Source organism: Dipodomys spectabilis, unplaced genomic scaffold (assembly GCF_019054845.1).
Source record: "Dipodomys spectabilis isolate Male_0828 unplaced genomic scaffold, ASM1905484v1 ptg000567l, whole genome shotgun sequence".
NCBI lineage: Eukaryota > Metazoa > Chordata > Mammalia > Rodentia > Heteromyidae > Dipodomys > Dipodomys spectabilis.
In genome coordinates, this window is record NW_024871244.1 from 4,094,373 (window position 1) to 4,166,461 (window position 72,089).

General features: G+C 41.2%; 2 protein-coding genes across 6 annotated transcripts; both read right to left on the reverse strand.

Moving 5' to 3' along the window:
• Nucleotides 1–28,150: 28,150 nt before the first annotated feature.
• Nucleotides 28,151–51,590, reverse strand: LOC122100152 (chromodomain Y-like protein). The gene is given in 7 exon segments (XM_042670540.1): nt 28,151–28,230; nt 36,430–36,547; nt 39,603–39,663; nt 39,665–39,738; nt 45,599–45,806; nt 51,132–51,307; nt 51,408–51,590. Coding segments are annotated over 7 exon segments (900 nt in total).
• A 2,994-nt stretch (nt 51,591–54,584) lies between these two features.
• On the reverse strand, nt 54,585–60,105 carry LOC122100153 (tubulin beta chain-like). 5 transcript variants are annotated; one of them, XM_042670542.1, is made up of 5 exons: nt 60,049–60,105; nt 59,092–59,200; nt 57,621–57,623; nt 56,301–56,411; nt 54,585–55,645 (listed from the first exon to the last, which is right to left on the reverse strand). In XM_042670542.1, exons 1-5 carry the CDS (start codon nt 60,103–60,105, stop codon nt 54,585–54,587), a joined length of 1,341 nt encoding a protein of 446 aa, XP_042526476.1. The 5 variants fall into 5 exon arrangements, with proteins under 5 accessions (XP_042526476.1, XP_042526477.1, XP_042526475.1 ...); XM_042670543.1 differs by lacking the exon at nt 57,621–57,623; XM_042670541.1 differs by lacking the exon at nt 57,621–57,623 and having other exon boundaries at nt 56,301–56,437; nt 59,088–59,200.
• Between the last annotated feature and the right edge of the window lie 11,984 nt (nt 60,106–72,089).

A 72,089-nucleotide genomic window follows, 5' to 3' on the forward strand; every position in this document is an offset into this window, starting at 1 on the left:
GTTCAATGCCTTTTAGCATGTACCTTTTGGAGTATGGTTACAGGACACTCCCAGTCCCAGGAATTGGACTGACAGATTCAGTACCCTATCAGCCAAGTGCTCGCCCCTGTCTCCAGAGATCCAGGTGGTTTTTTTTGTTTTTTTTTGTTTTTTTTTTTTTTTTAGGTCCAGTCGTGTGGCCTGAACTCTGGGCCTGGGTGCTGTCCCTCAGCTCTTCAGCTCAAGGCTAGCGCTCTACCACCTGAGCCACAGCGCCACTTCTGGCTTTTTTCTTTTTGCTTATGTGGTGCTGAGGAATGGAACCCAGGGCCTCATGCATGCAAGGCAAGCGCTCTACGACTGAGCCACCTTCCCAGCCCCCAAAGGGTGTTTTAACCTTATTAATTAAGCAACCTCTACTGCTGTTCAGTAAAGGTCTCTTGAGAGTGAAGAGTCTTTGATTAGTGAAATTCCCTAATTGGATCAGACTCTCATCAGAAAGCATAACAACATGCATTGCCTCACCCTCAGGATCCCATTGCTTAGCATAAAGCTACTTCAACAAGAATTGGATCAAACTGTGTCAATATTAGCCTGCAGATATTTGAAACTAGAGAAAAGATGAAGTCACTTTAGCAATCCTGGAATTTAAGGAAAAGGGATGGAGTTTTGATTCATAATGGTATAAATACATATTGTATATGAATTTAGGTTTCTATGTAATTACTCTCCCAAACTAATTGCAAATTTTAGTACTTCTTTTTCCTGTGAATTTCACCTTAGTTTTAAAGGGTTTCTTATGTGAATAATGTATTCATGCACAGACAAAAGTATTGTAAATGGTTTTTTATTTGTTTGTTTGTTTTTGCCGGTCCTGGCCACTGTCCTAAGCTTCTTATTGCTCAATGCTAATGCTCTACAATTTGAACCATAACAATGCTTCTGGCGGCTTCCTCCTCCTCCTCCCTCTCCTCCTCCTCCTCCTCCTCCTCCTCTCCCTCTTCCTCTTCTTCCTCCTCTGCCTCCTCCTCCTCTTTCTCCTCCTCTTCCATCTCCTCCTCCTCCACCTCCACTTCCTCCACCTCCTCCTCCTCCATCTCCCCCTCTTCCTCTTCCTCCTCCTTCTTCTTTTTGAGTCATTTATTGGAGATAAGAGTCTTACAGTGTCTCCTGCCCTGGCTGGCTTGGAACTCTGATCCTCAGATCTCAGCCTCCTGGGTAGGGAGGAGTTTTAATGGATTCATCTTCAAGTCTCAGTTATTATGAGTATTTCTATCTTATGCCATCAGTGCCTTTAGCTTTTCAGTTTGTTTTTGGGATAATTTAAAACAAACCTCATTTATATTATTTTACCCATAAACACTTCAGTTAACCTTGTGATATGAAAAGAACTAGAGTAAGTACTAACACATTGAAGTACTAAAGTATCATATTTTATTAGGTTATCATAAAGTTTGGTAATTATCTGCTCACGAATGAGCAGAATTTTTTAAAAGAAAAAGTTGTGTTTTCAACGAATACTCCATAGTGGCAAGTGATTTTTACAACTTCATTATGCTATACGTATGACCATATCAAGTGAAAAATTATGTCCTTGGGTACTATACTTTAGTTACTAGAAGAAGCTCTCTTCTTTAGTTTTTGTCCTCTCTGTAAACCAATTAAAAAACGTTGAAGGTGGCCTGAAGGAAGTAGTCACTATAGATGTATATTAAAGATGACTTTTCATGGGGCTTGAACTCTGGGCCTGGATTCTGTTCCTCAGCTCTTCAGCTCAAGGAGAGCACTCTACCACTTGAGCCAGAGTGCCACTTCTGGTTTTTTGGTGGTTTAAGAGTCTCACAGACATTCCTTCCTGGGCTGGCTTTGAACTGTGATCCTCAGATCTCAGTTTCCTGAGAAGCTAGGATGACAGGCGTGAGCCACTGGTGCCTGGCTCAAAAACGAATTTATTCTGAAGTTTTGGTACTTGGGACATTGTTGATCTGGAGAGAATGTCCTTTCCAGGGATTACCAGACTTTATGCCACTACCCATCTGCTGGGGAATGGTCTGAAATGTGAGGACCAGATAAAATACTTACCACAACTAGTCTGGGGATATGATGTAGAAGCTGTTAGAATTACTCAAATTAATCCATTCTAAATCTGCTTTTTGCCTCAGTAGTTCCTTCCATAAAATTCACTCTGTTGGCTCTTGCCCATTTTTCCCTAGTCTCTTGCTGCCTCCTGACCAAACTTTGTTCTCCCTGTATGTGTTCCCATTGTGATAAGCATTAGTAACTAGCCCTTCAACTTATGAATAAACAAAATGGAGTATATCCATACAATATTTAACCATAAAAATGAATGAAGTGCAGGTCTATACTACACAATGGATGAATCTTGAAAATAATTATGCTAAATTAAGATTATGCTAAGAAAAGATCACACTATTGTAGGACTCCAGTCATAGGACATGCATAGAATACAGAGAAACGAAGGAATTCATTTCGTTCAGGAGCTGAGGGGGAAGATGGAATGGAAAGTAATTTGCTATTGTGTGTAGGGCAGGGTTTTCAAAATAATCTGGAATTTGTGGTGATGGTTGCACAACTCTGTGAATATCAATGTGTTATATACTTTATTTTTAGCTCTTGATGTTTTATTTTCTCTTATCAGCATGTATTAATGTACACAATAATGGGTTACATGACATTTCATGCATGTGCATAATTCACTTTGACCGTATTCACCACCATCATCATTTCTTGGCCTTCTCCCACAGATCTTTTCTCTTCCCAAATCATGCCCTTTCTACTTCCAATTTTTCTCTTAAAATCTAGTTTTTTCCTATGAGAGAAAATATGCTTTTTTCCAAGTCCGACTTATTTTTATCATCATAATTATATTCAGGTCCACCTATTTTCCTATAAATAACGTTTTTGTTCTTTTTTATTGTGAATAATTCTCCTTGTGTTTAACATAAACACACAGAGACATACACACACACATAAACACATACACACCACATACATACAAACATTTCCTGTACATTACCCCACGCACATTAAGAGGGTATGTTTTTTTTTTTTTTGCATCTAGAATCTGCTGCTATTTGTGGATATTTTTCCCTTCTGATAATAGTTGTTTTGACTTAGATGAGATGGAATCTCAATGTAGATTTGAGGAGTAAAGGTGCTGAACTTTAAAATGTATTTGTTGGCTATTTGTACTTTTTTATTCGCCAATCCTAAGATTTGAACTCAGAGCCTGAGGACTGTCCCTGAGCTTCTTTTGCTCATGGCTAGTGCTTTACCACTTGAGCCACAGTACCACTTCCGGCTTTTTCTGTGTCTGTGGTACTAAGGAATCGAACCCAGGACTTCATGCATGGTAGGCAAGCACTCTACCACTGAGCCACATTCCCAGCCCCCCACTGGTACTTTTGAGAACTGTCTCATTCATTTGACCATTTATTGATGGGATTTTTTGATGTTTAATTTTTTTATTTTGTTTTATATTATGGATATGAAACCCCTGCAGATCAATTAAACTACCTGAGCCTTTTCACTCATTTACTACAGATATATACCTTGATACTTATAGATCACTGGTCCTGCAAATTTCTATTTAATTTGTAAATCAGATATATTTCCATTTCCATTTTCTACACTACAATGTCACCCTTCCTTTTCTTTTATCTTTTTACCAAGTGTCAGGATTTTAAATCAGAGCCTATCACTCAGCTAGCAATCTACAACTTCTGTCACCCTTCCAGACTGATATTTTGCTAAACATTTTAGGAATCGAGTCTCATATACTTTTCTGCTTCGGCTGGCTTCAAAGTAGGATCCCTGAATCTCAGCTTCCTGAATAGCTGGAATTAGAGATCTAAGCCACTGGCTCCCAGTTCATCCTTCTTTCTAACTATGCTGCTATCCATTATTCCTTTCATGGTTTATGCAGCAGTTTATAGCGGGTAAATGTGCAGTTGATAGAAGGTAATTTGTCAGATTCCAATAGATTTTAAAACAACTGTTATTAAGAAAGGGCCTACCATTTCATAAGTTAAGCAATGAGTACATTTTCTCTTTGGGGAATGTCATCCTTCCCTTCCCTTTCCCACAGTCCAATAGATTTTTATATAAGAAACATAGTCAAAACAAATAGCAAGGAAGATAGAGTAAGTTTACTGCATTGCTACCTGAGTCTAATTTTAATTTGGGTCTAACTTGTGCTAGATCTTATTACAGAAGGCAATTGCCTTTCTGTTTTTGTCTGTCTTAGTGATTGCCTGTTTTTCTTGTTGCTAATAGTTTCACTGTTCTCTATTTTTAAATTTTAGACAGGGTCTTTCTGTGTAGCTCAGACTGGCCTAAAACTTGAGAGCATCTTGACTGACTCTTGAGTGCCAGAGTTGCTGGGGAACACCTGCTGTTGGTCTGTTAATAATCTGTATAAAGATGAATATTACGATCTCTTTGATTTGCTTACTATATGTATTTGAGCTTCCCCTTTAAGCCTAGCTGAACTGTAATGGAGAGTGAATACAGAGTGTGCTGTGGCAGATTATAAGCCACTGTGAGATGCGAACTTTAATTTGTGTCCTTTGAGACAAGAGCAGCTAACTCCCCAGCCTGACATGGAACTACAGAAACGTGTTACTCATTTGGAACAAGAGTTTTCTCTGGGTAGCCATGGCAGGGGGCTTCCGTGAATGATTAAGTTTATTCCATTTTCCAATTAGGAAATTACCTTCATTTTCAAGATGGGCTGTGCCATATAACTGGCAAAGCTTTCTAAGAATTGAACACTGCCAACTGGTAGAACAAAGATAATTTTCTCCATTCAGGCTTCCTTCCTAAAGCCAAGATCACAATAATTAAGGTACAGAGGACAGAATGCTTCCAGTGTTATGAGTTTATTGGGGCACATTTTCAATATCTTCCTGACAATAAGAGTCCCAGCTCTGTTTCCTGGTTACCATGGCAACATCCCCATTTGATTGGTCCTCCTGGCACTCTCATAGGATTATCTAGTGGATGCCTCCTCAGAGTCTTCCATTTATATTTTCCTTCCTGCCTTGAAAAAACATTCAGTTGACTCAAATGTAAATTAATTCAGTTACAGTGCAGTTTTTAAGGCACCCAAGGCAGTACTTCAGTAGTTCAATTTATGGAGAGGTGATTTAGTAGGTAAATACTTGATAGGCACTCATGTGTCTCATTGTTTTATGACAACATTTGAAATCAGAAGTGCCCCTGAGTAGAGCTGCCTAGTTTATCAAGACCTGTTCTATTATGAGAGGAAAGGTTTCATTCAAACAGTGATGTGAAGTTCCACTGCTGGCTAACTTATTCTGAGAGAAAAGGCACTAAATAAACATGAAACGTACCCTCATCTGATTTCCCCACATGAGTGGATTTGTTTGCTTAAAGTAATCCTGGTGCTTCTGAAACCACCCAATAGAAATGAGTGTCTGCATTTTGTGGTGCAACCACAGGCAAGATTTAGAGTGAGCCAGAACTGAATAGATACAGTGAGAAAAAATTGGAGTCCTGTTTACTTATTTGCTAATAGACAGTTACAAATGAGAATCACATGACATTCTCTGTGTGAAGCAATAAGACTTCTAACTAATAAAGCACTCAAGGTGGGGGGAAGACATTTTATGTTTACATGCATACATGGGAATCACTTTCATTTAATTTGAGAGGAAGAATTGATGTGGACTTTGGAGTACAATTCTCAGGTCCAAACTACGGTTCTTTTATTAGCTGAGTGACCTTGGTTAAGTTATCTAAACTCTTCTGTGTCTCTGTTTCCTCATTAATAACGAGAGGAAAATGTCAACACCGGGGCCAGGAAGGGGTTAATGTAGGAAAGGATTTAGGAGGTGAGCAGATAGAAATACACTGCTCAGGCTTCTTATTTGTTCATATTTCTATTAAATTCTTTAATCCAAGGATTAGTTATTACCAACAAACTCTTGTTATTGATTTAAGAAAAAGTGCTTCTCTGTTCAATAATATTTTGAGAGCAGAAATATCAGGATTTAAATCTAAATATCTGAATTTAAATCTATTTTGAAAATTTCAGAATTTCCATAATTAATAAATTATGGGAAGAAGACATTTTCAAAATTGATTCAGTTGAATAAACACTGCAACCCAATGTTATACCAAGCTGAGTGCCAGTGGCTCATGCCTGTATCCTAGCTACATAGAAGGCTGAGATCTGAGGATCTCAGTTTGAAGTTAACACAATGGCATACCGGATTTCAGTATATATAGAGCCATATGGAGAGTACTGTGAAATGTATAGCTCCTCTATAAATTCCATATTATTAATATATAATTAGAGGGAATCACACAATAACTTTTATATTTGTAGAATATTTCTGGACATTGAGAGGTTAAGCTTCAAGTCACCTGTACTCAGTACAGGTATCTTTGATCCCAGTATAAAGTCAGGACAGGCAAACACATTCATGAGACTTGTACCTCCAGCAAACCTGCAAAAGCAGTGGAGCTGCAAACTTAGGTGGTAGGGTGCCAGTTTGAGCGGAAAAGCAAACTAAGAGTACATGGTCCTGAGTTCAAACTGTAGTACTTCATTTCTGTTTTTTGCAGAAGTTTTCAATCTTTCTGCTTGAAGATTAATTTTTTTTTGAGACTGGGACTTAAACTCAGTACAGGACACTTTCACTCACTGACAATCGTTCTACCCACTGACCCATGCCTCCACGTCAACAGGGCTGGTCATTTCTATTACTTTGTGTCCAATGTAGATTAACTTTTAACTATTTTCTGTGTAATCTTTTAAAGATTTTTAAGGTTGTGTGGCATCTTTGAAGATGATCTTCTGCCATCAGGTTTCTCTTCTTTTTATTTTCTGTACTGATACTAGGGTTTGAACTTAGGGTCTGGGGCTATCCTTCAGCTTTTTCACTGCCATTTGAGCCACAGGTCACTACACTTATTTGGTGGCTAATTGAAGACAGAAGAGTCTCATAGATTTTCAGACTTAGACTAGCTTTGAACCACAACCCTCTGATCTCAGCCTTCTGAATAGCTAGGATTACTGGCTTAGCAGTAGATTTTAAAATCATTATGTACCAGGTGAATTTAGTGTGTTACTAAGGTTATGTTCCAATATGCACTGGAGCACAAATTTTCAAGAAATGGTTTGAACAAACAGCAATTTATGACTAAGGCAGATTCAAAGCTGATGTAGTTCAAGGGATCCATGGAGGAAATATAAGGGAAGATATATTTTTTCTTTTTGGGTCCGGTTGGGGGGCCTGAACTCTGGGCCTGGGTGTTGTCCCTCAGCGCTTCAGCTCAAGACTAGTGCTCTACCACTTGAGCCACAGCCCCACTTCCGGCTTTTTTTTTTTTTTTGCTTTAGTGGTGCTGAGGAATGGAACCCAGGCCTCATGCATGCAAGGCAAGCGCTCTACCACTGAGCCACCTTTCCAGCCCAGAAGACTACTTTTAATCAGTTCCCTATGTGCTCTGTAAGACCTTTGTGTCCAGTCTGTGTTTTTTTCTTTAAATTTTAACACTTTATTATGTCATAATTGCATGTTAATTGTACAATCTTCTACCTCCTCCTTCTGCTCCTCTTCCTCCTCTTCCTCCTCTTCCTCCTCCTCTTCCTCTCTACCTCCTTCTCCTCCTTTTGTGTTGCTGAGGATTGAACCCAGGGCCTCACACATGCTAAGCATGTGCTCCAGAGGGCATTCCATATATTGAAGGATTTCAGATGAATCTTCATTAGGTAGTCTCACAGTTATAAAAGCTTCCTTATTTTTCTTCTAATATTTGTTTTAAAGGTTTATTTTTAATCAGTTTTTGTGCAATATTAATAGGCAGTTGATTATACCTGGGCAATCTGAAATGGCTTATGTTTGCAAGACCTCAAAACCAAAGCTCCTTAAAAGCTACTTTAAGATTATATGTTAAATAGTTTTCAGAGGTACTACATGTAATAGTTTGCTATCAGCTTTCGTCTGCATTTTTTAAACTTTATCCTGTCTCCTTTCCTTTTCCTCTTTTTCAGGAAAGCAATTTTCATTTGGATATCAGTATAAAGTCACTGAAAACAGATCACCACACAAGATTCACAGCTCCAAATAAGTCACATTTATTGTCTCACAGTCCAATAAGTCAAGGAACAGGACAACTGGGTGCTTGGATCAGGGTCTCAGAATGCTAGAATCAAGGCCTTATTTCTAGCTGGGGCTGTGTTCTAATCTGATACCCAGAGTCCTCTTCCAAGTTCATTCGGGTTGTTGGCCATATTCAATCCTTCTTGGTTGTAGGACAAAGGCATCCTTCCTTGCTGGCTGTGAGTATGGTCATACTCAGCTCCTAGAGGCCTTCCTCAGATCTCTCCTAGGCTTCTTAAACGGTTGCTCAGCACCTAGCTGCCCAGCCTTCTCATGTCATGGTAGCTCCTCTCTTCACAGACAGCAGGTGAAGAGAGTTTTATATCATCTAAAGTTATCACAGCCCTGATTTCTCATCATGTTCTTGGGTCCTTTTCCCTGTAGTGTTCAGAGCTTGAACACTAAAGGGAGGGAATTTGGGAGCTCTTGTTGAATCATACTTTAAGCAGTTTGCTGTTTTGGATAACCAAATTTAAACTGAGAGCCATTTGTGTTTTTCCTACACATAATATAAATGATAAAGTTTTGTTTCAACTGAGAGGAACAATATGTGCAAGACCCATATTATGTACATTTGAGAAAATGACACAGGTGCCTTGTTCCATCATCACAGAAGGGATCAGGAGTTTTGAACTTAGCATTCCTCCCTCAGCTCCAGGGACGAATGCCAACAACAGTCTGGTTTGACTTGCAAAATAGTGTTTGTTACACATTGGAGCACAATAAAGATGTCTGGTGTTTTATAATAAAAAGTTCATCCAAGCCTAATATCTGCTAATATATCACATAGATAATGTTGTAGATGAGTTCCAGAAACATACAATGAAGTGAAAAGTTCAACTCAATTTCTAATGCATTGTTTGAAAAAATAAAACAGATCAGAGTTAAATGTGCTACAGTATTCCCATTGGATGCTACTCCGTAGGAGAATATGAGTATTATTTTATTTTCTTTCTTTTTTATGCATTACATAAAGAGTAAGTAGATCACTATACGTATGCTGACTCATCTGTGCTAGGAATCTCTTTAATACTTTTCATTTTCTTGCAAATAAATAGTATGCTATGTCTATGTAGTTAGTTGCTTATGAGAAAATACTCCAGCACTCCAACTCTTTCAGTGGTGCATAAGTTTCAGAGAATACTCAAACCTACCCATTGCTCCCTTCAGTGGTCTTCCACTACTTGGCTATCTAGGTCTATCTTAAATAGAATATCAGATCTTTCTAAGGCAGAGTGACTTCAGGGGTAAAACATTTATTGAGGATGCTCTCATGCAAAAAGGAAATTATACCTGGTTCATTGCAACAGGCTTTCATTAAAACCTTATCTCATCAGATGAAAAGCAGGTTGCAGAGCTGATTCTCAATAGTGCTTTGGGATGTTGGGTTGATTTATGATGCAAACAAGGAATCATTTCCTACAGTAGCCCACCCTAGTCATTGTCTACCATGAAGTTTTCCAAAGTATGTTCTCAACAGCCATTACTCTGGAAAATTCATAGGAATTCCAACCAAAACTTTAAACTAAAAGCTTTCATAATAAAATTCAACTAGGAAATCCATATCTTTATTTCATCCCAGAAGGAAATAATATGATTCTTTTTCAATTTTTTTATTTTTATTTTTTTAAATTTTTTTTATTGTGAACATTCTGTACAGAGGTGTTACAATTACATGGGAAAGATAATGAGTACATATCTTATCAAGCATTGCAGCCTCCTCCTTTGTTTACCCTTCACATCCCTTCCCAGCCTCCCCCCGCCCCCCAACCCAACCCTCCCCTCCCCCCACCAAAGTTGTAAAGTTCGTTTTCGACATGACAACTTGTACTTCTCATTGTTGCAACAGGTCCACCTGTATCCTTAAATGACTTGTTTTTCCCGAAAGTATTTGATCACAAACCTTTCTTTGCAAGGAATCTTTTCACTATTTTAGAAACATGTTCTAACAAGATTATCTCTAATTTTAATACTTCTTGCACAGCCAGAGAGCAAACTGATCTTTCTAAATGTTATGATGGGTCCTTATTACTTCCAATTCACTAGCTCTCAAAGACTCCTCTGTTAGCTCCGATTCCTGTCTGGTTGTTCCTGAATGCCAGAATAGAAAAGTAAGGCTTCCTGATTCATTCTTTCCTCTGTTGCTTGAAAACAACATTATATGACATCATAATACCTTGGCTTTTCCCTAAGAGCACTCTTGGGGATCTTCAAAAACTTTCCTGCAGCTATTACTTGAGCTGATATAAGAACACACTGAATGTCACATTTGTTGTGTCAAATCACAATGAAATTGTGGAACCATAGTCAGAAAAGCATAATCCTACTGAAGCTGAGAAATGGCTTAGATGTAAGAGATAAAAGGACTTTTTTTTTCTTTTTGGCTTTCTCAGCTTTATCACTACTGGCATTGTTTATCAGGTACTTTGCTTTAATGGGATAGGGGAATATGGGTGGAATTGGCTTGTACATGATATGAACTATTATTACTAGCATCTATCTGATAAATACCAGTAGGAAACACCTTCTCAAATGAGGAAACCAAAAATGTCTTCAAATATTGTGTGCGTCCTATGGAACAAAACTGTCATCTGACTGGGACTCATTGAACTGGTAAATAATGGGATAATTAGTGGTTAAAAGGGACTGTCCAGCAAGTGCTTGTGTCTCATGCCTCTAACCCTAGCTACTTAGGAAGCTGAGATCTGAGGATCATGGTTCGAAGCTAGTTTAGACAGATAAAGCCTCCAGAATTTACCTTAGATTAACCAGCAAAAAAGTTGGAACTGGAGGTGTGGCTCAAGTGGTAGAGTGCCAGTTGTGAGCAGAAAAGCTGAACTAGTGTGAGGCTCTGTGTTCAAGCCGAGGTGGTATACGATGAATAGGAGAATGGTAGATTAAGACCACAAGAAGTTGTAGTAGAATATCCAGTTAATTTGGTGTGGTCTATTGCTGTAGCAAGAACTTCCAATGAGGCATATCTTTCTGTATACATGGCTGTGCAGTTCCCTCATACATGTGCTCAGAGCTTGCTCAGGTGACTTGCCATGGCCGATGAAGTATCAGCAAGTACAAGCTGAGATCTGAAACGCACTCTTCCCCCCCACTCCAGGAATACTGTTACCTTAGGACCAAGCCTCTGCCAGTCTCTGCCAGCCTCTGCCAGTCTCTGCCAGCCACTGCCAGCCACTGCCAACCTCTGAGCTATGGCCAACCTACTACCTGAGCCCTGCCTGGATAATGATGAGGGTAATGAGGACATTACACAGTTGCTGTGTCCACACTGTGTGTGATGGCTTGCAGTGGCCATGGACGTAGGGGTGGAGTAGACAGACACAGGTGGAGAGGTGGAGATAACTCACAACATTTGTAAGCCGGCTTCTCCATGACCTCCAAGGAAGGGCCCCGGAGAAGTGGTGTAAAAATCCAGAAACCAGGGCAGAAGGTGGAGTGGAGACTTGGACTGGAGGTTGCCAGACCAACTCTGAACCAAGCCCGTAACACAGTTTAAAACATGAACTTGTTTGGAAAGACTCCACTGTGCATGTCAGATGGGGAATGTCTTTAGTAATAATCTGAGGCAGCTAGAAAGGCCTAGGGTTAACAGGTGCACTGAAAAGCCACTTATAGTGTGTGGGGAGACCAGTTCTGGATCTGCAGGAAGACACGGACTAAACCAGCCTCCGAGAAGGAGTTCCAATTCACCTTGGGAGCTGATCCAATTCATCTCATGAGCCGCCCCTGTCTGAGGACACTCCCTCTGACTCAGGACTCCACAGTGATGGCTGGGGCAGCCTGGGGGCTGGGCCTGTCCTGAGGCCAGGGAGCGCTCAGACCCCACCAGCGGGAAGGAGAGCCATGGAGCCCTGCCATGCGGCAGTTGCCGCGCACCCAGGACCACAGCTGATTGAACTGTGTGGAGAGTGGGACTGCCTGAGCTGCCTTCAGGGTTCCAGGACAGCAAGGCCTCCTAGTTTCTGGCTTTGCCGAGCCGTTCTGCTCTTGCTAGTCATCCTGCCCAGGGAAGCTTGGCAGGCCCGGCCCGGCTCCGCCCCTGGGCCCCAGCTCAGCCCCCATGCCTGGCCCCGCCTACCTTAGCCTGTCCCACCAAGTCCAGGAACGTAGAAGCTCACAGCTGGAGGTGGAGGGTGAGTCCGAGCCGCCATCCCCGCCTTGGAGGGCAGAGCCAGGTCTTGTAGGGTGAGCGGCCAGTGCTGCGTGCAATGAGGCATATCTTTCTGTATATATGGCTGTGCAGGGCACATCACAACGAGTCCCAGGGTGGAAGCCTCCCCCTCCCCCCAGCTCACCATGCCCCAGTGATCAGCCTGGATGCCTTGCCCCTCCAGGACACCCCCACCAGCAGCTAACCCCCACCCCCCATGGCCACTTTTTGTGCAGTCCAGCTCATGGCCAAGCCCCTGGCGAGGCTACCGGCACAGCCCATGCCCCGGCGCAGCTCCTGGTGAAGCTCCTTGCACCTTGCACAGCCCCCGGCTGACACGGGTGACAAGGATATGCACGGGCCCCAAGGAGCAGGCCCTGGCATGGCTGTGCTCGGTCTTCACTGCCTGCGATGTAAACTGCTCAGGCCACATAGTGCGCTGTGCTGTGAGCTGAGCCTGTAGCCCACAGACACCAAGGCCATGTTCCAACGCCTGGACTCTGACCTCAGTGAAGCCATCAACTTCCAGGAGTTTGTGTGCTGCTTGCTAGGGCAGCAGAGGGCCGAGGGCTGGGCACGGGGTCGACGACCAGAACCACGACCACCACCACCATGAGGACAAGGAGTAGGACTATGAGGATCAGGACTGGGCAGCAGCCATGATGCCCTGGGGAGCCTGGCAAGGCCCGGTGGCCATGCTTGGCTGGACTTCCAGGGAAGACTCTGGCCAAAGCCAGGTTCATTCCAAGGTGGCATGTGGTGTGGGTGGTGGTGGTGTTGGTGACTTTTGGGGTGCTCATTCTTGGTCCCTCTCTGGGTCCCTTTCTCCTTCTTGCTTGGCTTTTCCCAGGAGAAACTCCTGAGCTCTCCGAAGAGCCAGGTAACAGGCTGACCCCTGGCAGTGCTGTTGGGACTCAGTGATTCACAGCTCAGGCTTCAGCCCAGTGATCCCACTTGGCATATTCCAGGTCAGAGGATCCTGACCAGGTAGGCAAGGAAAGTTGGTTGTGCTTAGGCCCAGATTGTTCACAAGTGCCCACTATACACCAAGCGTTGTATACAGGTGTGCATGAGTTCCCACAACACTCTGTTCTTAGGAACAGAAGAACTGGATTATTACACAATTGAATAAAATAACAAATCTCTGTCTATGAGAGAAATAATTTTTAATACCACATTTCTCATTTAGTTCCCAGGAGGGAAGGGATGCAAGCAGGCCAGACTATAGGACATCCAGGGAGGAAGGAGGAAGAAAAGTTTCAGCTTCATCTGTATCAATCCCTGCCTTGGAGTCAGGTCTCCAGTTGTTAGTTCTACTATTTATCCCCATACACACACCCCCACCCCCGATTCAGTTAATGCTGAGCAGGTTCTTCTGCTTGCTGTTTGGATTTTTAGTTAAAATTGTATTGAGCTTTTTTTGTTATTACTAAAATTGGAAAGATAGTATATTGGCTAATGGTTTGCCTGAGTCTCAGAAAAGAGCATCTTGTTCCCTTGTGTATCAGGGTACTTACTACTTACTGGCTTTGCACCCCACACACTTGTAAGGCAGGGAGTTCTCACTCCCAGATTGGAGGTTGGAGGGGGGAGGGAGGAGTTCCTCCTCCCTCCCAACCTCCAGTCTGGGGAGTACAGAGCTGTGGAACTGGGTCTAGGGAAGGAGCAACTAACTCATAAGAAGGCTTGTGTAGAGAAAGTGGGTGTGGCAGTTGATCTTTTCTATTTACAAATGAGATGAAACCAGTGTCTCATCCAGGGTGTAAGGAAAATGTAAACATGGCTGGACATTCTGCTCTTTCTTTGAATCATCTTTCAGCATAACTTTGTCCAGCTAACTAAGAATAATAATAATAACATAATAATAATACTGTCTTTGAGGATTCATTCCAATAACCCTAGCTACTCAGGAGACTGAAATCTGATAATCATATTTCAAGCTAGGCTGGGAATAAAAGACCATGAAATTCTCATCTTTAATTAAATCCACAAAAATCTGAAAGTATTGTGGCTTTGCGCAAAATAAGCAAGGGGACAGTGCTCGCACCCAAAAAACAACAAAAAAATCATAACGTAGTTTTAGGACTGAAGTATTCATACTGTCCATATTTGTGTACATAGCATCTTTTCATAGTTATCCAGTATAGGAACAGATTGTTAACCTTTAAATGATTATTGACCTTTTTTTATTTTTAAAGATCATTCCACCAATCAAGACTTCATATCATTGGTAGAATTATTACTATCACTATGCCTTTCCAAACCTTCATAGGTTATTACATTTAATGAGCACCAGTCTCACCTGGTGGACTTGTCTCCTAAGCCTCACCTTTCAATGTGAGATTAACAAGTACAAAATTTGCTTTCCTGAACTTGTCAAAGTAGAAAAGAACTCCACTTGAGTTGATTTACCTGAATTTACCATGGCAGCCATTGGCTATTTTGGTAAATTGGATTGCTTTCGCCCATTTCCTGTTGTAGCTATTTATCCACCTATCCTTTCAACCAAAAGTGATTTTAACAAGTCTTTTGTTACTGATAATGTGGTCATTATGTCATTAGTTCTGCAAACTTTGCTGAGTGACCTATTTATTCCAGATACTATCTTAGCTACTGTTGTATGTTCTTGGGGACAAAAACAAAGATAAGATAAAGTACAGAGTATGGGTGCAACATTTCTCTGAAGTTTCACTAAAGAATATTTAAAGACAATAGGATTATTTGCAGGAAGTTGCGATATTGTGGATCCTCTTAAGTAGAAGTTTTTTTTTTTTTTCTGTATACAATACTGCGACTTGATTTTAGAACCCTATGCTAACTAGGCATGTGCTCTAGCATGCCTTCAGCCCCTTCTGCTTCAGTGTTCTTTTTTTCTTTTTTCTTCATTTATTACCTGGTTGTTCTGTACTTTAGCGGGGGAAACAGGCACATGTCACTAAACCTAGCTTTTTATTGGGAGAAGAAGTCTCAAGATTTTTTTTTGTGGTGTTGTTCAGATGGGATCTTGGGAGCTTTTTGATTTGACAGATGGAAATCTTGATTATCCCTATCTCTACCTAAATGTAGCTAGGATTCCAGATGTGAGCCACTTCACTGGTCTTTAAGTTTTTACATATAACTACTTGTTCATATTAAAAGTTAGAGAGAGAGAGAGAGAGAGAGAGAGAGTGTGTGTGTGTGTGTGTGTGTGTGTGTGCATGCCAAAACTGGGGCTTAAACTCAAGGACTGGGTGCTGTCCTTTAGCTTTTTCACTCAAGGCTGGCACTCAACCACTTGAGCCTCAGTTCCACTTCTGGCTTATTGCTCTGTAATTGGAAATAAATCTCATGGACTTAATCCTGTCCCAGGTGGCTTCAAATAAAATCCTCCAGAATTCATCCTCCTGAGTGCAAATGATGATAAGCATAATCTTAATGACTAGCAGGACTTATTTTAACATAAAACATTGTGTCTTCTTCTGAGGCAAAAAGAGTCTGTCTAGGAGAGTGTACTTAGTGGCTTTGTTCCCCACCTCTTATCAGATAGCTCTCTGTCCCATGCCTGTCCAGTTTGAGAAGAGTGGTTGGTAGATTTGATTGTTTCCTTCTTGTAAGAGGTAAAGAATGGTCATTTTGACAAGATTTCCACTTCAAAGATCATTAAATAAGATTCAATATTGAATCATATTATTGAATGACTTTGGATTAAATTCTCTAATCTCCAATAACTGTGAGATTATCGAAGAAATAAAATCATGTAGTAAGAGGTTGAAAATGGCATTTGTGATGTGTGTCAATACATTTTTCAATTTGGATTTCTTAGGAAGTCAGGGACTGCTTTCTTCAGGCTGGTGAGAGAAGTGGCCTAGAAGGCATGGGACCTGTCACCTTATGTTTTGCAGGTGTAGATGGTCTACATGTTCAGTTTGGGCTTACCACTTCCTGTTGAGCCAGAATCAGATTTTCCTTATTCTGTCTGCCAGATGAGACAGAATGCCGGGTGGAAGGGGATACCAGTTCAAGCGAACTTCTGGAAATAGGAATTGTGTTCTGGAGGGTGATGTAGGGAGGCAAGAGAGCAAATTTACAATGCAGCCTAGCTCATGTCTGGCTCTTGGGTCTTTATCATGGTGAAAGGGAGTTTTGTACATAGTAAGTATTCAGCAGATGTTTGCTGAGAGAATCAAATAATCTATACTCTTGGATTCTTAGCTTCTGTTACTGGATGAAGTGTTCCTTTGGCTTCCCAGTTTATATGAAAAACCAAATATCCTTGAGATTCATGTATAAAAAGCATTTTATGAAATCTCACAAACAGGAATTTTATGAAGAATTCATTTTTTGTGACAGAATGAAGCAAGGAGAAGTAGACAAAAGGAGGCCATAAAGATAGTGGACCTTGACTATGATCTTTATGCTTTCTGAGCTGGAAGACTATCTCTAGCGACACCCAATCTTTAGAAAATGCTTCTAGATGGGTAAAATGAGTCAGGTCTATTCAAAATGTATATAACCTTCAGGACACCCTTTGTCAGGACATGCTGTTAATTCTTTCTGTCTCTTTATCTATTGTAAAGTCTTCAGAGCACAGCCTTTTGATCATCTCAAAGAAGGCATATTTAGATAGCCTCTTTATGTCTCCTAACTTGCCTAATTTCCACCAACCCTGAACTACATCCTCAGCACTGGAGAAAATAAACCTAATCAACTAATCAGCCAGCCAGCCAGCCAGTCAACAGGTCAGCCAACCAATCAACCAACAAAACAATTTAATTGAGAAGAATCAATATTATGCATGTGCAAACTGTATATATTAGCTCAGTCTACCTCTGCCAATAGAAGAGATGACTAAATTCAAGGTGAAAGGCTTAACAATTGTAAATCAGTTGCACTCAGTTGTGATACTTGAAAAAACAAAGTAGCAGGAGCTAAGTTTCCTTAGTGGTCAGGGTTTCTTAGTATTTCTTCTTGGTTTCCTTGTTAGGCCTTTCTAATGGGGAAAGGACTGAAGGAGCACTTCCTTTGTAATCACTTTCTGTGTAGTCACTTCTCTTCTCTTTTTTGGCTTGCTTATTTTACATGACTTGGCAAAATGGTAATGGAAAAGAGTGATGGAGGCAAAAGAAGACACAAATCCAGCAAGGAATAACAGAGGGAGGGGCTGCATAGTGAGAAGCAGCCAAAGACTGATCAGCAGAATGTTGGACAGAAAGAGAGACAGGCTCATTGATTCCATCTTGCTTCAGTTTCCCCCATCTTCCACCTAGTGAGCTTTTAGCTTTGACCCATGTTGAGATGACAGAAGTAAATCTACTTTTCTCTCTTTGGTCTCCACAGGTGAGTATTTCAGAATTCAGAGTATTGTTGTAGAGTTAAAAGATAAATGTATATTTTAATGTGCATGTACTGTAATATTTAATTCTTTCCCAAGGAGATACTTATTCCAGACTTGAATCCCAAAGGTGCCTTGCACTCCAGTCCTGGTTTAAGAGTAGTTTGGATGATGGGTTTTAACACCAGATTTCTGGGGGTATCTGTGCCTTTTCTGGATCTGAACCATGAACCAGTATTCTGCCCTCTCCTTTACATTTCTGCTGATGTTTATATCTGTCTATAGGTATCTGTATCTGTATCTAAAGCTATCTATAGATAGCTATATGTAGATATCTATAGATATAGACATAAGTAGATATAGACATAGATATAGACACAGGCAGAAATATATATTTCTTTGATCTTTTAAACTGTTGCTGTTCTTACTCTGTTTAATAAATATTCTACTATAATCATGTATATCATTGCCCTGCTGAATGAGAGAAGCAGTGTGTTAAAAACTACAGCTCTACTTTTAACCTTTTGAGTTCCTGGGGCCTTTTCACTATGTGCATAGTTTAGATTGTATAGTCTGTACTTGCTGGTGGTAGTCATTTTGCATTCTAATATTTGAGTGCAATCTTTTATGGCTGTATTTGGATTGTGACCTACTCTTACCCTCAGATCTCACTGTCCAGAGCTTTATTCTCAGAATTTGAAGAGAGATGCTTATTTTGCTCTTACAGTTTAGTCAAAAAGGAAATAAGCTGCTGGGTGCCAGTGGCTCACGCCTGTAACCCTAGCTACTCAGGATGCTGAGATCTGAGGATCATGGGTCAAAGCCAGCTAGGGCAAGGAAGTCCATGAGAACCAATAGAAAACCAAAAGTGGTGCTGTGGCTCAAGTGGTAGAGTGCTCGCCTTGAGCTGAAGAGAACAGGCCCAGAGTTCAAACCCCATGAACAACAACAAAAAAAAGGAAATAAACTTTAAACTAAGTGTCTTTGAGACTATAAGAACTACAGACACTTATCTAGGTTTTCTTTTTTTCCATTTGAATGCAAATAATGAGCCTGGAACTATAACATACCAGTAAGTAAAAGAGACAAAATTTATACCTTTACAAGGCTCATAATAGCAAGGATATTACTAAACAAAGTGAATATTAGGATTATGGAGGAAGAACAGCAAAGTTTAGGGGTGAGAAAAGGCTTTCCCTTCTTGTGTCTGTTTTCTGATATGGGTGCCTAAAATCAGGGCCTTGTGTTTGATCAGCTTTTTTGTTTGGCTGGCACTCTACCACTTGAACCACCTCTCCAGAACAGCTTTTTGCTGATTAATTAGATATGGGAGTCTCAGACTTTTCTTCCCTGCCTGTATTCAAATTGCTGTCCTCAGATCTCAGCCTCCTCAGTAGCTAGGATTACAGGTGTGAGCCACTGGAGCCCAACTTCTCTTTGTGTCTTAATGGAAAAGTTGACCTTAGGAAGGTCTATAGGTAAGAGTTGCATTACTTTGGGCCATAAGAGCCCACAATAAAACCTAGGAAGTAAGAAATAAAGTCACATGCTCAGGGAACTGCACACTGTTTACCAATAGGTCTGGCATGTTAGAAGCTCTGAGTATCTGCTGAATGACTGACTGGATTCTTGCTGGAAGTGAGGGGTGGTGGAGGTGAGGACCACAGCAGCCACATTGGCAAGTCTGACAGCCATTGAGAACCTGCTGCATTGGCTATTTTTCTGCTGGCCCAAATCTTGTTCTTCATGTTCTTATTCTTGTTGTGGATGGTATAGGCAAGAATTGATTGTTCCAGGTCAGTGGGCAGCACTCCTCTCATGTAGGAACAGGCAACTTCTCTATGTGGTTCTGCCACACCTCAGGGACTTATAGTAATCTGATTGATTGGGAGCCAACTGGAAAGTTCGGCTTACAGAGAATGGAGTCATTATTTTCCTCGGCAAGATCAGTTGCAGTCTGGCTACTCCAATCTTAACTTAGAGCATCCCTGTGCTCTCTAAGGGAGGTCATGCTTGAGTTGCTGAAAACCCAGGCTGCTAGAGTCCCAAAATCCTTTCTGCTTCCATGGCCTTCTAACTGGCAAGTGACTGCCTTGAGCAGCCTGGGGCCTGTGGGGGGTGGGGGGCGGGTGGCTTTGCAGCCCTGTTCACACTTTCGAAAGAACACTTGTCTTCCCTGTGACCCCCAAGTCTGCCTCGCAGCTGCTTACAGGAAATGTTTGGACACTGCCTGGCCTCCATAGCTCCTCTTTTCCAGCAGGTGGTTCTGGTCCTTTCACTCCTCTGACCCCTCCACCGAACCCCTCCTCCCACCCAGGTTCAGATGCTCACTTCACCCATGGACCTTGAACCTCTCTTCAGTGCTGCCTCAAAACCCACCGGGAAAATAAACAAACCTTCTCAGCTCACTTGGCTGCTGCGCCAGGCCCCGCCCCAGCCCCGCCCCCGCCCTTGCTGCAGCTGCCCTCCTAGGTTTTCTTTTAACATAAACTTTTCTCCCAAATTATACCTCAAATTCATGGTTCTATTAGTCTTCTTATTTTAAGCATTTAACATCTTTACTATTATCATCCTTTTAGCCTGGATTACTTCATCTTTTCCATCACCTCCATCCTGCTGTTCTACTTTGAATAGACAGGTGGATCGATGAAAGGTGCACTGTATTTTTTATCAGTTGTGGGCTTGAACTCAGAATCTGGGTGCTGTTCTCAAGCTCTTTTTACTCAAGGCTAGTACTCTACCACTCTGAGCCACAACTCCATTTCCAGTTGGCTGGTGGCTAGTTGGAGATAAGACTAGTTGGACTTTCCTGCCTAGGCTAGCTTTGAACTGTGATCTTCAAATCTCAGCCTCCTGAGTAGCTAGGATTACAGATATGAACCTCCAGTGCCTGGCTTGAAAAGTTGGAGATGTACTTACTCTTTCTAGCATTAGAGGGTAGATAAAGTCATCATCACTGCATCACACATAACTGTGTACAATATAGGTGGCACTTGAATATAGGATGCAGTTGGAATGAAGTAATGGTATGAAATCACTTATCCTGAGTTCAGACTGCATTCTTCCACTGTACTGATTTTGCATCAGGTAACAAAATGGAAAGTAAACACTAACTCCCAGTGGAAAATTGTGGTGGTGAAATCTCTCTATGATGTTTAGCATTTCCTTGGAATCATTTTCTTGAACAAGTTCATTGCTTCATCTTGTAAGGATTCAGGATCTTCTAAGTGAAATTTTCTTATAATCTCTTGATTATAAAAGGAGAAAATCTAATTTTAACCCTTGTCCATTTCCCCTTATAAAAACAGGATAGCTGATTCTATACTACCAACACAGTTCTCTAATTCTTTTTCTGGTTCACTATTTTTTGGTCAGTCGTTGGGCTTGAACACGGCCTGGGTGCTGTCCCTATACTCTTCAGCTCAAGGAGAGTGCTCTACCTTTTTGAGCCACAGTGCCACTTCCAGTTTTCTGGTTGTTTATTGGAGATAAGAGTCTCGAGGGCTTTTCCTGCCGGGGCTGACTTTAAACCATGGTCATCATGAACCCTGATCCTCAGATCTCAGCCTCCTGAGTAGCTAGGATTACAGGCATGAGCCAGTGGCACCCAGCCTGATTCACTATTGACATTGACTTTGACATAGGACTCAACGTAGAACTAACCTTGACTTCAACCTTTTTAAATACTTAGGAGTCCCTGGTACCTGAAAGACTTGGGATACAGAATAACAAGTAGAACAGTGATGCTTTCCTTGCATACCACAGTTTGGATACTCTTGAACACATCTCTGTCTATTCTCAAATGTGACATCAAAGACACTTCAGGATGATTACCTTTGTGTTGGAGGGTTTTTGTTCTAATAATAATCTAAGACAAAATAGTAAAAGCACATCCTGATTTCTCTTTATGACTCCTGCATTTCAGATTTGTATGCACAGTTTCCAACCTTGTCTTTGTGTTTGCATGGCATTGTTTGTGTTGTCACAGGCTAAGAAAGATGACAGGAAGGAACATTTGGTGCAGGCCTGATGTATTCTCATGAACTGAGAAAAGCACAAAGGGTTGAATTTTCTGTGGTATCCATAGGAAAGTGATGAGAGGAATGGGTTTTGTCTTTGGCAGTGTGCTCCAGAAAGTCACCTGCAAACTGCCAGTACCATCCTGATATTGCCATTGTAACTTTTGTCAAGTTAGCTGGACACTGCTAATTCCAACTGCACTGATTTTTATAAATGTGTATTGGCAATACAGCATAAAGATTTTGTATTTGGTTATTTGTTCATTGAAAAGAAATGTGATAGAAAATTAAGCCAACTCTGCAACTTTAGGAGATACTTCTTTTCATAAGTTCTACATGTTGATCAGGGATAAGAGATATTCTTCTAAAGGGACTTGAAGGCTTCAAGAACTGTATAGATTTGACATTAATCTAATTTTTGTCCAGCTGTATCATCTCCATAAATTGTGGAAGATGTTTTTCTTCAGCTACGAAATCATAAACAAAGAAAGTATCTCTTCTCTTCCCCCAGAAACTCTTGTTTCATTTGCTGTTTTTGTTCATTCATTCATTCATTTCCTTGCTTAAATTCGTGTGTGTGTGTGTGTGTGTGTGTGTGTGTATCTACTATGAACCTGGTATTGTACAAGACACTGAGTCCTTAAAAACAGTATCCTGTGAAAGGTCAAAATTTGAGCGGGATGCTAGTGGCTCACACCTGTAATCCTAGTTTCTCAGGAGGTTGAGATCTGAGGACTGTGGTTTGAAGCCAACCTGGGCAGAAAAGTCCATGAGACTCTTTTCTCCATTTAATCAGAGAAAAGCCAGAGTGGTGCTGTAGCTCAAGTGGTAGAATGCAAAAAGCGTAAGGACAATGCCTAGGCCCAGAGGTCAATGCCTAGGAAGGGTTGGGGGAAAAAGAAAAGAAAAAAAAAAAGAAAAATTGCCTGGAAATTTTCTCTCTATTCAGAAGGTGACAACAACAGCAAGGAAGTCAAGTGGGATGAATCACAGGAGGGTATGGCTTGGCCCAGCACGTATTGGTGATGAGGAATCAGGCAAGATCCGCTGATTTTAGAGTTTCTTTCTTCCTATGAAAGAGAAATGACATCTTCTCTCTTCTCTGACCCAGCCACCTTTCCCTATCTTCCTGTGGTGGCTGAAGAGTTCCTTTGAGAGGATTTCACCACCTGTGGGCTGCACTTGGTGCAGTGGAACTGGATAGGCCTTATGCACCTGAAGCCTAGGGACAATTGCCCTTTGCCTGTGCCAGGAAGAATCTCCAACTCAATACAGTTCTGCTACTTCTCGGCTCAGGACAGCCTACTGCCCTGCAGGAGATAAAACCGCTGCTGTCAATGACGTCTGACTTTAAGGGGGACATTTCTAAGTTTATATATGCTGTGAAACTCCAGTGAAGACGCTACGAAAGGGCATTTCTTGTTGCCACCTCCAATTCCTACCTGTGAGTATGTTCTGTGGACTCACTTGTCAGGGATGGTCCCATTTTGAAGATCTCTATTGATCTGAGCTTCTTTTTCAGACTGACTTAAAACTTGAGTAAATCTGCTTTCCTCTTACAGGGGTGGGGTTAAAATTTTTTAAGCAGACTTTGTGTGTCTTTGCTATTATTTTTGTTTTTCTTAAATATTGTCTGACTTTGCAGAATTACTTTGACCAAGCTCAACAAATGTTTCTTTTTGTCTTCTTTTTTTGTCGGTCATGGGGCTTGAACTCTGGGATTGAGCACTGTCCCTCAGCTCTTCAGCTCAAGGCTAGTGCTCTACCACATGAGCTACAGTGACACTTCCGGTTTTCTGGTGGTTTATTGAAGATAAGAGTTTCACTGACTTTTCCTGCCTGGGCTGGCTTTGAACTGCAATCCTCAGATCTCAGCCTCCTGAGTAGCTAGGATTACAGCCATGAGCCACCAGCTTCAAGAAATTTTGTAAAAAATTTTCTGCTCTAAGTTTTGCTGCCTTACTTAATGGGTATATCTTTGGGAAGCCAGCCTGAGGAAAATTGCCAGACCCTTTCTGGAGTATAAACTAAAATAAAAAGGGAAAGGATCATGGGTTAGCAAGTGATAGATCACTAGCTCTTAGCAGGGAGTTCTCCATCCTGGAATCTGAAATGGCAAAAGTATAGTTACATGGTTGGTTGCCTGGAGCAACTGGCAAAAGCTCTGGCAGAAGACTCCAGGGAGGCTGGAGAAGTACCCATGAGTATTGATCTGAGCAGCCATGGCAGACTGCACCTTTTCATACATGATAAGTTACTTTGTAATTCGTAACTTTTGTAACCAAGAGTTGTAATCTCCTCTGGATTGAGGTGGAATAATTCCAGAACCACCCGCTCATATTTGTTTATGAAGGGAATGTCTCAGGATCTTCCTGTGTCATCTTCTCTGACAGAGACACCATTTGCTAGCATGAGTGTTTGGGATGCAAAATACTTTTCTTATATTCCTCGGGGATCTGTTGGCCTAGTACCTGCTTCCCACTGTTGCTTGGTTAGCTAGAGATGCAAATGTAGAAAGGAAGGAAGGAGGAAGGAAGGAATCACAGTGCTGGTAGCTCTCTTCTAATATAACAGATGCATTCAGAGAAAAACCAATATACTGCAAGCACACAGCAGAGGAAAAAAGCACAGACCTCTCAGTGTATGTATAATTCTCTAACCATAAGATTCAAACAGAGATAATCCAGATGAAACACCAGCACCATAAGGAAGTCATGTAAGATTCTTCACATAGAAAACAAAACAGTTTGAAATATCTGTAGATAATTGACTAACTGAAAATAAATAGGGTTATTTGTTTTCCTGAAGTGAAGTGAGCTTGAGAGAACGTGGTGTGTGGGTTGTAACTGCTTAGTTATAGTGACAAGGACAGGGTATGCAAAGATAGGAGAGAACACAGAGAAAACCTGTGGACAGTCTGTGCCTGGAGGGAAAGCATGGCACTAGCTCTGCTTCTTACTTACAGAGCAGTTGGTTATATTCATATCCCTGCATTGTTTGGCTGTGACAGGGAGAGACACAATAACATACCTGGCAAAACACAGGAGAGTGTCATTTCTACGTTAATGTCTGTCACCTGCTAACCTGAGGAAGGAGCTGACAAACGCCCCAGGAACTTGCATTAGGATACAGAGGCCCTGACATTGTAGGGAGTTACAGCAAGGTACAGGCAGACTGCCTTTGGTTCTGTGTACATGGATTTGTGTATTATGAATCTGTATACAGATATGTGTGTGTGTGTGTGTGTGTGTGTGTGTGTGTGTGTGTGTGTGTGTGTGTGTGTGTGTGTTGGCCTAAAGGGTAATGTATCACCTGTCTCCTAAGAAAATATGGTGAGTACATTCTAATTTGATTAATAAAGTCCACTGATCTATTAGGCAGGTTGTCTAATTTTAAATGTATTTGGAAATATTTTCATACGTGTGTACCATAATAACCACTGTCTGGAGTTAAAATATGACAGTTTTGCTGAACATCTGAGGCTTTAGAAAGTGGCCTGGTCCACTGAATAATACTTGAATGCTTTAAATTCAGCAACAACTAGAGTTCTCTTGTATCTTTGGGGTGTTGGCAATGCCATCTCTCCTGTCAGGCTGGTACATTAGTTTACATGAGATTAACAAGTGAAATGACTTCAGCCACTGCCACTAGAGTTCCTCAGAGAAACGTGACCAATAATTGATGTGTGCATGCATATGCATGTGCATATGCACGCACATGTAATATATATACAAACATATATTACATAGGGTCGGGTTGATGTTAAGGGATTGACACACGATTGTAGAGCTACAGGGGAAGATGACAGGCTGGAAACCCTGAGAGCTGCTGATAGGGAGAAAAAAGGCTGTTTGTACTCATTTCTATAATCTCAGCATTGGGAGGCAGTGACTGGAGGATTATGATTAGTAGTCAGCCAAGACAAAATGTTTACAAACTCAACATCTGGCACGGTGGTATATGCTGCTATTCCACCTATGTGAGAAATATAAATAGTAAGGCTAAAGTCTAGACTGGCCTGGGGGAAAAAACAAAGATCTATTCTTTAAAAATGCCAAAATCTTGGGGCATTTCTCAAAAAATGTAGAGTGTCTGCCTAGTCAGCACAAATACTTTACTTCAAATGCTGAAAAAGGCAACTACAATTAAAATCCCACACAACCAAAAAAGCCACCATAAAAAAAATCTGCAGGCTTCCTCAGGGAGGTCAGAGTTCAGTCTGTTCTGTTTGGGCTGTCTCTCTTACATGAGCACTGCCTACGTACAGAGGGTTATCTGCTGTACTCAGAGTCTCTGGATTTAAAGGCTAATGCTTCTCACTAACATACCTAAGAACTGAAACAAATAACTAGGTACCATAGCTTAGTTCAGTTGACTATATATAAAAGTAACTTAGAAAGTTACTTAGAGACTTTATTAGATAGCGTGGAGTTTGAGAATACTCTGTTGTGGGGGTCAGTTTCACGAAATTCAGGGATGATTTTAGCAGGAAAATTCCAAATTATTTATATGCGAAAAAAATCCTTATGCATTGTCTCTTTTCCCACCTTCCCCCAGAACCATGTTCCTTCAAATGACTAAACACTCCAAAACACTGTACCTCATTTCTGTAGCTGCTTTAAAATTTGGAACATGTTTCTCTCTGTCAAGAAATGGCTGGCTTACCTCTGTGTATGGCTCTGAAGTCCCACCTAGAAGAGAGCTTATTATTTATTCCTGGTTCCAGGAATCATTACCCAGTGAGCTCAGTCTTCATCAAAATATACATGACTCCAAAGTAAGCATCCCTCAGAGAAGGCCCTTTTGATATGGGTTGCTTTGACCATTTGGCAAGTCCTTCCAGCCATTCCCATGACTGTATGTTCCCTGGCAAACTAACTTCTTGCTGGCTTGCTTCTTTTCCTCATCTCCTTCCTTTTCCTTCTTTTCTTTCCTCCTTCCTTTTTCTGTGAAATAAACACACTGTGCCAGTAAATCAAGGCTGGCATTTTGTTGAAGAGCATAAGAAACTCACAGAACAAAAATGAGTTCTTATTCAACTGTCCCACCTACTATTTTTGGTCTCTGAGTTGATATGTAATGTTAGGGATATAATTTGAGTGCATAGAGTCTCAAAAGTGTTCTACCAGATATAGGTCCTAAAACACAGCCACAGGAGAGGGAGATTGGTTATTCAGTTCCCAGGAGCTCAGCAGGCACTGGTTTTAGATCACATCTTTTTTCAGTCTTTGCTAATCAAGGACCTGAGACCTGCAGCCTTAGTTCCCCCAGGAGCTTCCCCGAATTGAAGACACCTGTCCTCCGACTACTTGCTGAAGAGTTGGCATCTAAACAAGGTCCCTGTGTGTCTCCTGTGTGTGGAGCTCTCCTAAGGAGAGCTTGAAATAGAAACATAGCACCTGGAATTTCTGAAAAAGGTTGAAAAGACCCAGGAAGAGAAGAGAGTTGAATAAAGGAAGAAAAGATGATCTTTATGGAACTGAATCTGTGATCAAAGAGGAGGGCCCCAACCTTGAATGAAGAACCAAAATTAGTGTGCGGGACCCTGATTCAAGCTCCAGTGTACACACACACACACACACACACACACACACACGCGTGACAAACTTTACTGATTTCCAAGTTTGTCTTATTCAGATTTTGGAGGGTCCAAGAATATAATGAGACTTGGGTCTAAGTGGCCATATTCTGCTTTCCTTGCCTACAGTGTTGTTTATAACCTTTAGAGTTAGGTCTCCTGATTAATTAATTGGATATTATAGACATTAGCAATTGATAGTTCTGTGTAGATGATGTTTTAAACTAAGAACAACACTCTAGTGTTAAAATGCATAAGCATAAAACAATTTTGAAAAATGAGGGGTACTCTCCATTCTCGTGTTTTGTTTCATAATGTATAAATGTTGGCATATATAATGTTTCTGTTTGTTATGTTTGTATGTGCCAGTCCTGAGGCCTGAACTCAGGGCTTGGGTGTTGTCCTTGAATTTTTTTGCTTAAGGCCAGCATTCTACCACATGAGACCCAGCCTCACCTCCTGTGTTTTATTTTTAATTTTGGTTATTAATTGCAGATAAGAGTCTTAGGCTTTCCTGCCAAGGCTAGTTTTGAACCATGATCTTCAAGTCTCAGCCACATCAGTAGCTAGGATTACAAACATGAACCACTGGCACCTGGCTAATGTTTTAACCTACAATGTTATTACTACTTTCAAAGTCATTATTTGTCAAATATATTGACACATTTCTCAACTTCATATAAATGAGACTTGGCAAACAAAATGTGTCTGTGACAATTCTTAGGAAAGTTCCCTACATTTAGATGCTTCAAAATTATAAAACATATCATTCTGATATAAAATACAGTATTCATTAGCACAAGATAGGGCATGCATCAAGAAAGGCTTGTTAGTTGAGATATCCCTGGTCACAAGAGCAGTTCGATGGTTAAATTGTACATTGAGTTCCCATCATTAGATCTTGTAGTTCCTCTGTATCTTTCTGTTTTTCAGTTGTTTACAATTCTAATCTACTTCAGCTTTAAGACCTGAAGGTAAACTTGATAATTCTCTTTGTTGAGTGATATAAGCTTTTCCAAGTGACTCTGAACAAAATGTAATAAAAATTTAAGAAGACTAATTTACAAACAACAAAGATATTTTGGATCTTTTGTTAAATAGATTTTCAAAGATGCAAACAAAAACTTCCAGAATCCCAGTAAAGAAAGAACACGTTTAATGGACATATTTCTTCTATTTATTTAACATGACAGTTATAGCTTTTAGTCAGTTGGTAAAATATCAAGTGTTTAAATTAAATTATACATATTGTCAATTCTATGTGCCATTCTATGATTTTATTTGTATTTTTTAATTGGACAAATTTATGGGGCACGGAAGGACAGTTCAGCACATGTACATGGTTGTCATGATTAAATCAAGATAATTTGCATTTCTATATCATTAATTTTTTTGGAAACTAATGTGTAATTTTTTGGGTAAAATTTTGAAGAAACCTCAAAAGCAAGACATGGTTATTCCCCTTCAAATGTTATTTCCCTTGAAAAATTCTTTAATTTTATTGCCAAGGTGATGTACAGAGGAGTTACAGTTACATAAGTAAGGTATTATATTTCTTGTTGAATATTGTTATACCCTCCCTCCTTTCTCTCCCACTTCTCCACCTCTCACTACCCCCCACAACTTATGAAATTCATTTCCAACATATTGTCTCATGAGTATCACTGTTGCGTAGGTTTGCTCTTTGTCTTTTTTCTCACCATTTTGTTGTTCCCATTCCCTATTCAGGTAAACGTACATACAATACACAGATTACCGAAATCAAATAGAGTGACAACAAGGGATAAACCATAGGGAAAAGTTAAAAGAAAAAATCATAGCACCTTAAAAAGAACACCGACAAAGAAAAACCTCGTTTCCACATCTTGGAATTCATTTCACTTAGCATCATCTTATATGGTCCATATGTACATAGCTATTGAGCTGTTGTGATCCTCTTTTAGGACTATACTAGACACACACTAGTTATTACCAATGAGGGAAACCGTGGAGTCTGTTTCTGTGGATCTGTCTGACCTCATTTAATATGATTTTTTCCAACTCTTTCCATTTCCTTACAAATGGGGAGATGTCATTCTTTCTGATGTGGGCATAGAATTCCATTGTGTGTATATTCCATATTGTCTTGAGGGGCATCTGAGATGGTTCCACATCTTACCTATAGATCATTAATTTTTTAAGTTTGTTTAGCCCATATGGTACATATTTGTGGCATATGGTCTTATATTTCAATGCTTGTGAACAATATGTACTGATTATGTTCTTATTACTTTGTATTAGGAACCTTCAAATTCCTCTTTGCTGGTTATTTGTAAATATTGACTATCTGGTTGTTATTATTGTTTTGTAAATTATATTTTCTTAAAAGAATAGCTTTATATAAAAGCAAAGTTGGAAAAATAACCCAGAGTTACAAACAACCAGACATTCCTGCCCAGGGTGGCACTGAACCACGATCCTCAGATCTCAGCCTCCTGTGTAGCTAGCATTATAGATATGAGCCACTGGCACCTGGCTAAAAGTTCCTATTTTTGGTAACAAATTAGTTTCTTTTAAAAAAATTGTGTGTGTGTGTGTGTGAGAGAGAGGGGGGGAAGGAAGGAGGGAGAGAGAGAGAATGAAAGAGAGCATTGCTGCCAAAAAGTATTATTGAAGAATATAAAAACATTAATGGCTAATAAGATAGTAATATATTTAAAGCACATGGAAGTGGTGGCATCACTGTTTCTCTTTTCTGAACCCACAGTGCCTGTGCCTCCTCAGAGTTGTCCTGATCTGTTTTGTTGTGCAGGAGACAGCATAACTGGCCAATGTTCCAGATTGCAGGCCGCGGCCACTGCCTCCAACCTTTCTCCACCACCCGCTGAGCCGTGAAGAAATAGTGTGTATCAAATTTGTCTTGTTTGAGCTTAATTAATTTTATCAGTGTGCATACTATTTCCTGCTCCTGAAAAGAAGTCTCAGTTACATATTCCCTGGAAAGGGTCAGGAGGAATGGGCTTATCACGGATTGCCTTCCAACATCGCCAACATATTCCTGAGAGATCTTCACACCACCCTGCACATGGAAGTCCTCACACTCATTCTCCTTCATTTGAATGCATCTGTGATAACTTTAAATTCAGTGAGTATGCAGTGTAAAAACTCAATGTAATGCTTTGATGACAAAATGAGCCACAGGTAATCACCCACATTTTCACTGTGTTAGCTATCTCTTTGATGAGAAAATAATCTTGCCATGCAGATGCAGATCACTTATACAAGATGTTTGCCGACAATTCTTGTTGTTATATTGCATTTCTCTTCCTCCTCCTGTCTCCTCTCCTCCTCCCCCAGTCTTTTTTCCCTCTTCCTTCACTCCTCTCCTCTTCTTCCTTCCTTTCTTCCCCTCCTCCTCTTTCTCCTGATCTACCCTTCCTCCTCTATTTTTGTTTCCCTCCTCTCATCCCTTCCTCCTCCTTTTCCCGTTGCTCTCTTTCCTCCTCTTTTTCAATTTCTTCTACTTCTTTATGATCCTGGGGCTTGGACTTAGGGCCTATGCTCACTCAGCTGATGCTCTGCTGCTTGCTACAAACCTCCAGTCTGTACTTCATTTCAATGACACTCTATTTCTGATTTTTTTAAAGTAGAAAACCCAGCAAAGACTTTTGATTCAGGATTTAATTCATTGCATATATTCTACACCATAAATATGTGATGTTTCATACATTGTAGCTAATAGGTTTTGATTATGCTTTGGGCTTCTAATGTGATCCTGTGTTATTCCCAAATTAATGAATTTGGTTACTTTGCATCTTGCACAAGTACTTCCATATTGTTCCCAGTTTAATGAACTGTCACTTTATGGTAGCATCACAGTAACACTAATCCAAGGATTGCTGGGGATCAGAAGATTAAGTCCAAACAGGAAAATCTATGAGATATGTATCTCCAATTAACCACTAAAAAACCAAAAGAAGACCTGTGGCTCAGTGGTTACTGCCATCCTTGCACAGAATAAGCAGATGATAGGATCCAAGGCCTGAGCTGAAGACCTGTAGTGGGTACATGTTGGGAGCCGACAGAAAAGCTCAAAGGTCATCTTGACCCTTGTGCTCACTTGAAGTCACATACAAGAAACTGGCTTACTTGAATAACACCAGGTGCCTGGGATTGCTTTGCTATGTCTGCAGAGTTTGTTTTACATTCAACCAGTTGACCTTGTCTAGTTTTTACTGTACTCTGTTTTTACCAAAATTTTTCTTATTTTTGTGGACTGTAGTAACCTTATATTACCTCTTGACTTCTAACAGTATATATTAGGAAAAGTTAAAAATAAACGGTGCTTCAGTCTTGAAATGCAGACATCTTGACCCCATCCTTTGTCTTATGTCTTTTTTTTCCCTCATCCTCGCCCCCTAAATCAGGATTCCTTTTCATTGCTGGCAGGCTCCGGCAGGTACACACACACACACACGCACACACACATACACAAACACACAATTTCCCAGCTAGAGCAAGTAGAGTATCTGTTTTCCCAATAACATGTCTAAGTTTCTATCCTATGTGTTTGGACACTTTTGAAAGCTTCATCATCACTTTTCCTAATTTGAATAAATGACTCCCTGTTCACTATTTTTTATTCCTGGTTGGAAAATATTTTAAGCCACTTTTTCATGTAGAAAATTGAATTTTCTCCAACACGGTTACTCTCTTGGATTGTAAGAACATAAATAATTGTGTCTTTAATATTAGCTCATTAATTAAGTTAAATGCTTCTGTCAAGAGTTAAAATGTTGCTCAGTGGGAAGAGTTTGAAGTCACTTGTCTGAATTTGGAAGGTCGAGTGAGAGTTGCAGAGAAGTCTAAGGTAGTTAAGACAGAAGACAGATGAAAAGAAAAAGAAAATGAATTTCAGACTCCTCTTCAGACTAGTTATCTTTCACAGGCTTGCACTTGAAATCGGTATGAAAAGTCTTGCTCATTATCAAGCACTCTCCCCACTGGGGCACATTTCCAAGCCCTGAAATAATTCATTAGTGAGGAGCATCCCTAGAGGTTGAAATCAGGGCCTATACTCTGTCCTTGAGGTGCTTTTTTTCAAGCATTCTAGCACTTGAGCCACAATTCCATTTCTGGCTTTTGGTAGTTACTTCAAGCTAAGAGTCTCAAAAACTTTCATGCCCAGGCTGGCTTCAAACTCTGACCCTCAGATCTCATCTTCTGAATAGCTAGGGTTTTATGTGTGAGTCACACCCACCAAAAGCCAGTCATTTCAATTTGACTCCTATTCCTAATAAGTCTCTAAAACACACACACACACACACACACACACACACACACACACACAAAGTTGAGCTATTGCTCATGTGTTATAGAGAATGTTAACCTGGAGCAAAAATACCCTGGGATAGTGGCCAGGCCCTAAGTTCAAGTGCTAGAAGCAACAGAAAAATAAATTCATTAATGAAAATTTAACAATGTCAAACAAAAAATAAAAGGAAATTTGGAAGAAAAGAGGCATTAAGGGGGTGGGGAGGCCTGGCTAAATTAGTAGAGCCATTGAATGAAAGCATAAGGTGGCCTGTGGGAGTCCTGGTCCTAGAGGTAAAAATATGGGGAAAAAAAGGAATTAAGGCTTCTAAAATGAGACAGGAGGTGGTGGCTCACATCTGCAATCCTAGCTATTTAAAATCAGCAATCTGAGGATCTGGATTCACAGTCTGCCCAGAAAGAAAATCCTCCTCCAACCAGCAGACAGGCAGCAGCAGCTCTATGCCTGCAGCACAGCTGGACCCTGCCTAGCTGCAGACAACCTTCCCCAGCCAACCTAGAACCAAAGACAAAATCCAAGCCTTCCCCAACTGGATTCAGAGCCTAGAAGCACGTTCTTTGCTCCAGGTACCCCATGGTTTGCTGCTTTACGGCAACATGTGGAACAGACCCTTACATCAAGACTTTACTCTACCTTAACTTGCTGGCTCCTTAGGTCTAGGTGCCCAGCCCAAGCTCCCTTCCTGCCCTACAGAGGCAGAGACATCAACCTTATTCTTAGCTCCTACATCACCTGCCTCCCTGGAGCACTAGATGCCCCTGCAGAAAATCAACTCCTGACTCACTTTCCCACTGAAGCCGGGGTTTGGGAGCATCTTTAAGTTTCCATAAACCCAGCAGTTTCTTCCTCCTCCCCATCTCGCTTGGCCTGCCCCTGCTGTAAGCCAGATGGTGAAGGTGTGGGGTGGCAGGACCCACACATGCCCTAGTCAGAGCAGGACTCCAGCTTGGTACCTAGTGCTCATGCTCATTTGCTAATGCTCAGCAGTCTTAGTCACTCCTCAAAGCCCTAAACATTTTAATGTATTTATTTAATTGGGAAAGGCAGTCCCTGAGATAGAATTAATGATCACTGTGCTTCTTTTGCTCAAGGCTAGCACTCTACCACTTGAGCCACAGTTCTACTTTTGGCTTTTCTACTAATTTCTGATAAGAGACTCACAAATTTTCCTGTCCAGGCTGGCGTCAAACTGTGAGCCTCAGATCTTAGCTCCTGACTACCAAGTTTATAGGTGTGAGACACCTACAGTGGAAAGCCATTATTTATTTATTTATTTATTTATGTCTCAGAGCTTGAACTCAGGGCCTGGGTGGTGTTCCAGCACTATTTTTGCTCATGGCTAAGACTCTACAATTTTGATCCACAGCTTCACTTTCACTTTTATGGTGGTTAATTGGAGATAAGAGTCTCACAGACGATTCTATCAAGGTTGGCTCTGTCTCACAGACGATTCTATCAAGGTTGGCTCTAAAGTGCAATCCTTAGCTTCTGTTTAACTAGGATTAGACACATGAGTCAACAGTATCCAGGAAACCAGATATTTAAAAGATAGTCTCTTATTTCCAATAACCCAACAAGGAAAATAAGCCAGAAGTTAAGCTGTGGCTGAAATGTTATTGTGCAGTTTCCTTGAACAAAAATGGTCTAGGATGGGCACCAGTGGCTCATACCTGAGGTCTGAACATCATGGTTCAAAGCCAGCCTGGGCCGAAAAGTGTGTGAGACTCAACTACAATTAACCACCAGAAAACCAAAAGTAACACTGTAGCTCATGTGGCAGAGCTCTTGCATTGAGCTGAAGAACTGAGGGACAGTTCCCAGTCTCAGAGATCAAGCCCCATGACCAACAAAAAAAAATGGTCTTGGACATGGCCAGGGCCTGAATTCATGTCTTATCTAGAACCAAAAACAAAATAAATAAATTCATTAAAAAATTAAAATACAAAACTGTAAAATAAAATATATGTTGAAAAAAATAGACATTAAGGGAGTTGGGAGGTATGACCAAGTTGGCAGAGAGCCAGCCATGAGATGAAGCCTAAGGCAGCAGCAACACTGGCCTCTCCCACACAATCTTTTTCCTCATTGACTACTTGAGCTGGGGACTGGGGGCATTGGTACTATTCCCCAAAACCAGCAGCCTCTTCCACTGCCAGCAAGTCAGGCCAGGCTGCCCATCTGCTTAGTCAGAGAAGGCTGGAAGAGGGAGGAATGGAGGCAGGGCCTGCTTATGCTCTGTGACCACCCCCCAGTTATTATTATAATGTCTGTTTCTTTGATTTTACTTTCTGTTTTTTCTTCTGGTCTCAAACCAGGACTTGAACTCAATACTTGCCATTTTCACTCATTGACTAGTGCTCAATTGACCAAACCACAATCTCCAACAATTAGAGATATTTGAATTCTGGTTTGGGTGCTGTCCCTGTGCTCCTTGTATTAAAGGTTAGAACTCTGGCATTTGAACTTCAGCTGCACTTCTGGATTATTGTCATTAATTTGACATAAGAGTCTCAGACTTTTCTGCCCAGGCTGGCTTCAAATGGGAACATTCAGATCTCAGTGTCATTAGTAGCTAGGAGTATAGGTATGAGTCAACTGCACCAGCAATCCATAGTTTTTTGTTTTGTTTTGTTTTGTTTTGTTGCTTTTTTTATTTTTTGATTTTGGCTTTTGGTTTTTGTTTTTGCCAGTCCTGGGGCTTGAACTCAGGGCATGAGATCTGTTCCTGAGCTTCTTTTGCTCAAGGCTGGTGGTCTAACACTTGGGGCAAAGTGTCACTTCTGGCTTTTTCTGTTATGTGGTACTGAAGAATCGAACCCAGGGCTTCATGCATGGTAAGCAAGCACGCTACAAATAAGCCACATTCCTAGGCCCCCAGTCCATGGTTTTATTGAAACTCTTAATTTCTAAAGAATCATCAAGATAAAAAAGGTAAAAAGGAAGATGAAACAAGTCTTAAGCTGTAGGCTGGTGGTTTGAACCTGAAACCCTTGATTCTGAGGAGAGTGAGAGCTGAAGGATATGGGTTACAAGCTATCAGGAACAGCCTAGATTTTGAGAAATGATTTGGAAGATCACCAGCATAAATTATAGTAGAAGTCGGCTGCTGCTAGCTCATGACTACATATGTCTAGAGGTTGCATCTGAGAACCGCCATTGGAGATCACTTCTGGCTGGAAATTGCATGAGGTTTGAAGACTCCAATAAAGATACAAAGGCAAGAAAAAAATGAGACCTTATCTCTGGGTTCATTTCATTTATCTGACCATTTCTGCTTGTGTCAGACATATATTAATTATTGCAAATAAGGGAAACTATGGGACGTGGTGGGGATGGGATGAGGAAGAGATGGGAATGGATGGTAAGGAGGAGGCAACAATGCTTGATATGAAATGTACTCATTACCTTGCCCATGTAATTGTAACCCCTCTCTACGTTATTCTCTCTCTCTCTCTCTCTCTCTCTCTCTCTCTCTCTCTCTCTCTCTCTCTCTCCCCCCCCCCTCTCTCTCTCTCTCACACACACACACACACAAGATACAAAGGCAAAAAGTAGGGATGTGGGCAAAAAGAGATGATGGCCAGAGCCCTTGTCTGGACTTCAGTCTCTTAGAATAGATAAGAAAAAAATGAACCAAGAAAGAAAAATGGAGTGGAAGTATGACTGATGATGTCCTGGGTTACAAAATACAGTAATGTAAAAATGAAGCTAAAGCCCAACAACAAAGGAATAAATTTATTTCTTATAGGTATATAGAGATATATTTAGTGAGAGTATAGGACGAATGTCAAATGTAAAAAATGCTACAAAGGATCTTTTTTACTCTTTCTTCTTTGGTTCTAGATGAGGACTTGAACTCAGGACCTGACCGTTTGGTTCATTGGCTATCAGTCTACCAACTGAGCCACACCTCCATCACCACATTCAAATGGTCTCAGCTTCTCATACTTCTGTTCAGCAGCACAGGCATCCTTTCGAGTGCCCACTGGGTTTGTATGTAACTTTCCAATGACGGCTCCAGCTGCAGCCTCTTGAAGAGGTAGGGATCATTAGGGGCCCACTGCAAAATCTCTTCTAAGCTGAGTGGGGTGCCTCTTGACTATGCTCTTGCTATAGAGGAAGCGAGGTGTGTGGGTGATGGTAGGAAGGCAGCTTAGACAGGGGGAAAAGAAACAACAAATTTTCCTTGTCAAATGACTCCAGGGCTTAAGCGACCATTATGTGTACTTACCTTCCAACCACTGGGCCTCTGGACTGACCACTCTCAGCCCTCAATCCTCAGTTTGTACCGCCACAACAGTCTGGACGTTGGCTTCAGGATACCCAACTTTTCGTTGCTCTGTGCATGCTAATTGAGCTCCCCATGAGCACATGAGTTCCAAAGGTTGCAGTGACCATGCTGTAGCCCTTCGGGTTTCAGGCTGTGACTGTAGCCACTGTTGCAGCCTCCCCTACATTTACTGCTGCCTTTTTTTGGCTTTTTGCCTTCATCCCTGGCCTGTCAGTGCCAAAATGGTTCTCCAGGAGAACCCTTCCACCCATGTACCAAATGTACCCTGGACTTCCAGTGACTCCTGGTGGTCAATAGGACCTACATGACCACAAGAAGAGCCTGACTATAAATGTTACACACAGACATAGAGATCTAGTACGATGGCTTGACATTCAAGGCCACTGAAAATGGAGGTTTGATCCCCATAAATTTTGCTTCACTATGAATTTTATATTTTCACACTGAACAATATATAATTTCCTTGTGCTTCCTTTATTGGGTTTTGTCTTATTCTTTCCAAAGAATTATTCTAGCACGAGCTGATACCATGTCTATGGTGATGGCACCAACAGACCCAAGAAGAAAAGGAAGTGGGACATAGAGTATCCATGCTTTCAATAAGAGTCCACCACAGGTCAGAAGTGCAAGTCTTAGGACAGTGAGCACAGCTGCCACCCTCCCTCTCTGAAGCATGGCTCAAGTTTGGAGAAGGATTTCAGGACACCTGAAATATTGAATTATCTCCGAGACCAAAGAAACAACCACATCTAGTACATTGAGCTCACAAATATACCATGGAGTTACAGTGAAAATGATCACTCAGATGAAGACAGGACACTGTTTAAAATGCAGAGAAACAATGGGAATGGCACTAGAATAGGCAAGAATACTTTGTGTGCCGATGATAAGGACAAGGGAGATGAATTGCAGTTGATTAGCTGGGAAATGGATAGTGACAGAGAAAAAACTTAGTAAAGGCAATGAATGTGAAGACGGAGAGGGTGCCATGGAAATCTCAGATGGTGCTTCTCATGCAAGTAGTTTTTCTTTAGCAAGTGATGATAGGAAACCTGAGCTTCATAAGGCAAGACCTTGCTTTATTGCCAAGCTGGACTAAAATTGAAGATCTTCCTGCCTCAGGTTCCTGAGTTCTGGAATTACAGTTATGCCCTACCACAGTCCTGTTTGAAACATTTATCTTTTATTCTAGATTATTGCCTTTTTTCACCTGTGACCTTCATAAGTCTCACTTCGACATTTCTGGACCTTGCCATGAGCATGTGACTGTTTGGATTATGAGGAAAGGATCATTCCAACAGCTTCCCATACTGAAATACCTACCTTGGGTACCTGTCAACTCACTGTGCTCATCTGGCCTGTGTGGAGACTGTCCATTCTGCTCTGCTCCTTAAGAGGTCTGCCAGATTCTCATTTGTGTACCAGAAGAACACAGAGGTGAAGGGTTTAAGATGGCAATGAAAAAGAAGAAATTTACTTCTATGAGACTTCTGTTAATTGCCTTATTTTGGTTGGTCATGTTTACCTTGCTCACAGATTACATTCTTTTCATGGTATGATGGAGTAATACATTTATATTCTTCAGCATTTAAGTTCAGTTGTTTGTTTTCATTGAGACAAACTTCTGAGAAAGAACAAATAACCTCATGCTCATTTCCAGAAATGTATGTTTATGTTTTCATATTCCCTTGTAAGAAAATAATTCTTGGTCTGGAAAGTCAGGAACTAGAAATAGATTAAAACTTTTAACAAGACACATTTATTTGTGATGTCAGTAGGCTTTGGATTTTTAGTCTCAAAAATGTGTGTGACTATGTTTAGTCTGGCCCACTGCAGTGAGAGCACCCTTCTTTCTAAGATATTAACAAGTGAATGGATTGCCTGACACACTTTTGGATTTTTTTTTTCTTGCAGACTATTAAACATTTCCTTAAAGGAAAAAATATTTCACTATTTCTGCTCTTCATAGAGTCCATTATATTTCAGTTAATTCATCTGTCAGCATTAGCATACAACCCAGTGTATTTGCTTCTGGAATTAGTGGAGCATTGTAGCTGCCACAAATAAGGGAAACCATGCAGCCTGTGTTCTCTGAGTCTGGATTACTTCCCGTAATATAATACTTTCCCAGTGTTTCCACTTTGTTACAAATGGTATTTATCATGCTCTCCGATGGATGAGTGGGATTTCTGTGTGTGTGTGTGTGTGTGTGTGTGTGTGTGTGTGTGTGCAACTTCATACATATATACCACATTGTATCAATCCATTCATCATTTCAGGGTTTTATATTTATTGGAAAGTGAGACACATGATCCTTATCACCCTGTTTGTGGGCAGAGACATAAGCTCTTGGGGCAAAAGTCCTGAGCCTTGTTGCCCATTTTTTATGGCCTTAAGTGGCAATAGCCGATCAACTATTAATTTATTCATTTTTGTAAGTTCTGGGGCCTGAACTCAGTGCTTGTGCACACTAACACTTGAGCCACAGAAACACTTCTGACTTTTTTCTGGGTCTGTAGTTACTGAGGAATCGATCCCAGGGCTTCATGCATACTAGGCAAGCACTTTATCACTGGGCTACCTTCTCAGCCTAAGATTTTATTTTTTAAACTAACATGTAAAAGAACCAACTAAGGGAAAAAAGAAATTGTTTAAATAGGGATACAGATGTATAAGATGTTTTGTCAAAAAATGAACTTTACAACTTTGGTTGGGGGGGGTGAAGGGGAAGAGGAAGGGATGGGAAATAAAATAAACAACAAAAAAACATGAAGGAAAAAAGAACCAACTACATGAACAACTGTATTACAGGAAGCAAGCTCCTTGATTAGAACCATGACATCCTTGGCCAGAAACCTGGGACATCAGGCATTTTCCATATATCTCCTGTGCGGTGAGCTTCCATCCACTGATCAACATTTCATTGGCCTGAAAGAAAGCAGAGTGATGTGATGTGAAACATGATGCAAGCAGACAGAGGGGGCCTCATTCCTCAATGTCAACATTGAGGATGGGTACTCACAAACCCCCGATCCTGTGGGGGGGGGGGGTGCTAGTAGACACCAAGTATGAATTGTGTGGGGTCATGATCCAATTTGCAGATGGGCTGGGTGATTAAGAGAAAGACATAACCTCATTGATAATCCAAAAATATGAACTAAAAAAGGTCTGCTTTGGTTTGAGGTTATTATTTTAACTTCCTTTATCTGCACTCTGTCCTCTAATGCCAGCTCCCATGTGTGAACTCTTCATATGCAAGACAATGAGCCATTAATAATGCCAAGTAATTGTTAATCTTATGGAAGTGAACCAGGCATGGAATGGCTCTCTGGGGTTTCTTTTCCTCTCTGAGTTACGAAAAGTGACTTGTTCCTGAGACACAGAGCCCATGTTCTAATGGCTGAGGCTCTTCCTGCTGGATATCATCTTAGACATCACGTTTCACCATATGGATATAACTATAAGAGACAAAGCAGCCAGGACTTTGATGTTCCCAAAATTATTGTCATGCGGGGTGAGTCTGACACATGACTTCGAATGATTGCATGAAGGAAGTGAACATTCTTTTGTTTTTACAACATGTAATAGTGTATACATCAATGCAAGCTTATTCACATTACACTGGCTTTAATTTTGTACCAGGTTTTCATTTTGGTTCCAGAGGAAAGTGTGTGGATTGCACCATTCCAGCAACAGGCTCCCAGATGCTCATGAAGTGTGAGGAGGGGAGAATGGGTTGAAATGATGACTTCCTTCTGTGTTTCCCTGGCAGTGCTGAAAACCAGACCCAGGGCTTCTGGGCTTCAGGTAAACAAGCGGTGGATAGAGTCTCCCTTCTCAAGAGATGCAATCTTCATGAAAATTGCTCAGAGGGTACTACAGTTTCCACTGCTTTTTTAATTCCACACAGTGCCCAGAGCACATGAGCTAATGCTGGAGGGCACAGGTGTGGCTGACTCACCACCCTTCAAGAGAAGCAAGCGGGATGAAAACAGTTGCAAGGAACCTGTTCCTCAGCAGAAAGCCTTGCAAGATTCCACAACATCACCCTAAGTGAGGCTGGCATTTAAGCACAGTCTTGGACAGGTCATGAGCTTCTGAAAATTGTGGAATGTCCTGCTTAGCCACAGGTTGACAAAGTAACATCTTAGGGTAAAAAGATGGTGTATAAGTAAACACTTATTGGAAATCTCACTAAACATTGTTCTTTTTATTAACTCGGTGCTTCAAGGCAGAAAAGTGAGAGTGGATAAAGGAGAGGGGCCCTAGGACCACTGAATTTGCCCATCTTAGAGCATCATTTTCTTTCTCAACATACACTAGAGAAACCACATCCTAGTCCCTCCAGTCAAGCAGGAGGTATATTCTCAACACAGTATATGGCAACATGTTCAGGTCCAGAGAACCCAGTGATAGTGGTTCCACTCTGTTCTCCTCAGTCACTTTTCTCTTTTTTTAAGATAGGGTCTAAGTAGGCCTTTGGGCTAAGCTACATGTGTATGCGGATCATAGGCACGTACCCCATGCCTAGTCTCATTACTACTTTTTATGTTTTCTGCCCTTGTCAGTCAATAGCTCTAACATGGCTCTCTACCATTTGCCTTTATTCATGCCCTTACCTGGTTCTCTTCATCTGGTCTCACTGGAGCCATCTGTTTCTAGCCATCATACTGGTATGGTGGCCCGTCTTGCTTCTTTCAAGCTAGCTCCATACACATCTGTTTGTTACTAGGGAGTCATTCCTGACTTGTGCTTTTCTCTTTTCCAAATGGCTGGATGTGCAGGACAATGAAAGGAATTCCTGAATTTTCCCAAGAGTGTGAATGACTGATTCAAGGCTGTTAACCATTTCCCACTTAAATGCACAAGCAGTAGGCCAGGATTGGTGGCTCACACCTGTAATCTTAGCTACTAAGGAGGCTTAAATCTGGAGGATGGTGGCTCCAAGTCCAGCCTAAGCAGAAAAGTCTTGAGATTCCACCTTCAAAATAATCACAAAAAGGGCTGGAAGTATGGCTTAAGGTGATCATACAATCTGAGCAACAGCTGTCATAGTATAGGTCACTTTGTGCTTCGTGTAGCACAGGCTCTTTAGTCCCAGGTCTGTACTAATAGCCTCTCTTCAATTCCAAATTTGTGTATGTGTGTGTATGTGTACAATTTCATGCACTCATGCACTTTTTGTGTACACTGAATATTAATCAAGGTGCAGGTGCTTATACTACAGAGACTTCAAACAAATTTGAATCTTTCTAAACACAATGAACTATCAAGAATTCTACCACTGTCAACATTCAGTACAAAGATTCCACTTCCAAAATGCCATTTGGCTAGATGGTGTTTATCCAAATTTACTTAGTCTTTCCTCTACTTTACCCTCATCCTCCCATACCATTGCACATCCACACACTCCCCAGATTATTGCTTGCAATGATCATAACCTGTTCCTGAAATAAGGATTCTTTAGTGAAAGAATTAGCATTTAATTGTTAGCAAGTCAACTTCTTCAGTAATAACTCACAATGAGCTTAAAGATCTACCCTTAATTTGGTCGGGCCAGGTGCACACAGCATAGTAAAATGGACAAAACAGCATTTCAATGTCAGGTGGAGCACTATGGGACCTACCCCCATTCTGTCATGTGCTTAACATGGTCCTCACATGTGAGGGCAGAATACCTTCTTGTCCTTGTGGGACTCTTGGATTTCAAGGAAGCAGGAGGCTGAGACTGAGCCCAAACTTTACACTTCTCAGTTTGCTGGCCAAGTTTCAGAAAAACTTAATAATCTGCCCAAGGAAGGTATGTCAGGTTACAAGTGAAGAAAAGACAGGAGCCTAAAACTTGGCATGGAATTTCTGAGAAGACACCTTTATACTAAGAATTTTAGCTTTTAGAAATGGCTCAGGATTGGTTGTGTTCAGAGAGTGTGGGCATGCAGGCCAATGAGGGGACTGGTAACTTTTTACACTATCATCCTATAGTGACAAAAAAGAAAATAACCCCAAATGGGGCTGCACTGGACATTTAATTGATGTCAAAGTATTGGGTCTGAACAGTACTGGTTGTGAACCTGGACTGCTAGGCGTAGGGTGTAGGATGTGAATTGAGTTATAAATGGAGGGATGAGTTGATGGAAAGAGTTGTCAATTGCAACAGTACATTCACATCTACCAGGGATCTCTCATAAAGGGACAGTACATTCAACTTTATGATCCCATTGACACTGGTCATTCTTGGTTGCTGGCCAATCACTTCCTGGCTTATCAGACAATACACCAAGTGGCCATGGTTTGGTGGGCACAGAGGGCTAGCATATAAAGGTCAGTGAATGCCTGGCATGTTAGCAGGGAGTACCAAGGTTTAGCCACCCTGCACTGCTCATTCCCAAGGTTCTCAGCCTGTTAGCTCCTTGTGGAAAACTCACTGCTCAATGGGAACAGGTGCTGCATTCCAGGCCTCTCCCTCCAGGTCTCAGAAGTCCTCAAAGGCTGTTCTGAAGTTGTCGGGGCCTAATGCAGGCAAAGCTCAAGTGTTGTAAGCTCCAATTCATAGCAATGATAGGGTGCTGCAGAGCTCTGTAATGTGTTATGCCTCCAAGGGAAGGAGGCCCTGTTGGTACATGGTGCAACAGGGCTTCCTGATCCTCCCTGCCCAACAGCAGCTATTCTGGCTTGAGCAGCACAAAGGGACGGGGCATGAGGCACCCTGGGGACAAGCACCCACCAGTAGAAGGGTGGATAGGGCAGGTACATCTACAGAGAACAGTGCCAGTACTGGGGGGCTGTGTGCTTTTTACAACTTCTCCACATTTCAGTTTTCAAAAACAACTTAGACTTTAGAGTAAGTTTCAACCTATGGAAAATTTACACAAGTGTTTCCCTGGACTACCCCAGCTCTCCCTAGATGCACATGTCATAATCAAAGCCAGAACATTTCCATTGAAGTCATATTAGTCACTAAACACAAACCCCATGCTAACCTCAACATTGCCTCCCTCTGCCTTTCTCTCACTCAGGAGTCTGTCTGGTCCTGCAGATCCCTGCTCTCTTTTCCTTTGAGGAACAAAAGTGCACACCAAACTTCCATGCTTAGACATCATGAGGGGTTCCACTCAGCATTTGCTGTCTTGGTAGGCATAGATTGAGGGATGTGGAAGGACTCTTCCTCCTTGCCAGGAGTCCACAGAGCAACAGATGCTACAGCCATCTCTGTGCATAACACTGAGACACCGAGGTCCCCAACCTTATACTTGTTCATGGTACACCTGTTAGAAGTCAGTGTCTTGGACTTGGTAGGTAGGTGAGCTACACTACTATTTTGTGCTGGTCATTTTTCAGTTGTGGTCTTGCTTCCTATCCAGGTACATTATAGGGCCTGGACTCACCTATTTTAGGCTTCCTATTGTAGTGAAGTTGATATGCATCCCTAGCTTAAGAGGAGATGTCACCCACCTTTTGGCCTGGACTGGTCCTGAATAATGATAGTCCAAATCTCAGCATCCTAAATAGTTAGGATTGCACAGGCCACTCCCAGCTCCAATGTTCCTTCCTTCTCAACCCTACCCACTCAGCAGTGACTGACAACTCTCTCTCCTCAGTTACTCTTACCCTCTGAAATTTCAGAGAGGATACACACATTTTCTTCTTCATTGTACTCTCATTGCTCCCAAGACTGCCTGAAATTGTACTGTCTATCTCCTCTCATTGTAGGCTCCCTAAGGAAGTGATACCCCCAGGTCCTGGATGTTTCTGCATGAGGAGGTAGGTCCCAGTGACACAGAGGTAAACGTAGTTATGAACCCCAAAGGGAGGTACTGCTACTCCAGCTGTGGGCTCTCAGTTCCTTCTGCAACTCCCTCAGCTACAGCCATTCTCCATGATATAGTGGTCTTCCAGCACTCCCCACATTGATGGGTATGAAGACAGCATCATGATAATTGGCCAGGCCAAACTATGGGCACTCAATGATGGAGCTAAAGGAGTTTCACTTGTTCCTCTATCCAATCTGACATCCAGTCCCTCCCTTCAACAGAGTGCAATCTCTGTGGATGCCCTTCTCTACCAATTCTCTCAGTCTCTCTCTAGAACTAAGGAACAGGTGTATGTAATTGAGAAAATGCAAATACAATCTCTCATCATGATTGGGCTAATTTCAATAGGGAAAAAATGAACCACAAATTTATACTGAACCCATCTCCTCACTTCATTTATTTATGCAAGTTTGATCCCTAATTGCTTTTGTGTGTTTGTTGGCAGAGGTGTATTGGTACAGTTGCAGGGGGTGGCGTTGTGAATACTAGGACTTGAACTCAGGTCCCTTGGTTGTTAACCTGGATTATTTGTTCAAGGCTGGCACTCTTACCATTCCAGTCACTGGTCCACTTGTGGCTTTTTCCATTCTAACTAAAATAAGAATCTCTTGGTTTTCTCTGCCTATACTGGCTTCAAACTGCATTTCTGGTATCAGCCTCCCAAAAGGCTAGAATTACAGGTGTGTGTGAGCAACTGGTGCATGGCCTCCCACTGCCACTTTAAAAGGGCAGCTTTTAGCTTGTGAAGTTAGAGAACAATTCTTGATTGAAAACTGGATATCAGTGTGATTTATGCAGATCTGGAGGCTCCTCATGGGAGGAATGGCCTTCCCCTGGGAAGGATCACAGCAGTACATCAACCAAGTACATTGATGAAATGTTCCCAAAGAACACACCGGATACTCTGAGTAGAACAACATCCAAACCATAGGTCCTTAAGACATTGTCTAAAATAATTTTTCAACGAAGGTACTCACAGACACGCCTCCCATAATCTTGGGAAAAATAACATTACAGCCGCCATCTGGATCCTGTCCGGGGGTATAGGGTGATTGGAACCAAGCCTTTTCAATAGCCCAAACCACATCGCAAAGAGGCAATATGGATGCTCCTACTCCAATGGCTGGGCCCTTTACTGCTACAATATTAGGCTTCTTAAACTGAATTAAAGTATTCACCAAGTTTCTAAAGTTAAAAAAGTAAATGGGGAACAAGTAAAAACATTGCATGTGTGAGCAGATGACAAAAATCTATTCTAGATTGCAAGTTGCCAAAGAGAAAATTTGCAAATCATAAAAACTAAGATTTTTTAAAAAGCCTCCTCCAAGAAAATGTAGTCTGTCGATCTACTTGCTGCAGGTTTCAAAGGCTTACCTACAGCCTGGATATCATACAAGGGTGACTGCTGCCACCGGTTGTAGGTGACATAGCCAGAACTGCTTTGGTATTTACGGTGCCTCTAGGACATTCTGATCAATATATGTAGCATTTCCAACTTTCTCTCTTTGAAGACCCAAGCATCACAGTGACTTGAGGGATTTCTTGTGTCCAAGAAAGGGAAAATTTAGAGTGAACTTAGCACCAAGATTGTCTGGTACTGACTGAACGGTTATTGACTAACGGATAAAACCTGCCCCTGCTAGGAGACTTTACACATTGAATCTGGAAACAACAGGTATTTTCTAAGGTCTTATAAACTGGAGTAAATTAACTTAGGGATATGGAGCCAGACTAATTTAAGACATGAGGTTGGAAAGAAAGATCAGCAAGCATCCCGTTGCCGGTATCCCATTATGTGCTGGTGGATGCTACTGCCACAGGAAATTGGAGAGCAAAGCAGCCATGGGGGGAGGTGGTCTAAGCAGGGGACAAAAACTTGCCATAAGGCGCAGCCAATGCTTTGCTGGAGTTTATTTTTACAGGCTTTGTAGTTCCAGGGAGGTTGATGCTATACTATATAGGGAATAAGCTTCTTCCTCAGCCTCCTCCCATAAAGCTGATTCTGTTTTCAAAGGTGGTTTCTTGTTCTGATTTCACGCAGTAGGCCAAAGCATAAATTTATTCCTACCTACATACAAAGTTATTCTTTTTATGTAGTTTGAGTCTGACCACTGAAGAACAACTACAACTTTTCATACACAGAGTTCTAAGCCAGGGCTTGACTGACAACAGTCATTGAGACACTTCCTACTAGTTCTCCGTCCTCTGAATACTATCAAGATGGAATATAGTGCTGCCTCTCCCCTTACCCCCCAACCCCCTACAAGTCCTGAGGGTTGAACTCAGGGTTTTCTGTTTAGTTGACTGGCACTTGGCTATTTGAATCACACTTTCAGTCCTGTTTGTACTAATCACTTGGAGGCTCAATTTTAACAGACTTTTCTAATTGAGCTGGTCAAGATTGTATGGATGGATTTCTGACTTTTGAGTAGCTAGGATTACAGATGTAGACATCTGCCTCCTGCTAGATTATATTGTAATGAGGGAGGTTGGGAGGTTTGTACATAACACAAGACAACAGGGCTTGCAGATGCAGATTCCAGCAACTGGTGTGAGGTGTAGTCCATTAGGTGAGGCTGACCTCATCGCAGCCTTGTCATTTGCCCCCAAGGTTAGTAATGTTTTTGTGTTATGCGAGAATTGATTCCTTTAAATTAGCAAGCTACACTAATTTCTCATGATTCTAAATGAGATATCCCAAGGCATTGTTAGAAAGCTGGGGTTTAATGATAAAACTGTTGTACATAAACACATAAGAATCAAAAACTGTCCACTATTCCATGCTTATCCCATGATATATTTGTACCAATATAAAAAAAAAATTCTGGTCTCAAAAATCTATGAAGAAAATCAATACCAGGTTTTCAATGGGATTGATATAATGTTTTACAGCTGCAATTTATATTTTGCCTGGATTAATAATAATGCCAAATGAAATTATGTCTGTGTCTCAGAGATCCATGCTAAATTCACCAGCAGCCCTGCTCAGAGGAACGGTGCCATGATGGTGTGTGTATTCATTTGTAAACATGAGTTGAACAGGAACTCAGTTTGTTAAAACACAGCCACCCATCAAACTTTGTAGAAATGACCTGTCAGGAGAGACCTCCCCAGGCCACAAAGCTGGAGAAACATGAACTACAAAATTCCAGCTGCAGTGTGTCTTGTGGTAGGAGATTATAATGGACCTAAAGAGGAAGATGTGTAAAACTTTGTTAAGTATATATAGGATTTTGTTTGCTATCCATGGTTCTTGAACATAGGGCCTGGGCACTGTCTCTGAGCCTCTTTGTGCTCAAGGCTAGTGTTCTACCAATTGAGTTCCAACAATACTTCCAGCTTTTTCTGAGTAGTTTATTGGAGATAAGAGTCTCATGAACTTTTTTGTCTGGGCTGACTTCAAACTGCAGTCCTCAGATTTCAGACCCCTGAGTAGCTAGGATTACAGGCATGCACTAGCTGGCTCCTGGTTTTTATATATAACTTTTAAAACTTACAATTAAAGCCCATAATCATTAAAAGATGTAGAATGCAGCATACTCAATTAGTATTTGTTCCCACTGGATTATCTGTGAACTGAGTTAAAGATTTGCCACAAAGTTAGTTTTTGAAGACAGAATTCCTTCTGAGAAGACACTTGAAAAGGTCAGATATTAAGTCAGACCATCACAGAAGGGAGTAGGAATTGTCTAGGAAATCCAGGCAACAAGATCTGAATTAGGTAGTAGTGTGCTGCCTTCCTCAGCATACTCAGCTTTATTATCTGAAAGAGGAAGGATTGAGTGGGAAGAAGTCAAGTTCTAGGGGCAGTTTATGGGTTTGTTTTGCTCTCTCTCTCCAAATTCTCTAATATAGGAATGCTGAGTAATAGCCTCTTCCTTTGAAAACTTCCCACACTATCTCACTGTATCAGGAGAGGATACCTCACTTCTGTGCAGAGGAGCTTGCTTTTGGGTCCTTCAGACTCATGCAGACACCAAAAGCCCAATGCTATAATTGGAACCCAAGCTACTCAGTTTTATCAATGATGTAAGGGCTGTTTCATGACAATGAATCTGCAATCTGGCCATCATCAATTCCAATAGTGGAAATAGCAGCCCCAGACAGTGGACAATGTAAGATATTAGTTGATCTCCATTCTCATTTCCCTTCCCTTCCATTCTGGATATTTGCAACAATGAGGATCTTAGTGTCAAAAAGTTTAAGGAATTTGAAACATGACACCACAGAAAGAAGCAAAAAAAATATACATAGAAAGATGGTTTTGTGTAATGTCCCTCTTAGGCATATAAGTTAATTTAAATAAACTGAGTAAGAAAGAAAAAGGTTTTAAGTGAAACTGCTTTAAATAATTATTTTTTCTGATTCTCCCATATTCCATTAAGAAAAATTCTCATGACAAAAATAGATTCACTCAAAGCAGCAGCAATGCAGGTTTTGCAGAAGCACAATGTTTTTGTTTCCTATAATATCAGCTGAGCCTTCTGTGGGAGCCAGGAGAAGAACATGGCAGTGGGAGGCTAGTAGAAGAAGTAGGAGTGAGGATCTGATGAAAACGTGCATCTAAAATCACCTAAAAGTTCAAGAGATGCGGTTTCTGCTTAAATGTGTGTATCTAACTTTTCTCTTTTTCTAATCCCAGTACTACAAAACTTCAGCCTCTCTCAAGGTCAGAGACTGGACAGTGGAGGAGGGAACAGGCTGGAGAATAGCAGGATTGGTGAGAGAAGCTCCAAGATGCACAGGAGAGGACACAGGTGGTCTCACAGAAAATGTACAAAGTCACCAGAGAAGACAATGGTGTGTGCGTGTGTGTGTGTGTGTGCGCGCACGAGTGAGTGCGTATAAAAAGTGAGGCTTAAAATCATGCAACATATCCTGAATTATGGTTCAACAATGAGCAGTGTCCACACATTTATATGAGGTTCTGATTGTCTAGAGCAGAATTATGTCCACTGATTAAGGCTTATAATTTCAGGTCAAGTAAGAAGGCACTGCCTTCTAGTACTATACCACAAAACTCCAATTAGAGAACCCAGAATAACAATGGGATTACAACATTTCAAACCAAATACTTGTGGCTAGGTCTTTCATGCCTGCAATCCCAGCTCTGAGGGAGGTGTATGTGAGGGAAGAGCAATGCCCAAAAATTACTTAAAATACTTAAAGCAAGAAGGGGGCTGGAGGTGTGGTAGAGTGCATGCCTAGTATGTATGAGGCTTTGAGTTCAATCAAACCATAAACTACCAAAAAAACCCCAACAAATGTAAGATGGGCTCATTAGCTGGATTCAGATACCTATGCAAAGAAGCCAAAAATGAATGGCTTCTTTCTTCTGTATAGGAAATATTTAGAGTGGGGCTGGGAAGGTGGCTCATTGGTAGAGTGCTTGCCTTGCATGCATGAGGCCCTGGGTTTGATTCCTTAGCATCACATAAGCAAAAAGAAAAAAGCCAGAAGGGGCGCTGTGGCTCAAGTGGTAGAGTCTTAGCTTTGAGCAGAAGAGCTGAGGGACAGTGCCCAGGCCCAGAGTTCAGGCCCCACAACCGGACCCTGACCCAAAAAGAAATAGTTAGAATTCAGTGAAGATATGAGAAGTGTACAACACAAGTACCATGCAGCTGTACATTATATATATAGCACTCTTACTCAACATGCCTGAGCACTAGCTGTGTTTCACTTAGCCTTAAAATCAGTTATTGGCCTCTGATAAGCAGTCATTTAAGTCAGACTCATAGAAAGAGCAGATGACTTAATTGAGTAACTGAGTTAAATGACAGGCATCTGGAAACAACCTGCTCAAGCTGTGCACAAAGGAAAAGAACCAACACTAGAACTTAAAATTTGTTCATGCCCAGTCCAAGTTGAGATGTATGCAATTGTGGAGCTTTCCTGGCCATTGCAAGCTGCCTTTTCAGATACTAGTCAATGTGCATGCATAGAAAGCCCCCTTACTGTGTGCTCTGCCACAACACTAAGACCATCAGTGTTGTAGGATGACAGGGAAACTCCTCACAGGACAGAACATGGCCATTGTTATCTTGCACAAATAAGAAACCTGTCAAGCTGGGCACCAATGGCCCCTGACTGTCAACCTAGCTACTCAGGAGGTAGAGATCTGAGTATGGCAGTTAAAAACCAGCCTGGACAGGAAAGCCCTTGAGATACTTATCTCCAATAAACCACCAGGAAACTGATAGTGGCACTATGGCTCAAGTGATAGAGAGCTGGCCTTGAGCTGAAGAGCTGAGAGATAGTTCCTAGGCCTAGAGTTCAAGACCCATGGTGAGAAAAAGAACAAAGAAAGAAAGAAAGAAAGAAAGGAACAAAGAGATAAAGAAAGAAAAAGAGACAGAGAGAGAGAGAGAAAGAAACAAAGAAAGAAAAGAAACAAAAAACAAAGAAAGAAAAGAAACAAAGAAAGAACGAGAAAATTGAAAAACAGAAAGAAACCTGTCAAGATGAGAGCTATGGCAAAGTTCCAGCCTCTGCAGATGAAGACATCCTGACCTGGGAGATGGCCCAACGACAGAGGAACTGTTACTTTCTCCTAGTAATAGCCAAAGCTCCCACTGGGCACATACAACTAGCATGGAGCCGATGCCCATCACATGTGTACTGCCACATGTCAGTGTGGCCACAGTGATTAGCAGCCAAGCTGCCAAGTCCCCTCCACTTCCCACCTCCTGGGCACATTGTGGGCCAGCTCAGAAGGAGGTTTCAGAAGAACGTATAGAGCCACGCAGCAAAGCAGTGGTGCAGAAGCACAAAGCACATGTCTCTCACCTCTGAGTTTACAGAGTTATTCTCAGATGATTTTGTGGATAACAAGATGTGAGTGAAGCTGTCTTGCTTCCTGAAAATATCTCTGTATCCATAGGCACTCTTTGTCTGCCTCACACTGAAAGGCAACCACTTGTCCAAAGGCTGGTCTCCTCTGTCGCCAATATATTTCCTTTTCCCAGCCATCTCTCCTTAACAGACATCTGTATGTTGGCTGATAGCACATCCATGAATGGAGATGTACCTGCCAAGGGTTTGAAATCACATTGGTCCGTGATTTCCTATCACCAGTTCTCTTCCACTGTCACCTCAGAATTAGACCAGAAGCTGGTCAGTTCCAGGATTTATCAACACAACGATGTCAATATCAGAACCTTGTCAAAGTCTACTTCAAAATACCTTTCAGTTTCAATCTATGTCTGACAGAAAATCCACCCCATACTTTTTTGGTCTAGGATATGTACAGCTATAAACTGGGAGACTTTTAGAGAATGAAATTAGAGAGAATGGGTCTCCTGGACAAGATCTGCTATAGGTATGACAAGTTGGAAGAAAAAAGAAAACAGCATAAGGAAATATGATTAACAAGGCCAAAGTGGTCAAAATAAATCACTCCAATGCAAGAAGGTTCTTCTGACAAACCTGTTCTTGTAGAGCCATGGCCTGGTATGATGGTGCCACTTTAGACTCTGGTCCCATTAGGGCAACATACATGTCACAGCTTCTTCCTTTGATGGCCTAGGCTCTCTACCAGAGGTTCATCCCCCATTCCTACCTCTGCTTTCTAAAAGGGTACACATATCAAGGGACTCTCTTATTTCCACCTACAAACATTCTACCAGTGTTCCCTCATGACACAACTCCTCAATGCCAATCTGGGTGTTTTGCCTTGACTCCTAATATATCATCTGCAGAGCCTAACATTTGTTACCTTTCCTCCTTTTGGTACTGGGTACTGAACTGAGAGCTTTGTGCATGCCAGACATGTACTCTACCACTGAGCTGCATCTTTACCCAGAGCTTTGCTTATACTAGTCAAGGACTCAATTATTTGATACAATTACCAAGGCACATGAGAATAAGGGAGATGCTGCACTTAGCATTTGGACAAAATAATCACCCTGTCTATAGGAGTCACTTCAACATTAGCTTGTGTGGCAATGTGTGCAGAGCTCTGGCTAGGAGAAAACAAAAGCCATGTCTGAGAAATACATGATAATCTACTGGTAAAATTATCAACAGGAGTTTTCTGAGGGATGAGGCATGAGTCATTAATTATGAACCAAGAACTACTTCTTCAAAAGTGTAAAGAAATAAGCTAAAGCCACCAGAAAATACTCAAAAATGGGTACTTAAGAGAAAACAAAACTGTTCTTAGTCAAACACTGGTAAATAGGCTGGGTGGGGCCTCCACCACAACTTGGCCTCAATCCTTAACCCACTGAAGAATGAGAGTGCCTTGGCCAGGCCTGCCTTCAGTTTGGACCCAGCAGCCTTAAAGGATTTGGAGTCATCCAACCTGGTCAGTTCCAGGACTAGAGACGCAGGGATGTCAATTTCCTGGCCCACACCTACTCCCTAGGACTCCCACATTGGAAGCTATTTGCACTTTGATCTGCCCTGAGGCTTCTAGTCACAGATCAGTCTCTCTGGGAGTTTACTTTCTGATGAGTAAGACCAACTTGGCTTAAAGATCTCTACCCCACTCCTCCCCAACCTACCCCAACCTCAGGCCTGGTATAGGAAAGCTTAGGGAACTTACCATCTCCCAACTTTACTAGAAACAAGGAACTTGCACCTCACCCAGTAGTATCTTTCCTTAGAGCTTCCTAAAAGTTGCTGGATTCCCATAGGTCCTGTTTCTGAAGAAAAAGGGGCTCTTACAAGTTATTGGTGGCCATGGAGGAATGCCTGACACAGACAACCTACCTTGAGCCTCACTGCAAGAAGAGTGAAAGATTCTGGCAAAAAGAACCAGTGAATGATTTTGGCCTCTGGTGAAAACAGAAGTGTTCACCCTCTTCCTGGCCATTGTGTAGGTTCTAAGCAATTGAGATTTCTGTCTCACTCATGTAAAGTAAACATACCCAACAGGCTGGATCTTTTTCCCTTACAACCCTCTGTGGGCCTCAGACAGCTTCGAATGCTGGAAAATGAGTATGAGAATGGGTCATTGGGCCATGTCTCCCTTCCACTCCTTGACTTGTAAGTACTGAATCAAGCAGATCTTGATACACTATGGGACTGGTCAGAAACTCACTCCCTCAAACAGCTAGACTCACTTGTGTCCTTAGAGCTGCCAGATGACTTGAGAAACTACCCTGGCAACGAGGATCTTGCACTCATCTTGTGAGTGCTGCTTCGCTGCCAACTGAACCGTAAGCACAGGGATTGGGGTTCCTGCTACTGTTTCTGGGGAATGTGAATGAAATCCCTCTGATGGGGCATGAGACCAGAACCTGTGGTTGTCTGAAGGAGAAGTAGATCCTTAATGGCCAGTATTCATACCTGCATTTTGTGGTCCCATTCCCAAAGAGGAATGCATACTAGGGGGCAGGTAAAGCAAGTCCCGTGTCAGAATAAAGGAGGAAGAGGCCCTGCTACCTCAGTGCCCAGACAAGTCTTGAACATTAATCCCTTCAGTATTCCAAACATCACTTTGGTACTAGGAAAATTTTAACATCTGAATCTGGTTTACTTTCTCTTCAAACTGCTTTTATGCTACTGGCATGCTTTTGAGAGACTGCTAACTTTAAAACTGGGCCAGGGAAAATAAACAACATTGGCACTTGTCATCCTCCTGTTCAAAATAATAGGAACACCATGAATTTGAAACTCCTCTTGAGCACCAGTGCTATATTGCTAAGATTAAATCCTGCTGGGCAACTTTATATTTCAAATATATTGAAAGAATAAAAGGGATTCTAAAAGAATAAGGACTCAAGAGTACAAAATGTATACTTCTTTATTTATATAAATAGGGCTTTAAAATAATACTATTTAAAAGAAATCTGCATTTTTACATTCACCATCAGTTAGTTCCTGACCGGAAAGGCTGTGCATGATGATACACAGCAGGGACCTCAATGCATGACAACAGGATCTCAGGAAAGCACCATTCATTTGAGAAGTAGTAGGCAGGTTCTGACAGTCCTGTTGCACTGCTACCAATGGGAAGTCTTAAACTTCTTCCTCCACCAAGTCTTCTTCAAATTCCCCCTGTTCATCAGCAGTGGCATCTTGGTACTGCTGGTACTCGGACACCAGGTCGTTGATATTGCTCTCAGCCTCAGTGAACTCCATCTCATCCATGCCTTCTCCCGTGTACCAGTGCAAGAATGCCTTGCGCCGGAACATGGCACTGAACTGCTCTGAGGTGCGCTTGAAGGGTTCTTGGATGGCTGTGTTGTTGCCGATGAAGGTGGCCGACATCATAAGGCCACGCGGGGGGATGTCACATACAGCTGTCTTCACATTGTTGGGAATCCAGTCTGCAAAGTAGCTGCTGTTCTTGTTCTGCATGTTGAGCATCTGCTCATCCACCTCCTTCATGGACATGCGGCCTCGGAAGATGGCAGCTGCTGTCAGGTAACGACCATGGCGGGGATCACAGGCGACCATCATGTTCTTGGCATCAAACATCTGCTGGGTGAGCTGGGGCACTGAGAGAACATGGTACTGCTGGCTGGCCCGGCTGGTCAAGGGTGCAAAGCCAGGCATGAAGAAGTGTAGGCGGGGGAAGGGCACCATATTCACGGCCAGCTTGCGCAGATCTGCATTCAGCTGGCCGGGGAAGCGCAGGCAGGTGGTGACTCCACTCATGGTGGCTGACACCAGGTGGTTCAGGTCTCCATAGGTGGGTGTGGGCAGCTTCAGGGTGCGGAAGCAGATGTCATACAGGGCCTCATTGTCGATGCAGAAAGTTTCATCTGCATTTTCCACCAACTGGTGGATAGACAAGATCGCATTGTAAGGTTCTACCACGGTGTCTGAAACCTTGGGGGAGGGCATTATGCTGAAGGTGTTCATGATGCGGTCTGGATACTCCTCTCGGATCTTGTTGAGAATCAGGGTGCCCATGCCTGATCCAGTGCCACCTTCCAGGGAGTGAGCCAGCTGGAAACCCTGGAGACAGTCACACCTTTCTGACTCCCGTCGTACCACATCCAGCACCGATTCTAACAGCTCGGCTCCCTCCGTGTAGTGGCCTTTTGCCCAGTTATTGCCTGCCCCGCTCTGGCCTATCAGACATAAAGACATGATGAGACACAGACTCCAAGAATAATGACTGTGCCTGTCCTATTGTGAAGACAAAGGAGTGTTGTGAGCCAACCTTTGCTATTATTTTAGATACACTATGGTGAAATAAAGGAAATGTTTTCAATGTATCTGGGACCCTACAAATCACCCAGGTTCTAAAGAAAAGTAGAGAGTGTGGAGGAAAATACATTTTAACCCAAATCAAGTACTTCTAGAAATGAAGAACTGAGCCTGCCTCAATACTGGAAATGTAATTACTTTCACAACAGGGACAGAAGCACAGTGTGGTCAGAGGGAAGCTAAACTGCAATCACTTGTCTGCTCCTTGCTCACACATAGCTGTGCTTTGATTTCTGGTGTCCTGAAGTGGTTCTGTTATTGCCAGGCCTTTAAAATGACCAGCAGTGCTGAAACCTTGTTGGTGGCTTTCTCTGCTTGCTGCTCTTTCCCTTCAGAGGCTTCTTTGTCATGGAGAACTTACAGAGTTTCACTGATCTGAGCTGTCTGAGTGGCCAGGGGCATGACTCCCGTGGACTGGAATAGGTGGGTTAGCTGAGGAGAATATCTAGGTGGATAAAGGCTCAGCCCAGCACTGGAGTGCCTGGATGTTAGGACCCATGGACCATGATGACATACCAAATATGAAGTTGTCTGGCCTAAAGCTCTGGCCAAATGGTCCCGATCTTACTGAGTCTAAGGTGCCAGGCTCTAGGTCCACCATGATGGCCCGAGGAACATATTTGTTGCCTGTGAGAAAAAGAGTTGACTTAGGCCTATACTTGACAAGGAACTTAGGGCAGAGCTTATGATTCTAAGTGACTCTCAGCATTCATTACAAAAATTACAGCATTTAAGACATGGAAACAGAAAAGATATCTTGAGCATGAATCCCCATGCAAGAGGCTTCAGCAACTTTAAGGATGTTTGCAGTTGTCTATTTCCATGAATATTCATTCCTTTGCTTTGGGCATGGTGGCTGAAATCTCAGCTACACAGGAGGCAAAGATGAGCATCAGGCTTTGAGTCTAATGGTGCAAAAGAAAGGTGACAACACCTTTTTATTTTTGGTTCATCGTGGGGCTTGAACTCTGGCCCTGGACACTGTCCCTCAGCTCTCCAGCTCAAGGCTAGCACTCTATCACTTGAGCCACAACCCCACTTTCAGTTTTCTTATTGGAGATAAGAGTCTCAGGGACTTTCCTGCTCAGGCAAGATTTGAACCATGATCCTCAGTTCTTAGCCTCCTAAGTAGCCAGCATTACAGGAATGAGTCACCAGTGCCTATCAGCAAGAAACTTCCTCTTTTTTGTTAATTTTATTTTATTGTAAAGGTGCTATATAGAGGAGTTGGTTACATGAGTAAGGAAATGAGAACGTTTCTTGTCAAAAATTGTTACCCCCTCCTTTGTTGTTCTCCCACTATCCCTTCCCTTCCCCAATTACCTTTCTCAAGAAATGAACCAGGTTCATGCCTGTAATCCTAGCTACTCTGGAGGCTGAGATCAGAGGATGACTATTCAAAGCCAGCTGGGGCAGGAAATGTCCTTAAGACTCTTATCTCTAATAAACTAACAGAAAACCAGAAATGGCACTGTGGTTCGAGAGGTAGAGCTGCTTGCCTTGAACTGAAGAGTTGACAGACAGTGCCTAGGCCCAGAGTCCAAGCCACATGACCGACCCCGCCCCCCCCCCCCCCCCCCCGGCCAAAAAAAGCCAGGTATGGCTATTCACCAAGTAGATGTAAGGGAATTCAAGTATAAGGCTTTCCTGGAGAAAACATATATACAATATATATATTTCTTGTCTTACAATGTTTCAATAATGGTTATCAAATAGCACATACCCTTTATTCAAATACTCAGAGCAACCTTGGGCAATGACTTGCAATTTCCCATTTAACATGATTTGGCCCAAGGGAAAGCAGTTAACATGATGTAAACACCAGTTTTAGAATACCCCCTTCCTAAACATTCACATGAAGAAAACTGACCATCCTGCTGGATATACAGGATCTAATAAAGACACAACCTAAAATTCTGTTCATAGGAGTGACACAATCCAACCCAACCACTCTCAACCAAGGAATCAGAAGATTAAAACCTTGTATGTTACTTCAACAATATTAACACAAAATACCAAGGTGAGGACATCCCAAAATGTAGATCTATAAAACTCACATAAATTAAATAGCTTTGGAATTTTGTTTGTACTTGTTCATTGGATTAATACACAGGAAAGCCAATTATCCATGATTCTGTTTGTATACAATAATGTAGAATGGAAACTCAATATAAAATTAAAAGAACTTTACATTGACAGTTACAAAAACTGAAAATCTACTCTGTAGACTTCAATTAGGCTGTTTATGTTAGGAAAGACAATATGAATCATTTAAAAGCCATGTTTACAAATTAGTATTGATTTTTTCTACATCACAAGAATGTTTTCTTACTTTAAAAACCTTAAAAGTAATTTACTGTTGGCTAAGTATTCATATTCAAAATGCTCAAGACCAGAAATGTTATAGATTTCAGGGTGAGACTATTTATGCTTTGTGATTTGGACTATTCTCATATATATTAGTGACTGAACATCCCTCTTTAAAATTTTTTAAATTTTCTTTTTCAAAATATTGTTTTAGAAATTTAATCTGTATTTTAAAGAGGCAATGTAACTGGGCTCTGGTTGCATAAGGGTGTAATTCTAGCTACTCAAAAATCTGAGATGAGACCTTAGCATCGCAGATTGAAGTCAGCTGGGGCAGGAAAGGCTGGGAGACTCATCTCCAAGAAACTACCCAAAATAAAAGAAGCTCATCGTTAGTGCCCAGGCTTGAGCTTAGGATGATCAGCACACAACCAAATGGCATTGGATTATATTTTATCAATTGTTTTAGAATGCATATTTAGGCAGTCTCATTTTTAATTATGTGAAATGGGCTCACGCCTTTAATCCTAGCTACCCAGAAGGCTGAGATCAGAGAATCATGGTTCAAAGCCAGCCAGGGCACAAAAAGCCTGCAAGACTCTTATCTCCAATAAAACACCAGAAAACTGGAAGTGACACTGTGGCTTACGTGGTAGAGCTGCTTGCCTTGAGCTGAAGAGTTGAGCGACAGTGCCTGGGCCCAGAGTTCAAGCTCCATGACCGGAAAAAAATAATCCAGGTGTGGTTAGTCAGCAAGTAGAGGTACGGGGAACTCAGGTATAAGGCTTTCCTGGGGTAATTCACAAGAGTATACTCAAAAATTAAAACAAAGTATCTGGTGGAGTGGCTCAGTTGGGTACAGCACTTGACTTATAAGATCAAGGTCCCATATTAAAACTACAATACTACCATAAGAAAGGCAGGAACTCCTTCCTTTTCATTAGTATTCCCCTGGGAACTATTTTGCCATGGTATGGGAAACAAGATGGAAGAAACTTACCAGCTGCCTCATTGTAATACACCTCGATTCTCTGCAGCTGTAAATGGCTGTCGCCATAGTAGTTGCCAGTGCAGTCAATATTGTGCTCATCGCTTAGCATTTCCCAAAACTGAGATGGAAATAGAAGTGTATTATTACCTAGAATGTTAACTGTCCAAAAAATGCATTTTAAAGTAACTATGAAACTCATGTCCTGTTGACACAAATATATTTGTAAAAAATAATTACATTTTCTAAATTAAAAAAAGCACAGAAAATGGTGGTATTTTAGTTTTGTTAATCTCTTTTATCTGGCTGAATAGAAGACATCTGGTTTCTCCTATGAGTATTCCATCTTATGCAGTACCATATTCTGTTTGTATTCTATGATGAGTAACTGGCGTTCCATGGACATGAAATTACCAAAGCAGTAACTTGAAGACTCAGCTAGAAGGGTCTCCAGAACCCCAAGTGTCCTCAGAGCATACATGACAACCAATGATTTAGAAAACACCCAACTTAAGGGAGCTGAGATGGAGCATGAAACTCAGAGAAATTTGCATTAAGGTAGAAGAACTGTTCTCAATTATCTGACACTCATCAGTTGACACAAAGGGAATTCTCTGTATCTTTCAGCTCAAAGACACTGCATTCCTTTCATTCAAACCAGACCAAACGTGCATTAGTCTATTCCCAGGAAACTAAATACAAAGCCTTGAGTCTCAGGTAAGACTAAGACATGCAAGGGATTTGAAACCACCCCAGCCTTGCTTAAAAACCACACCCACCAGGGCCACACAAATTAGGGAAATTGGAGAAGCTATCTGGGGGGCTTCATTTGCAGAAGGTTAGGGACCACTATGGAGCCCCACCTACCTCAGCCTAGCCATGACCACCACCACCTCCACACTCCAACCCCATCCTTTTTCTCCTTCCCCTAAATTTGAGACTTGGATCCTAGGCCAGTGCCATGCTCACCTTTGCGCCAATCTGGTTGCCACACTGGCCTGCCTGTATGTACACAATCTCCCTCATGGTGCAGGGCTGCAGAACAGATGGATGTGTGTCTTCAGCAGTGGTGCCCACAGAGACAAACAGGTAGATCTGGGAAGCAGGAATCTGACACAGTGAACTCAGATCCCCATTTATACCTCTGGTTGTTACAGGGGCAGAGGAGGTGGGGCGGACTTGATTACAGGTGGAGCCAGCAGGTGCTCCAACTCAATCTCCCTATTGCTGAGTAATCAGAGGGCCCTACCAGTTCCCACCTACCCTGGTATCCAGCTGCCAGCTGCAAGTCCATTAGCACAGCTCCCATTCTATTTGGATCCACTGGTCACCCTGCCATCCACTACCCACTCTGACTCACAAGAGAGGCTGAACCCTGGGATCCAGGAAAGAAAAGGAGGAACTTCCTCTACACAAGGTCCTTGTGTGCCAGAAGCCCAGAACAAGCCTGCCTTCCATTTTTGATTGGAGGGCCTAGAACTGAAGGGACATTTTCAGCTGTGATCCCAAGAGCAAGCACAAACTTAGATTCCATGATTGATTCACTTTCCATTATGGGAAGAGTCAGGGGCTTAGGGTCTAGCTTTCATTCTCAGGTTTTCTTTTTCTTTCCTCTTAAAAGTAGCTTGCTTTATTACTTGGGCTATAGGACTACTACAGTCTACTTTTTGTTTCATTTGGCATCTGCTCCTAGTGTAAGAACTCAGGTCCTAGTCAGAGTGTCTTTTTTTTTTTTTTTGGTCAGAGTTGGGGCATGTTAGTGACTTAGGGCTTGAAATTAAGGACTGGTGACCCTTTCTGAGGTTTTTATTATTATTGAGATTAGATGATTACCTTAATTTCTCTTATTTCACAGAATTGTGGAATAGTGATATTTAGTTGAAATCACAAACATATTTTAACCTTCACAAGTCAAATTATCATTATCATGGACTATAAATTTTGTGAATTCTATAAGCTTTGACAATACAATTTATTTCTTCCACAACGGGTGATATTTACATTTCTCTACTTTTGTTTAGTGTAGGATTTCCTGTCTTTCACTCTCATTCTGCCCCTCTCTTTCTGAGGTTTTATTGATTTACTTATTTAACTGAAAGGTAGAAGGCTCTACTACTTGAACCACAGCTCAACTTCTGCCTTTTTTTTTTAAGTGTTTAATATGAGACAAGAGTCCCATGGGTAGTCAAGGGCAGTACAGTGAGGCTTGAAATCTGAGGATCACTATTCAAAGTCAGCCTGGGCAGCAAAGTCTATGAGACTTACCACCAATCAACCACTAATAGGCAGAAGATAGTAGAGCTTTAGCCATGAGCAAAACACTTCAAGTTTAAGTCCCTCGACTGAACAAACTGAAGCAAGTTTCATGGACTTCCCTGCCCATGATGGCTTTGAACCATGATCTTCAGACTTCAGTGACTTTAGCACTCAGGATTATAAGTGTGAGTCAACATTTACAAATCTTTAATTACCTTTTCTTTCACCTTTTCCGGTTATTTATTATTTCTTTTTTGACAATTGTTCTTAGGGGCTAGCTTTCATTCTTAGTTTTTTCTTTCCTCTTGAAACTACCATGCTTTACAAATTTGACCACAGGTAAACTACAGGCTGTTTCTCTTTTTTGTAGTTCTTCTTCTAGGGCTCAAACTCAGGTAATGGTGACTGAGGTTCTTTTTTAATTTTTTTTTTTAAATTGAGTGCTGCTTGTTGGTTCTGGAAATTAAGGCCTGATGACTCTCCTTGAGGATTTTTTTATTTTTATCTTAATGGTGGCAGGTTTCACTAGTTGAGCCACAGCTCAGCTTCTGCCTTTTCGGTGGTCAATAGGAGATTAGAATATCAACAGCAAGCCAAGAGCATTACAGGGAGGACTGAAATCTGAGAATCATGGTTGGAAGCCAATCTGGGCAAGAAAATCAATGAGAAAATGATCTCTAATTAACCACCAAGAGGTAGGAAGAAGTAGACCTCTAGCCATAAGGAAATCATAGCAAGTTCAAGCCCCAGTACTGAACACAGTAAATTAAGTCTTCTGTATTTTCTTCCAAGGATGGCTTTGAAACACGATCCTTAGATTTCAGCAATCTGAGCAAGTAAGATTGCAGTTTTGAGCCATGATTTAGAAATCTTTAATATGCTCCTTTTTCACCTTTTCATTTATTTGATTTGCCTTCCCCCCTTTTTAAAGTTCATGTCCTTTATTATTAGGGCCTAGCTATTCACACTCAGTATTTATTTATTTATTTTGTCGGTTGTGGGGATTGAACTCAGTGCCTGGGTATTGTCTGTCAGGGATAAGGCAGTCACACTGCCCCTTTCAGCCACAGTGCCACTTCCACTTAATTTGAAAAAAACAGTCACCAGGGGAATTTTCAGCCTGGACTGGCTTCCCTTTGTGGGAAGCTTCCTGAGCAGTGAGTATTACAGGCATGAGCCAGAGAAACCTGGCTTGTTTTCTTAGATCAAAACTAGCAGGCTCTACAATTTATGCCACACTACTTCACTGCCCATGAGATTTTTGGATTTTGTTTTTTGCTCAAAGCTTGCAGGAACAAAAACTCAACTCCTGAGGGTTTTTTTCTTTTGGGAGTTGGGAGAGGCTTGAATTCAGGGCCTGTGGACTCTCTCTGAGGGTTGTTTTGTTTTTGGTATTTTCTTTTTATTTCGAAGCTAGCAGGCTATTAAGCCTCAGCTCAAGTTACGCCTTTTTTTTTTTTTTTTTTGGTGTTTAATAGGATATGAGTCACATGTTAGCTCTACTTCATTTATTTTTGTAAGTTTTAATTTTCTTTACAAAGTATGATATATTTTTTGTTAAATTGTTATTGGTGTGCTTTTATTGGGTTGTTTTGGTATGAACAACACTGGGGATTGAACTCATACCTCGTTTATGGGAAGAAAGTATTCTAACACCTAAGTCACAATTCAGCTATGGCAGTTTTTTTTTAATTTTCTATTTGTTTGTTTGTTCTTTGTTGGTCATGGGCTTGAACTCTGGGCCTGGGCTCAGTACCTATGGTCTCCATCTCAAGACTAGCACTATACAACTCTAGCTACAGCACCACTTCAAGGTTTTTGAGTGGATTATTGAAGATAAGAGTCTCATGGACTTTTCCTGTGTGGACTGGCTTTGATCCATGATCCTCAGATCTCAGCCTCCTGAGTAGCTAGGGTTAAATGCATGAGCCACCAGCACATGGCTATCATGCTATCATATTTTTGTTTTCTTTTTTTTAAACTGTTTAAATTACTCATTTTTGTCCTTGTAATTTAATTTAATATTTAATCTTTTTTCATCCCGGGGAATTGAGTATAGGACCCTGTGTATGTATGTATCTAAATGCTTTTGTGTGCATATGTGCCAATACTGGGGCTTAAATTTCCTTAACTTTTTCCATGCAAGGCTGAAACTGTAACATTTGAACCATACCTCCAGTCTGTTTATTTTTGCTGCTTAGTTGAAAATAATAATATCTGATTTGCTACTTTGGAGGCTTAGGTTTTTAGATGGTAGTTTGGAGCCAGACTGGGCAGTCTCCTTACCTCTTCCCTCTAATATACTACTCAGGAAAAGCTGCAAGTATCACTGTGGCTCAAGAGGTAGAACACTAGACTTAATGAAAAGCAACTCATATACAGTGCCAAGGACTGAATTTAAGCTCTGGGGCCAGCAGGTTAAAAAAATAAAAAACTCTGAATTTTCTGACCAGTCTAGCTTTAAACTATGATCCTATAGATCTCAGCCTCTGAATAGCTAGGGGATTACAGGTTTGAGCCTTTAGTTATAGTGATAGTTTTCTATTATTATTATTTACAGCTGCTTCTAAAAAATGATACAATGTGGCTAACAGTGGCTCATGGTTATAATCCTTGTTATTATGGAGGCTGAGATATAGGAACCTTGGTTTGAAGTTGGGCCCAATGACAGAATGTCTGTGAGTCTTATCTCCAATTAACAACCAAAAATATGGATGTAGAAATATGGCCCAAGTTTTAGAGTAGTTGCCTCAGCAGTAAAAGCTTAGAGACAGTGCACAGGCAATGAGTGCAATTCCCAGGATCAGCACAAAAAATTAAATAGAACCCAAATCATCAAGGGTATGGCTACTGATAGTTTGCCTATGTTTTCCTAAAATTCTGTTTGATAGCCACCACAAAGAAAAATAGAAAAACCAACAAATTATGGATCCACAGCCAGATGAATATTTTTGCTCATAAATCTGCACTAATTATATTTTTAAAAAAGTTTTACACTCTTTCATTTCAAAAGTTAGCCAAAAATAATGCCAGTTGAAGAGAAATTGCATGTGATTACAACTTCAGCACTACATTCCTCAGATTTTTAAAAGAAGATGCCACCTATTTATACCTTTTAAATACAAATGGCATTATTAAATATATTTCAACTAAATATTAACTTCACTGTTCTCTAAATTGAGGTGTTGACCTATATTTTAAATCAGAGTGAATTGTATAAACATTAGAGAAATACTGAGGCAATGAAAAGGAAAGCAGGAAGGAATGTTCTTTTCAGAACAACTTGGTTTGAGGCTGGCCACCAAGGTAGGTCTTCATTCCTATGGTTCCTTTCCTTGACTGGTCCTTCTCCCCTTGAGTCTAATCAAAGGATTATCTTATAGGTATGGGAAAAGCAGCAGCTGGAGTTGAAGGCTTTCTTTTTTTTATATTTTATTTTTTTATTGTGTGAATACTGTACAGAGGATTTACAATTACATGGGCAAGATAACGAGTACACTTCTTATTAAACATTGTTGCCTCCTTTGTTTCCCCTTCCTATCCCTTCCCATACTCTCCTCCTCATCCCCCTGATTCTCTCCCACACACACCAAAATTGTAAAGTTCGTTTTTCGACATAAAGACTTGTACATCTCATTGTTGCAATGGGGCCAGCTGTATCCCTAGTTAAACGATTTGTTTTTTCCCTTCCCCTCCACAAATTATACCAACATCAAATAGAGTGAAGACTTTCTTTATACCCTCTTTCTTGTGTTTAAATGCAGGAATTAGAAAAGTCACTGGCTTACTGGATTCTGACTTTCAAAGAACTTCTAACTATGTAGAACAACATGAGGCAGCACATTGTGGAGGAGGACAAGATGGTGGCTAAGGACAGATATAATATTTGCACAGAACATGCACATTCTTACTCCTGTAAGTCTGTCATCTGCCCATAGGAGGCTGAAATTTCCTAAAATTCCAATGTTAGAAAGGAGCTTTTATTTTGTTAGAGTTCCTTTTCAGTGGGATCCCTGCTTCTCCATGATTCCTTAAAATTCTGTAGTTTTAGAAGGCAGCAGCATGCTTAACAGAAACAGCACTGGATGCACCGTCTGTTCAGATTTTTATGTTTGTTTTTTAAATACCTATACATATATTTTATTGTGAAAATACCGTATAGAGGGGTTATATGGGAAGGTAATGAGTATATTTCTAATCAAGTATTGTTGCCTCCTCCTTTGTTTCCCCTTCCCATCCTTTCCCATCTCCCCCACCCGCCCCCCTCCACCCTCTCACCGCCCCCTCTACCAATGTTGTAAAGTTCCTTTTTCGACATAACGTCTTGTACATCTCATTGTTGCAATGGGTCTACCTGTATCCCTAAAAACAATTTCTTTTTTCCCTTCCCCTCCACAAATTATACCAACATCAAGTACAGTGAAAACAAGGGTTATGCTATGAGGGAGTGACATACAAAGCAACAAGGAAATCATTTATAAATATGTTAGAAACAATCGCAAGAAAGAAAAAAAAAACATTGAATCCTTATCTTGGGGTTCATTTAGCCTTACATCAACTTATCTGTCCGCTTCTGCTTGTCTCAGACATTCACTAGTTATTGCAAATAAGGGAAAACTGTTCACATTTAAGGAAAATTAGAAATAACCTTAATCAGAGAGGAGAATGAGAGGGATGGGGCTCAGCTCTTATTGTTCAGATGGTGACAAGTGTTGTCTGTTTTTTCTTTGCTTTTTCTTAAATTTAATTTTACCATCAAGATAATGTACAGAGGAGATACAGTTAATACATAATGTTATGAGAACATTTCTTTTTTGAACATTTTTATTGTAAGAATACTGTACAGAGGGGTTAGAATTACATGATCAAGATAATGAGTACATTTCCTATAGAGCATTTTTGCCTCATCCTTTGTTTTTCCATTACCATTCCTTCCCTCACACCTCTATAACTACACTGCCCAAACCCCCCACCCCCACCCTCTGCCACTGAAGTTGTAAAGTTCATCTCAATGTTACAATGGATCAACCTGTATGCTTATTTAAGCATTTTGTTTTTTCCATTCCACTCCCTGTATTAGAGAAGTGTATATACAAGATGCAGGACACTGACATCAAATACTGTAAAAACAGGGGTTAGACCCTGGGAAGGAACATAAAAAGAAACAAAAAAAATCACATGGTACATTATAAATACTTTAGAAACAATAGCAAGCAAGAAAGAGTATATTTATGTCTCTATCTTGGGGTTCATTTCGCTTAACATCATCTTGTATGGTCATGTGTACATAGCTTTTGACTTTTTCTGCTTGTCCCAAACATATACTAGTTATTGCAAATACGGGAAACTGTGGGACTTGTGTTCCTTTGGACCTGGCTTACTTCACTTAATATAATTGTTTCCAAGTCTTTCCATTTCCAAACAAATGAGGCAATGTCATTCTTTGTGATGGAGTCATAGAATTCTATTGTATATATATGACACATTTTTTTGATCCTTTCATCTACTGAGGAGTATCTGGGTTGGTTCTATCGCTTAGCTATGGAAAATAATGCTGCAATAAACATAGTTGTGCTGGTAGCCTTAGAATAGCCTTGTTTGTGATCATTTGGGTAAATGCCCAAAAGTGGGATTTCTGGGTCAGAGAGGAGCTCTATGTGGAGTCTTTGGGGAACTTCCATACTGCTTTCCAAAGTGTTGGAACAATTTTACACTCCCACCAACAATGTAGTAGGGATCTCTTCTGGCCACATCCCCTCCATCATCTGTTGTTATTAAAGTTGTTGATCATAGCCATTCTAACTGGGGTGAGGTGGAATCTCAGTATTGTTTTCATTTGCATTTCTTTCATGGGTAGGGAGGTTGAGCATTTCTTCATGTGTCTATTGGTCATTTTTATTTCCTCTTCAGAGAAGTTTCTTTTTAAGTCTCTAGTCCACTTTTTTATCAGGCAGTTGTTTCTTTGAAGATTTGTAGTTTGGGGATTTAGTTTTTTGTGTTCCATGTATATTTTAGATATGAGACACTCATCTGTTGTATGGCTAGTGAAAATCTTCTCCCAGTCCATGTGCTTTCTATTGATCTTGCTAGCTATGTCCTTTGCCATGCAGAAGCTCTGCTTCTTCATGCAATACCATTTGTCCAACTTTTCTTTGATTTGTTGTGTTTCTGGGTCTCTATTAAGAAAATTTTGGGCTGTACTAAGGAAAACTAGTATTTCTCCTATTCCGTCCTATAATGTTTTCAGAGTGCCTGCTTTGACTTTGAGGTCTTTGATCCATATGGAGTTGATGATGGTGCAGTGTGATATATAAGAATCTAGCTTTAGTTTTCTACAGGCAATTAACCAAATTTGCCAGCACCATTTACTGTAGAGGCTGTCTTTCTTCCATTCTATTTATTTAGCTTCTTTATCAAAGATTACGTGGCTGAAAGTCTGTGGGTTCATTTCTGGGTTTTCAGTTCTATTCCATTGGTACTTAGGTCTGTTCTTGTGCCAGTACCAAGCTATTTTGATTACTATGGCTTAGTAGTAGAGTTTGAAGTGTGGTATTTATATTCCTCCAGCAATGTTCTTTCTGTTAAGACTCATTTTTGCTATTTGGGGTCTTTTATTCTTCCATTTGAATTTTTGGATTTCCTTTTCTATTTCATTGAAGAAAGAGGTCAGAATATTGATAGGTACCGCATTGAATTTGTACATAGCCTTTGGAAATATTGCCATTTTCACGATGTTGTTCCTTCCAATCCAGGAGCATTTTTTTTTTGGGGGGGGGGGAAGGTTTCTACTTCCTAAGTTTTGTTTTTAATTCCATTTTCAGGTTTTTAAAGTTTTCATCATAGAAGTCCTTCACGTCTTCCTTGTCAGTTCTTGCCGGTGGTGAGTAGAATCCACTAGTTCACAGTGTTTGTTGTCTGTGTCCCGGGCTTTCTCTATTGATATGGAGGCCGCTGCAGGAGCCACAGCAGCCACAGCTGCGGAGACCAGCAAGTGCTCAGATCTGTCTCCTTAACCAAGCTGCTTGAATTTTTTCTCTCTGGCCAACTCTCTGTACTCTTATGGCACACTTGATGTGATTCTCTAGCATATGACTGCTCACTGGATTTTTAAAACCGATTTCTATGCCAGAGTTTGTTTAGCCTCCAGCTTCTCCTCTGCCATCTTCCTCCAGATCATTAGTCTGTCTGTTGAAAGGCTTCTCCTCTTCCTTGGGTAACACCTCATCTGAGCCTAACAGCAGGGGTATTACTGGGCTTCCCTACACACACATGTAATACGGTTCATTTTAGGAGAGGTGAGATTTTTAAACTTTTAGAAACTATCAAATCAACTGCTTGAACTAAAGAGGGTATGGGTACTTAGCTGCTCACTGCTACTCAGGAAAGAGTTCTGGTTAGCATATTAGACAGTTTATATAAGTGATGAGGTCAAAGCAAATTGAAGGCTTCAAGTAGTCTTAAAGATTTTCACAAACACACAATCAGTGGAAGTGGCACTATAGCTCAAAGTGGTAGATCACTGGACTTGAGCAATATACTCTCAGGGATAGTGCCCAAGCCTTCAGTTCTGGCCCCATGATTGACAAAAAGTGAACAAGGTATTTTCTCATCTCATTTTTAAATGTCATTTTGTTTTTTATTCAAATTTTATACAAAAAGTGTAGGGAGTTCTAGGAAAGTTCTCCAAAAGTTAATATAGAACAGATTTTAGAATCATTGTGAGATTAATTAGGAATTCATGTGGACAGACAAGTTGGTTTGCAAATATGGTGTGGGACAAACTAGCCATCTTTTGCAAAATGAGCAAGGTAAACAAGTATTAGACCCAAGAAGAAAAACATAGTACTAGTTCCTCTTTAAGTATGGATGTAAGGGCTGTGGTGTTAGATGTTGTTCGTGACTAAATTGTGTCCTTTTCAAAATGCACATTTTGAGATTCTAAACATCAATATCTCTGAATGAGCCTTTATTGGGGAAGAGGGTCTTCTTCTTTACCAGTCCAAGGGCTTGAACTCAGGGCCTGGGCACTGTCCCTGAGCTTCTTTTGCTCATCTAGTACTCTACTACTTGAACCCCAGTGTCAACTCATGCTTTTTCTGTTTATGTGATACACATGCTAGGTAAGCACTTTTCCACTAAAACATATTCCCAACCACCAGAAAAGGGTCTTTGAAGAGAAATTTAGATGGACACTGGTGGCTCATGTCTGTAATCCTAGCTATGGACCTGAAGGCTGAAATCTAATATACAAGTTTGAGGCCACACTAATCTGTGAGACTTTTATCTCCAATTAGCAAAAACCAGAAGATCAGCTGTGGCTCAAGTGGTAAAGTATGAGCCTTAAGCAAAAAGTCAAGCAAGGGTTGTGAGTCTAAGATCAAGCCACACTACCAGCCCATGTGTATGCACGCATACACACACACACACACACACACACACACACACACACACACACACACACACACACTATTTAGTTAAATGAGACCATCCGGATGGGTTGTCTTCTAACACATCTGGTGTTCTTATATGAAAATGACAATAGATGGACACAGACACATTCATATAGGGGACCATGGGAAGACCCAGGATAGGTACCATACCCCAAGAAGAGAGACCAAGAAGAAAGCACACCTTGATCTTGCCTTGCACCCTTTTAGGACTGAGCACAGATATGTTCCTGATGCTTTAGGCTGCCTTCCTGTGGCAGTTGTCATGACAGCCTGAGTTGATGGCAGCAGATATGCTGACTTGAATTGCTCCCAGGAAGAGTGGATGGTGTCTGGAATTATGGACCTCACAGAGATCCATCTGATGAAAGGAGATATCTGAAGTCATCAGAGTGGGGATTGGGATATTAGCTCTGTGTAGAGCCCCCCTGCTTAGCATAAGCAATGCCATAGCTCAGTCCCAGCACTGCAAAAAAGGAAAACAAGAATGTAATCAGAGTAATTATTTATCAAAAATAAGAAAAGAGAGAAGGCTTGAGGATAGACCCTGGAGATGGACTTTAGTAGAATTTAATAATTAACATTCAATAGATAATGAGGTTTGTCTCAGTTGAGAAGCCAATGTCATGGAGAAATCATCTGAGACTTGGGCCTTTTGGGACAGTACAGGCTTGCAGTTAAAGAAGGAAAATAATAATTTTATCCATTCATCTTTATTTTTTATGGGCCATGGTGTTTGAAATCAGGACCTAGGCACTGTCCATGGGCTTTATTGCTCAAGGCTAATGCAGTGCCACTTTGAGCTATAGCTCGATTTCTGGTTTTCTGCTGGTTAATTGAAGATAAGACTCTCATGGACTTTCTTACCTAGGCTGGTTTGAACCACAACCCTTAGATCTTAGTCTCCTGAGCATCAAGTATTAGAAACTTGAGTCACCAGCATTCGGCATAACTAAAACTTTTGAACTTATGGGTGGAAGTGGGTGTTGCTCAGTGTCAGAGTATTTGTCTAGTATGTGTGAGTTCCTGGGTTCCACGGAGAGGAGGAGAGAGGGAGGGAGAGAATGAGAATAAGAGGGAGAGGGAGAGAAGGTGGGGCCCAGAGTGAAAGGGAGGAGGAGACATGCAAAGGGAAAGGGAAGGAAAAAAATGGAAGAAAGACAAAGGAAATAAAACATAGTAGCGGAAAATTTATCTGAACTCTAAAAAGGGGAAATCATTCAAAAACAGATTTCAAAATATAAAACAAAATATGTATAGTATGCTCCAGATTAAATTAACCTAGTGATGGATTTAAAACAAGGCCCAGCCCATCATTACTTTTAATTACAAACATAAAATTAGTGTTTCAGGAGGCAGGTGCCAATGGCTCACATCTGTAATCCTAGCTCCTCTATAGATTGAGAGGAGAAGGATTTCAGTTTGAAGCTAACCTAGTAAGAAAAATCTTCAAGGCACCATGCATAAAATAACAAGGAAAAGGTTAGGAGCATGACTCAAGAGGAAGCAAACAATCTGGCAGTGAGCAAGCTAAGCGAGTGGGAAATCCTCAGTTCAATCCCCAGGAGTACCAAAAGAAAAAAATACAATTACCACTTCTATGAGAATTCAGGAATCATATACTCAGAAACAGAATCCATATTGAGCATCCCACATTCTAGATTTCATTAAATGCCCCAAGATATGGGGACCCAAGAATTCTAATTTTAATCCACTCAAGTTCTCTGTTAGAGAAGCCTTATTTTTTCCTGTTCGTCACATCCTATTTGACCTAGAGTAGCTCCTCACCTCACCTCTCTGGGCCTGAGTTTTCTAGCTCCCAAACTGGGATATGATTCTCAGTCTCACAGAGTTTCTGTGAGGGTTAATTGAGACGTGTTTACCTCGGGGAGTGATTGCTGACAAATAACCAAGATGCTACCTACCATGGTAATCATCAGATGTCATCACTTCCTCCTTCCCATTGATATGTGAGGTGAGCAGGGTCTCACATAGACCATCCCTGCCCACACTTCCTGAAGATGACTGCTTAGGTATGGATTCCAGAAAGCACTGAAGATTTGTTATGAGACAATTATCCTGGATATGGTAATGAATACCTGCAATCCCTGCTAGATGAGTTGTAGAGAACTAACCTAGCAAATTGAAGGTCCTGGTCTCAATACCCAGAAACACACACACACACACACACACACACACACTCACACACACACACATACACACACCCACACACACACACCACACACCACACACACACACACACCACACATTATAAACAATGAGATCTGAAATTCAATGAGAAATTAG

Excerpts from the sequence above, each read along its gene's own strand:
- LOC122100153 (XM_042670541.1), bottom strand. The coding sequence starts at position 60,105 with ATGAGGGAGATTGTGTACATACAGGCAGGCCAGTGTGGCAACCAGATT. Across the intron at positions 59,201-60,048 it reads GCAACCAGATTGGCGCAAAG|TTTTGGGAAATGCTAAGCGA; the intron begins GTGAGCATGGCA and ends TTTCCATCTCAG. Across the intron at positions 55,646-56,300 it reads GCCAGACAACTTCATATTTG|GCCAGAGCGGGGCAGGCAAT; the intron begins GTATGTCATCAT and ends TATGTCTGATAG.